Source organism: Coregonus clupeaformis, unplaced genomic scaffold, assembly GCF_020615455.1.
Source record: "Coregonus clupeaformis isolate EN_2021a unplaced genomic scaffold, ASM2061545v1 scaf0001, whole genome shotgun sequence".
NCBI classification, from domain to species: Eukaryota; Metazoa; Chordata; class Actinopteri; order Salmoniformes; family Salmonidae; genus Coregonus; species Coregonus clupeaformis.
Genome location: NW_025533456.1, coordinates 2,997,557 through 3,069,645, shown reverse-complemented (window position 1 = coordinate 3,069,645; position 72,089 = coordinate 2,997,557). Strand labels below are relative to the sequence as shown.

General features: G+C 44.1%; 2 protein-coding genes across 2 annotated transcripts in view; one reads left to right on the top strand and one right to left on the bottom strand.

Annotated features, from left to right (window-relative positions):
• LOC123482985 (interferon-induced very large GTPase 1-like) overlaps positions 1 to 7,205 on the top strand; it is a 12,460-nt gene extending 5,255 nt beyond the window's left edge. Inside the window, exons 3-6 of the mRNA XM_045212243.1 lie at positions 417 to 543; positions 1,308 to 1,565; positions 1,679 to 1,939; positions 2,058 to 7,205. Coding sequence (XP_045068178.1) covers positions 417 to 543; positions 1,308 to 1,565; positions 1,679 to 1,939; positions 2,058 to 6,745 — 5,334 coding nt within the window. The 3' untranslated portion in view covers positions 6,746 to 7,205. The remainder of the gene's footprint in view (positions 1 to 416; positions 544 to 1,307; positions 1,566 to 1,678; positions 1,940 to 2,057) is intronic.
• Positions 7,206 to 47,022: 39,817 nt separating this feature from the next.
• Positions 47,023 to 52,122, bottom strand: LOC123482935 (perforin-1-like). Its single transcript, XM_045212167.1, has 7 exons — positions 52,015 to 52,122; positions 51,255 to 51,625; positions 50,060 to 50,223; positions 49,726 to 49,945; positions 49,490 to 49,629; positions 48,939 to 49,362; positions 47,023 to 47,874 (listed from the first exon to the last, which is right to left on the bottom strand). Exons 1-7 carry the CDS (start codon positions 52,019 to 52,021, stop codon positions 47,398 to 47,400), a joined length of 1,803 nt encoding a protein of 600 aa, XP_045068102.1. The 5' UTR covers positions 52,022 to 52,122; the 3' UTR covers positions 47,023 to 47,397.
• Positions 52,123 to 72,089: the final 19,967 nt, after the last annotated feature.

Here is a 72,089-nt window from a genome sequence, read left to right as displayed (position 1 = left end):
TTATTATACAATGTAGAAAATAGTACAAATAAAGAAAAACCCTTGAATGAGTAGTTGTTCTAAAACTTTTGACCGGCAGTGTATATATATATATTTATTTATTATTACTTTGTATTTATTTTTACAAATGTTAAACATTTACTTTCACTTTGACATTACAGAGTATTTTGTGTAGATCGTTGACAAAAAATGACAATTAAATTAATTTTAATCCCACTTTGTAACATATTAAAATGGGGAAGAAGCCAAGGGGTGTGAATACTTTCTGTAGTTGTCCTTAAAATGTGTCCTCTTTTATTAAGCAAATTGCTTTGCAATTTGCAATGTGGGGAAACATTTAAATCATTCAATTGACTGAAATTTCAAAGGATAAAACCTTTCATTCTAGCTGTAAACATTTTTCTTTTCATTTGAAGGACTTTCATGATGCAAGTGATCAATTCCTTGACTTATACCTTGGGGAAGATGAGGACACATCTCAGAGAGTACAAGCTGACGGTCTGGACGCAGAGCCAGCTCAACATATGGATGCTGCTGTAGAAGGTGCTTCAATAATATTAGAGGAATGTATATAATTTACATATACTGAATCTCTGAGTTATTGGCAACCTTAGAGTATACTTTATAATTTCATAAAGTCAATATCAGTTTCTTTCCATTCACATGAAAACACTGCATCTGTATGCATATTTGGGAGTTGTAATTATATTGTGTTGTTGTAACCAGTGGTGTAGTTGAGAATAAACGCGCATAAATTATTTGTATTTTGTGCAGGAGTTTAACCACCTATGACGGAAAAGTGCATTGAAAATATAGGGAGCATTACTTTATTCACTGCGAACAGCCATAAGCAGTTACCCACCAATTTCTTTGGTTGTATTTGTTAATAACCATCACAGGTTGTATCCGTTTTTCACTACTAGCATAACAACAGTAGGGATGATGCAGTATAATAGCATTTATTTATAACCTTTTCATGCCTGAAAAGACAGTTGTGTTGAAAACTCTTCAATATGTATAGTCACTTGTTTTATTAAATCAAGAATTTCAAATGTCATGGTATATCCCTGTGTGTAACAATGTCACGATGATAATATAATTATTTCTAATAAAACAAAGCTTTTACATTGTTATAATAGGCCTACAATTCATTTTCTCCAAAAATGAACATTCACACAAGTAATCGAATACTAACGTCCATTCGGATATTCAAATATTTGAATAACTGTGCCAATCCCTAGCTGCTACAACTCTTTTCCCAGAGATTAAACATTATTAATAACATAACTTTTTGCTCTCTTCCACAGAGCTTTCCTCCCCTGGAAATATAACAGTTCACTATGTTGGCAGTGACTCTGTTTCTCTGAGCTGGCTTCCTTTTGACCAGACACAGAGGTACGAATTGACCTACTCCTGCGACACCCAGAGAGAGATCCTGTCCATCCAAGGCTCCAACAGCACAGAGGTGGAAGGCCTGGACCCGGGGACAGAGTACACTTTCAGCGTCACATCGTTCACTGACGATAGGAATCAGAGAGCGTCGGTCACATTGTCCATGTATACAAGTAAGTGCTTTGATTCAAACATGACCTGCTGCATTACAGGGAGAATAATGTTTCACTTGTGTTTTCATTATTCCAGTTATAATTGATTGGGTCCTTTTTTGTCCTTTTTGCAGAACCTGTGCCACCCGAAAAGATAAAGATAGATAATGTCAGCAGTGAATCAGTGTCTCTGAGTTGGGACAAACCGGTTGGTGTCATTAAGGCATGTCTCGTGACCTGTTCCTGTGACGGAGAGGAAGTCCAGAAGATAACAACAGAATCCAACACCCTGACAATTTCCAGTCTGATTCCAGGTGTCAAGTACTCCTTCCACGTTTCTACGGTGCTGAAGAACGGGACCCAAAGCAAGTCGGCTGTGACATATGCCCGCACAAGTGAGTGTATTAAGAATTTTACATTTTCCCTGTGTGACTGTGACAGGAGGATGTTTTCCAATGGATTGATTGACAACCAAGGAGGTCAAATCTGAAACTGTTCTCTTTTCGTCTACAGAAACCCACCTGGAGAGCTTGCTGCTGGACCTGGGGTTGGAACAACACTACACAGAGAAACTCACCCTGAGCACCGTGCTGCAGATCGATGAGAAGACCGTCACTGATGAACCTGCTCAGACTCTCTCAGCCCTGCCATGGATTTTCCTAAAAAGGTTAATGATGGTTAATGTAACTGCTAGAAGTGTGAAATGCACCACATCAGGAGGCGAGGCAAGTTGTGATGCTTCATTTTGCAACATAGACCTAGATCTGGAGAATCTTGTTGATAACCTGGACTCTAGTAATATGGTAAACCCCTTAGACATTGTTACTGCTCTCTTTCTGTGCTCTAACAGTTTTCTGCAGCAAGAGATGGTCATGAAAATGTCAATGTGTCAGTTTTCTGTGCCCCTGCTTCTCCCCAATTGTGAGACAGAACAGTGTATGCTCATGCTTTGGGCAATGCGAGACATTGTCAAAAAGTTTAGACCTCATTCATTGGCAGACCCAAGAGGATTTGTTGAAGACAGGATTGTTTTCTCTGACCTCCCTATGGTCTCTTTTGTCAGATTGGGTGAGTGCTCTCTGTCCAAGTCACAGATTCTTAACAAGCTACTGAGTAATCCCCAACAGTATCACGACACGTTTGTCCACCATGACATGGAATGCGGTGATAGTCCAAGGAGGATATCAAATGGATTGGTTGAAATAAGCTGGTACCTCCCAAGTGGGAAAAAAAACATTGATATTTTTGGTGAAGCTGTTGCTGTAACCAATCTGAGAGGGGACATCAGTTCTTTTGAAACACAATATTCCTTTCTTTGCCAGACCTCTGCAGCAGTCTTTGTATTCTTTGACAACCTGGACACCAAGTACAAGCTACTGACCAGCCAACACACCAAGGCACAGCTGTTTCTGGTGGGTAACCCACAGAGCAAGAGCTTCAGCATTGCTGCTTTAAAGAAAACAGCAGCAGAGTTGAACTTGAAGAAAAGCAACGTCATCCTGAAAACCAAACAGATGAATGATGCAGACTTTGTGAAGAACCTGCGAAACACAGTTGGTGAGGTGATCAAGAGTTCAAAGTCCAGAATGCCATTGGAGCAGATGGTTGAAGTGGCACACGAGCTTGGGATCTTGGTTGATGAGGACTGCCAAGAATGTCAGAGTGCCAAGCAAAATGCGGATGCAATCACGTCAAAAATTCATGACACACCACAGTATAAGGAAAGACAGCTTCCCTTGCAAGGGCAGATATGGAAGGAGCTGGCACGTCTAGAGAAAGAGGAATGCAGACTGCAGAAAGCTGGCGACAAGAACATTGAGACGTACAAAAGTGAACTCCAAACAGAAAAAAGACAACTTAGGGAACAGCAAAGGAGGTATGACATGTCAGAGGCAATGACCTGCTTCATAAATGCAATATCAAGCACAGGACTAGAGAGGTCCTACTTTTTGAAATGGATGCGTATGAATCTGGACAATCTGTCTCGTAAAAACCTTTCTGGCCTTAGGGAGCTGTACAAAGAAAAGTCTCAGAACACATCTGAAAACAAAGAAGAAATTGCATACCTTGATAAACAGATTTCAAACAGTTCTTTAGGAACGGAACATTTCCTACGGGAAATGGGTCAACTGTACGAATCTGCGGTCTTACTGAGCGAAACTGAAGAGTCAAGGCAACAACTGCAGCATTTGCCCAAACTATGTGCTGAGTTGCTTCTGGATGGGTTTCCTCTGGAGCTGGTGGATGGAGATGCGTCCAACATACCTCTGAGATGGGTGAGTGATGTGCTGCATCAGCTCAATGTCTTGGTGCAGCCAAAGAACAAGATCCTGGTGGTAACCGTTCTAGGTGTTCAAAGCACGGGAAAGTCCACTCTACTGAATACTATGTTTGGAGTGCAGTTCGCAGTCAGTAGTGGCAGATGCACAAGAGGGGCCTTCATGCTTCTCATCAAAATCAAAGACGACTTCAAGAAAGAGCTGAACTGCGACTTTGTAGTGATCATCGACACAGAAGGACTGAAGTCTCCAGAGCTGGCACAGCTGGATGACAGCTATGAGCACGACAATGAGCTAGCCACACTAGTTGTCGGGCTGAGTGATGTCACAATAATAAACATTGCCATGGAGAACTCAACCGAGATGAAGGACATCCTTCAAATTGTTGTCCATGCTTTTCTCCGGATGAAAGAGGTGGGAAAGAAGCCCAAGTGTCAATTTGTCCACCAGAATGTGGCAGATGTCTCGGCACACGACAAGAACATGAGAGACCGGAAACTACTGTTGGAGCAATTGAACGAGATGACCCAGGCAGCAGCCAGCATGGAAAGCAAAGAAGATAACAAGATCTTCACAGATGTAATGGAATACAACCCAGAGACTGGTAACTGGTACATCCCTGGACTTTGGCACGGTAGCCCTCCAATGGCACCTGTCAACGCTGGGTACAGTGAGTCTGTCTACGAGTTTAAAAAAAACATGATTGAAGTTTTGGAGAAATGTGAGGCCTCTGGAAACAACATAACAGAGTTTCTGGAGTGGACAAAAAGCTTGTGGAATGCTGTGAAGTATGAAAACTTCATTTTCAGCTTCAGAAACAGTCTAGTGGCTGATGCCTACATGAAGCTGTGCACTGAGTTCCACAAATGGGAATGGTCATTCAAAAAGCACATGTACACTTGGGTAACAAATGCTGAAACAAGGATCTCCAACTTTGGGACAATCACTGTGAAATCTGAGGCATCAGACATGAAAGACTTGATTGGCAAATTGAAAAACAAAGCTTTGCTTGAGCTTTCCAAATGGGAGAAGACCATTCTTGACAACTTGACAAAGTATTATGAACAAACAGAAGGCCATGTGCATCTAGTGGAGGGATACAGAGAGGTCTTCTCCAACAGTGCAAAAAGCCTTCGACGAGAAATGGAGAACTCTGTGCTGAATCAACTTGAAGCAGCTGCTGAGATCAGACAGGGAATGAACAATCTGGACACAATAAAGAAGACCCACACAGCAAGACTGGAAGAGAATGTGCTGGGATTAATTGATGAATGCAGGAAGAGCAAATCTGAGAAATCGGATAGGGAGCTAGAGAGAGATTTTGATCAGATGTGGAATGAAACTGTGCGGAAGTTGTCCTTCAAAGGATTGAAGAGTGAAAACATTTGTGGAAAGATTTTTCGCCAGCTCCGTTCAAACCTGACCCGGAAGGGAAGTTCTGTGAATGAAATGATAGCTAGAGTAAGGCTGGAACAATTTGGAAAAGAGCCATTCAAAGTCCCTTCTGATGGGTTTATAGGGAAAGTAAAACAATGGTTTCACTTGGATGAACACACACAGAAAACCCAGTTGATGGCTGACAACCTCATAGAGACTTGCAGACAATTTGTGTTGGAGAAGGTGGAAAGGAAAACAGATTACCATGATAATTATATTCTGGAAATCCTAAACATGATTGATGAAAGATTAAAAGCCAGCAAAGATCTTGAGACTGATGTCAAATTTGAAGTCTTACTAAAACTACATATCTGTGGAGCTGCAGCCAGGGAATTTCAGAAAATGCATGATCATTTCATACAAGTCAATGACCCACGCCGATGCCTTGATCTGTACAAAGACAAGTACTGCTCTGACTTCAAGGACTTGTTCAATGAACGAGACCAGTGTCAGAAAAAAGCAGAAGAATTCACCTGCCTCTGCCTCAGACCTGCACTGGAAGAAAGTGTTGCCCATTCCTTGGGTCCAGATATCGTTGATGAAATGCTGACAGGAGAAAATGCCCTTCAATTCAGCACTCGTGCATTTTTCCAGTACTCAATCTTGAAACATTTGCTTTCAGAATTCAACTTTGAGAACTATGACAGCTACATTTGTTCGTATGAAAAGTTTGTCAAGAATTGGATATTTGGTCAAATCAAGGAGCGCTTTTCAAAGGGGCAAAAAATGTTTCAGTTGGAAGACAAACATCTGAAAGCGATCGTCAAGAAAATAACAGATGCCATAACAAAGGCCCAAACCAACAAAAACAGCAACTTTGAGAAATTAATTCAGAACATTTGCAGGGAGCTTGGAGATACACTGGTCATTCCCAAGGATGCTCTGAGTGCCTTCATGATCCTCAATAATGCTGAACAAGAGCAGTTTGCCCACTGTCTCAAAACATCTGTTGAAGAAATGGAAAAATCTCTGAGGATCAAGTTCCAAGAGGGAGTGGATGCACAGAGGAAACTAGAACAATTGAGGATTAAACCACAGAATGTTCTTTTCAAAAGAGTGTTTGGCTGCGGGAAGCAGTGTCCATTCTGCAAGGCACCGTGCGAGGCAGGAGGAGAGGCCCACACAGACCACTGTGCCTCAATACACAGACCACAGGGTCTGGGCCAGTACAGGTTTGAGCACTCAAGGAAACTCGTGACTGATATCTGCTCCTCCTCTGTGTTCAGTGAGCAAAAATTCATATGCTACGAGACGAATCAAACATACCATCCTTACAAAAAGTACAGAGACATTTTCCCTAACTGGCATATCCCGGCCGATCCCAGCATCGAGGCATCAGACTACTGGAAATATGTGATGGCAAAATTCAATAAGGAATTTGCCAAAAAGTATGACGCACTCCCAGCAATAACACCACCTGCCTGGAAATTGATCACAAAGGAACAGGCAGAAAAAAGCCTCAAAGAGTCTTTTAGCATCAATTGAGAGCCTCTACCTCAAAGAGGAATTGTAATATAAGGAACAATGATTTGTCGGGCCATAGTCTAACAAAAGACATTACCTGCAAGAATAAATGTCAGATTTAATGTCAGATTTCAAATATGAATGATTCTAAATCTGTTTATGTACATTTTCACAATCAAGACGTGGTCCTTGCCATCTGCTTCATGAGCAGAATATTCTGTAAAATGAAGAGCCATGGAATGGGGGCTGGAATGATAATCTGTTATACACTGTGCCACTACTTGTCACTTACTCTGTTTTTGCATCACTTGAAAGAAATTCGCAAAAAGATACATCAGTCCTTGAACTTGATGTGTCTACTTGGTAGGCACTGACAACAATCAATGAGGAATCTGTTTTCCAATGCTTTAAAGGGGCAATCAGCAGTTGCTTCATCCATTTTTGGACTTATAAATTAATCATCATATGTACCCATTGATTCTTGAAGAATATATAGTAACTTATGTCTCATGAGTTTAGTTCAACTGTCGTACCCCATCAGAACCCCAAATATAATCTTGTTTTACTCCAACATTTGTAAACAAAGAAAATGTAAAGAAACACTAAATAGCCTCAAACATGGTTAAAACTATCATTTTGATATCATGGATGGTCATCCATAGCTCTTTCTATGAATTTGAGAGTGGGTACATTTCTCCAGCCCCATCCCTCAGCTTTTTACCAAACCAGGGGCGGGGAGTTCCTTTGTTATTGTTTTTACTGCTGATTGCCACTTTAAACTGCAGAATATTGCCTCTTGAAGTCAACACATTTTTTGGAGAATCTGCCACATTACAATAATGGTTATTTTTACAGAGAATATTTCTTATCTAATTTTTTGGGGTATGATTTACTAGCAGTCATTTATTGTTTGGGTTCTTATGTGGAGAATTTCATTTATATTTCATTTTTCTGTAACATTCATTGGGTTTGGTAAAATCAAGCATTGGTCTGACCTTTTTTTACTTACACTTACTGTAAGTGATTCAGGAAAGTGTTGAGAAACAATTATGTTTGAAAATTGTGGTGTTCTCTGAGACTAAAATTAATTTTCAAAACATTTTACTTTCCAAAGAGACTTTGAGATTAAATATTATATTGCGTTACTGTCCCTGTGAAATATCAGTACTATTGTAGTAGCTTAATATTTAGATTAGATTGTGTACTTACTTACAATACTGTAACCTGAAGTACACACACAATCATCTTGATGCCTCTCACTGTATAAGTAGTTCCCACCAAATATATTCCATAAACAACTAATCACTTTCTTATATAATATATCAATGAAAAATAATCTTAACAGTTTGTCATTGAACTGGTCCAGTTTGTTGATGAAGAGTTGCAGTCAACACTGGTTATGAATGTCTTTAAAACAAAGTAGGCTACACCAACTGTAGTAAAAGTTCTATGTCAAATGTATTCAATGATTATATATTTAGAGAAAAATTGCTTCCATTGAATATAACACAAAAGCCGATGTAATAAATGTACTGGACTACCAGTTGAAAATGTAAAAATCAGGTTGCTTGTTATTGCATTGGTAGCACAAACAACATTGCTCAGTCATGAGAGAATGAAAACAGAAGGCTGACAACTTGAGTTTCATTGCTCAAACGTATGTTGTACCCTTGTCAAATTAGCTTCAAATGTTTTTACATTTAAATAAACCATTACCTTCAGAAATATATTGGATATACTTTGGATGTTTTTTGTTGATTTTCTTGTTGTTGGTTCGTTTCTTTTAATGGCCGAAGTAAAATGCTTTCTGGTTCAGATTCAGAGCAAGAGGTTAGAAATGGTATGCATTAAGGTTAGATTGGCAACCTTAGGTTTACAGTGCATCTGGTTGGATATGCCGGCTAAGATTTACAATGCATTACAGTGCATATGCTTTGATCACAGCTCACTGAGGGCAGTGAGACGAAGGGTGACCATTATCCCTCTGCTTCACCATGAAGGCCAAGGGGTCTCCTAGGGGCCGGCCCATCCGGATATGAGCTATGTTGAGGGCGTTGTGGGACGTATAGAGGTCAGAAAGGTCAGAGTTCATCCCAGAGGAGACGTACTCCCCACAGGTGGGGACCCCCAGTCCTGGGGCGCAGTCGACCTTGTAGGAGTAGTACACTGTTAAAATGTAACACTAAAACTAGTGGCAACTGAGCTGTCACCACCTTAAAAGGAGACGAAACCTTAATTTGAAGTATTGAAACACATGGTTGTGAGGATATTGGGGCAGATTTAAGATGTACTGAAACATTCATCCTGAGGTGTTCTCAACATGGTGTGTTGTAACACCACACAATCAAGAGTTGTGCAACCCCTTGCCAGAGTCTGGGAGCACAAACCCGGAAAAGGTTGAAAACACCTGGTGTTTCGAGTCCTGTGTAGTGCAGAATTAGATACCTTCTTCTGGAGTTTCCAAATACTCTAAATGGGAGTCCCTCCTCTTATTGTATATTCCCTACTCTTATATGGTGTGTTTATAAACTCCTCATTGTGTCACGTTCGTTGAAGGACGGGTCAGACCAAGGCGCAGCGTGATATGCGTACATGTTTATTTAAACTATTAAACACCACGACAAAACAACAAAGGAAACGAAACGTGAAGTCCAAGGTAGAACACACAACATACCTTACCAGGAACAAGTTCCCACAACTAGACAGTGCCAATAGGCTGCCTAAGTATGGTCCCCAATCAGAGACAATGAGCGACAGCTGCCTCTGATTGGGAACCACACCGGCCAACATAGAAATACACATACTAGATAATAAACATAGAAAACGCACAACAAAGAATATACACACCCTGACTCAACATTTAAGCGTCCCCTGAGTCAGGGCGTGACACATTGGTAATTCCAAAAAGTCAAATGTACTGTAGTATGCTCAAACAAAGGACACAAGAAAATATAGTTTTGTGAAAACATAAATTAATAAATGTGTCCAGGATAATAATTCATGAGTACAAAATCACTTTTTCAAGAAATGATTTTGAAGCTTCAAATGCTTTTCTTTGCAAATTATCAAATGACAAAAAATTAACAGGTCTTTCACATTTGTATATTGATATGTAAGGTATTTATCATATTAATATTCTTCCAAATCAACAGAAATATGGCATTATATTTCACACTCATGGTAAATAAATACAGGCAATGACTGCTAATGTTAGCAGTAGCACTTACACAAAACTTGTTAGCAGTAGCGAGAAGGGCTTTCCAAGAAAAACTTCCAATAGGACTAATTTGAGGCAGAAAGGAGTTGGAGCACTCAACAAAGGTTGCGATTGATTGATTTAGCTAACTTTAATCCATTGTACAGGACGAGAACAGGTAACTGACGTTTCGACGTCAAGCTGACGTCTTCCTCAGAGTGACCTGACCGTTGCACTTAGCTCTTATTTATAGCCTAGTGGCCCATTGAGACACAACAATGTAAGAAAATAATATTAACGTGATTCAAGGTAAATGGCAAATTATAGCACAAAGTAATACTAATAAGAAGAATCATGTGTCTCGTTAGGCAACAACATTATAGAAACGGGGACTGTGAAAAATCATTGTTTAGCCCCTTAGGATCCACGGTGTCTAACGGGTACTCCCAGAATGCCTCTTTTTGTTTTACTTTAAGTAAGATGTCACCTCCTCTTGGTGAAATGTGGACGTGTTCTATGGCTACAATGCGCAGGGAGGAAGGTGAGCCATGGTTTGCTTCGATGCAGTGGCGCGCAATATGAATGAGGTCCTTGTTTTTATTACGAATAGCAGCCGTATGTTCTGTTAGCAGTAGAACTTAGACAAACTTCAGCCCAGGGCTCAATATCATCTACCAGTCATCCATTATGCTAATGTTTCTGACCTGAGTCTTTATATTCAGATGATGGTACATGGCATGGAAGGTTGTTCAGATGGATTGAATCACAGTACAGTTGAGTTAGATGATATGATTGACAGTTGACAGTTCAGTTGGCATTAGTCTGTGATTCTTGTCTTGATTGGCTTTGGTTAGGATTGGTCAGCCAGTGGGTAACGTAGTATGTATGTATATATGTATGTATGGTTTTCTGCAGGGAGACAGAGAAATAGATAATAATAACAAACAATAATGATAGTACATGAGTGCATAATTATGCTATAATATTAAGAAATTGCAATATGAGTATACAATTTGTTGGAGCCAATTTGGGTGTATCTTGTATTATGGTCATATTCGGGCAATTACACTCCAGACCATTAGGTAGAGATAAATGGTGGTGGTAAACACACATTAGGTGATCTATAAACACACAGGTGTTTGAACGTGGATGGTGGGAGAGCTCACGGTTCTTACCGCAATCAAACCAATGCAAATGAACGCAAGAAAACGCAAGAAACACCAAACAAGATACAAAGGATTGCCACAGTCAACTCTACGGATCAACATTCATTCATTCAAGGTAACCACTATTGCTACGTTTGAGGCGCGTAAAGAACAAGTCTAATTGCTACCTTCCACTCACCTAGTGACATTGGCTACTTAGAAATCTTATATTTTTCCAAAGCAGATCGTCATAACACAATTATTAAACATTAATAGAAATATGCAAAATGCCTACATGATTAAGCTATGCAAATATAGCAACAAGATAACCATATGAATGTCAAAAGTAGTATGCAATAACATGTGGCGTGGTAGGCCAATGCTAGAACAGGCTAATTTGGCAGTGGTATTTAGTGTAGCATATAACATGTGGGTCACACATCAAACAATAGATAAAGCTCACAAAGGTAGTAGGCAAACAAGCCAGCAATATTAACTAAATCAGGCCTTAATTTGTATAAAAAACAACTGCACGAAAGGGGCAAACCTTGACGTGTCAATTAATAACTACATATAGCATCATGAAAACTGATTAATGAATCAAAATGGCTGTTTGACTATTAGCATTAACGGCCAAAATGCTACACAAAACAAAACGCTCAAACTATGTGCTGACTGAATTCCTTTTTCTTTTTCCTTCTTCAATGTGGTAACATTGTGTTCTCACGTTTTCATTGACACATACTTTCTTGGATTGTTTTGGAGAGTTTCATCTGCCCGTTTGGTGTGCTCTCACCCAGAGGCGTCATGCCCATAGGGGGTACAAGGGCATGTGCCCCCTTAGATTTGTCCTGTTTAAAATTTTTTTTGTAAAACATAGGTACGAGTGACATATCAGACAACTGCAACCTGAAAATGTTTACAATCTTGTGGCTAGCAATTAGCAACTAATGTCAGCTAAGCTTAGCTAGAAATGTTCAGACCAAAACCAACCACCTGATAACTTTAGCAGCTCGATTTTGGCTAGCTAATAAAATGTATGTTTTAGTTATACATTTTGTAGTTATCTAATTATAGGCCGAACATTTCCTTACCCCACTGAAGTTATTTATGTTCCTTCATGGATGTCCTCTGTTCACAAAGTACAATGTGAATCACCCATGCATTCTAGGCACTACTACTACTACTACTACTACTACTACTTCTACTACTTACTACTACTACTTCTACTACTTACTACTACTACTTACTACTACTACTACTACTACTACTACTTACTACTACTACTACTCTACTACTACTACTACTACTACTACTACTACTACTACTACTACTTACTACTACTACTACTACTACTACTACTACTACTACTACTACTACTACTACTACTACTACTACTACTACTACTACTTGTTTACTTCTGGGTGCATGACGCCCCTGCTCTCACCTGCCTGGTTTGTGAAGGACCCGAATACAGGGGAGGTGCACACAAATGTGCCTCTTTTTATACTTCACCATAGAGTTTGCTAGAGGGCACACCTGCCACGAATGCCCTCACTACACATCCATGCCTCAGACTGGGTGAATTCTGAACGGTATGGCAACACAATGTTTGAAGTTCACATTTTGCTTCTGATATTGGAGCCCAAGTTCCTCAGACGGTATGTGGCTGTGTGGTTGAGTGGATAACATTTCAAATAAATTTACAATTTTACTGCCCCAGCAGTCGGGAGTTAATTTCCCACTTCCGCCTGTCCAACTTTCACTCATTCTCTGTCTCCGGTTTCTAATCTGTCTAAAAAAAGCACAGAAACAATAAAGGTGGAATTTCACATAAAAATATTATATTTTGGCCTATTCAGACTTAGAGTGGTAATCAGCAGTTGAAACAATAACAAAATGTTACCCCGCCATGGTTTCACTAAAAAGCTGAGGGATGGGGCTGGAGAAACATAACCACTCTCAAATTCATAGACAGAGCTGTGTATGCAAGGAGTGACCATCCATTACATCAAAATTATAGTTTTAACCATGTTTTACAGGGTTTATATACAGAGTTTGTTACATTTTCTTTGTAATGTTCTTTGTTTACAAACATTGGAGTAAGACAAGCTTATATTTTGGGTTCTGATAGGGTACTACAGTTGAACTAAGCTCATAAGACATTTATAAGTGTCAGAGCTGGCGTAGGGGTGGTGTGGAAATCAGATGCAGGATGCAGAAGTAGTCCAAAAAGCTTTAATAAAGTCCACAGGAATGAACGGCAAAAAAAGCGCCGCCGTCACAGAGAACAAAATAACGCACCAAGCGTAAATAGTAAACACGCACAAACAGTGCGGAACTCACTAGACAAAAATGAGTACTAACTAGACATGAAAACACCTGCTGACAACGAACAACTACACACAACCACAAGACAGAAACAACGAGAACTTAAAGGCCACATAATCAAGACAAAATGAGAAACAGGTGTACAAAACAGACCAAACCAAAAGAACACAGAAACACCGAACGGTGGCAGCTAGTACTCCGGAGACGACGACCGCCGAAGCCTGCCCGAACAAGGAGAAGGAGCAGCCTCGGCAGAAACCGTGACAGTACCCCCCCCTTGACGCGCGGCTCCAGCCGTGCGCCGACCCCGGCCTCGGGGACGACCAGGAGGACGCGGAGCAGGGCGCGTGGGATGACCCTGATGGAATTCAGTCAGAAGAGACGGGTCTAAGATATCTCTCCTCGGCACCCAGCACCGCTCCTCCGGACCGTACCCCTCCCACTCCACGAGATATTGGAGACCCCCCATCCGGCGTCTCGAATCCAGGATGGACCGGACAGTGTACGCCGGGGCCCCCTCGATGTCCAGCGGGGGCGGAGGAGTCTCTGCTATCTCACAGTCCTGGAGTGGACCAGCTACCACCGGCCTGAGGAGAGACACATGGAACGAGGGGTTAATATTCTTGTAATCAATAGGAAGTTGTAATCTGTAACATACCTCGTTCAACCTCCTCAGGACTTTAAAAGGCCCCACAAACCGCCGACCCAGCTTCCGGCAGGGCAGGCGGAGGGGTAGATTTGTGGTCGAGAGCCAGACTCGATCTCCCGGTGCGTACACCGGTCCCTCACTGCGGTGGAGATCGGCGCTCGCCTTGTGTCGACGGATGGCCCGCTGCAGATGTACATGAGCAGCGTTCCATGTCTCCTCCGAGCGCCGTATCCACTCATCCACCGCAGGAGCATCGATCTGGCTCTGATGCCAAGGTGCCAGAGCCGGCTGGTATCCTAGTACACATTGGAAAGGAGTGAGTCTGGTAGAGGAGTGGCGAAGGGAGTTTTGAGCCATCTCGGCCCAGGGAACATACCTCGCCCACTCCTCCGGCCGGCCCTGGCAATACGACCTCAGAAACCTACCCACATCCTGGTTCACCCGTTCTACCTGCCCATTGCTCTCCGGGTGGTACCCCGAGGTAAGGCTCACCGAGACCCCCAAACGCTCCATGAACGCTCTCCAGACACGAGAGGTAAACTGGGAGCCTCGATCAGACACTATATCCTCGGGGACCCCGTAATGCCGGAAGACGTGAGTAAATAGTGCCTCAGCGGTCTGTAGGGCAGTGGGGAGACCCGGCATGGGAAGGAGACGACAGGCCTTCGAGAACCGATCCACAACGACCAGTATGGTGGTATTTCCCTGGGAGGGGGGAAGGTCAGTAACGAAATCCACCGATAGGTGAGACCAGGGTCGTTGTGGAACGGGCAGGGGTTGTAGCTTACCCCGGGGAAGGTGTCTGGGTGCCTTACACTGGGCACACACCGAGCAGGAGGAGACATAAACCCTCACATCCCTGGCTAACGTTGGCCACCAGTACTTTGCGCTAAGACAGTGCACCGTCCGGCCAATCCCTGGATGTCCAGAGGAGGGTGACGTGTGAGCCCAATATATCAGTCGATCCCGAACCTCGAGCGGAACGTACGTCCGACCTGCAGGACACTGTGGAGGGCTAGGATCGGTGCGTAACGCCCGCTCGATCTCGGAATCGACCTCCCACACCACCGGTGCCACCAGGCACGACGGAGGGAGTATGGGAGTGGGCTCAACGGACCTCTCCTCCGTGTCATACCGCCGGGACAGAGCATCTGCCTTACCGTTCTGGGACCCAGGGATGTACGTGATCTTAAAAAACGAACCGGGCCAGAAACATGTTCCACCTAGCCTGGCGAGGGTTCAGTCTCCTAGCTGCCCGGATGTACTCCAGGTTACGGTGGTCGGTCAAAATGAGGAAAGGGTGTTGAGCCCCCTCAAGCCAATGCCTCCACACCTTTAGAGCCTGGACCACGGCTAGCAACTCCCTGTCCCCCACGTCATAATTTCGCTCCGCCGGACTGAGCTTTTTAGAGTAAAAAGCACAGGGGCGGAGTTTCGGTGGCGTGCCAGACCGTTGCGAGAGCACGGCCCCTATACCGGCTTCAGACGCGTCTACCTCGACCTGGAATGGTAGCGCGGGATCCGGATGCGCTAGCACCGGCGCCGAGGTAAACAGGTCCTTCAGTCTCCCAAAAGCCCTATCCGCCTCAGCAGACCACTGCAAGCGCACCGGACCTCCTTTAAGAAGAGACGTTATGGGAGCTGCCACCTGTCCAAAACCCCGGATAAACCTCCTGTAGTAATTCGCAAAGCCCAAGAACCGCTGCACCTCTTTAACAGTAGTTGGAGTTTGCCAATTACGCACGGCCGACACACGGTCAACCTCCATCTTAACCCCTGACGCAGACAACTGATAACCCAAAAAGGAGACAGACTCCTGGAAAAACAGACATTTCTCTGCCTTGACATATAGGTCATGCTCCAACAATCTCCTCAACACTCGGCGCACCAGGGCTACATGCTCGGCTCGAGTAGAAGAATACACCAGAATGTCGTCAATATACACAACCACTCCCTGCCCCTGCATATCCCGGAAGATCTCATCTACGAAGGATTGGAAGACTGAAGGAGCATTCATTAACCCATATGGCATGACGAGATACTCGTAATGACCCGAGGTGGTACTAAATGCTGTCTTCCATTCGTCTCCCTCCCTAATACGCACCAAGTTGTATGCGCTCCTGAGGTCTAGTTTTGTGAAGAACCGTGCCCCGTGTAAAGACTCCGTCATAGTCGCAATCAGAGGGAGTGGATAACTGTATTTCACAGTAATCTGATTGAGACTGCGGTAATCAATACACGGGCGCAAACCTCCATCCTTTTCTTCACAAAAAGAAACTCGAGGACGCAGGGGAAGTGGAGGGCCGTATGTATCCTTGTCTCAGAGACTCGGCTATGTAAGTCTCCATAGCTCTCTTCTCCTCTTGAGACAAAGGATACACATGGCTCCGCGGAAGCGCAGCTCCTACCTGGAGGTCTATCGCACAATCCCCCTGTCTATGTGGTGGCAATTGCGTCGCCTTTGTCTTACTAAACACAAGTGCTAAATCCTCATACTCGGGGGGAATGTGCAATGCGGGCACTTGGTTTGGACTCTCCACCGAGGTCGCCCCTACGGAAACGCCCAGACATCGCCCAACGCACTGAGCAGACCACTCCTTAAGAGCCCTCTGTTGCCACGAAATATAGGGATTATCGGTAATCAACCAGGGAAGCCCCAGCACCACCGGATACGCAGGAGAGTCTATAAGATATAGCTGTATAGTCTCCTCATGACCCTCCTTTGTCTCCATCCTAAGTGGAGCTGTGACCTCCCTAATTAACCCCGATCCCAACGGACGGCTATCTAGAGCATGTACAGGGAAAGGATTGTTGACAGGCAGGACGGGAATCCCTAACTCTGCACAAAATCTCCGATCTATGAAATTCCCAGCTGCGCCTGAATCTACTAGCGCCTTATGCTGGGAATGAGGTGCAACCTGTGGGAAGCAAACAGGTATGGTTAGGTGCACAACAGAGAGCTCTGGGTAAGTGGGGCACCTACTCACCTGGAAGGACTCCCCAGTGCGTGACCTGCCGTCTCTTCCCCTAGGAGACCCCCCCCAGCACCTGGCCGCAGTGTGTCCTCCACGGCCACAGTTGGTACAGGGGTTGGTCCCCCTGGGGCTCCTTTTCCTCTCCTCTCTAGCGCCAGCACCCCCGAGCTCCATAGGACTAGGCTCGAAGGTGCTGGAGGGTGGAATGGACGGCCCCCACTCAGGACGTCCGCGGGTGGCCAGCAGGGTGTCCAGGCGAATGGCCATATCCACCAACTGGTCGAACGTGAGGGTGGTGTCCCTGCAGGCCAACTCACGACGGACGTCCTCCCGTAGGCTGCAGCGGAAGTGGTCTATGAGGGCTCGCTCATTCCACCCTGCGTCTGCCGCTAGAGTCCGGAACTCCAGTGCAAATTCCTGGGCGCTCCTCTTCCCCTGTCGGTGGTAGAATAGACGTTCTCCCGCCGCCTTCCCCTCAGGTGGATGATCGAATACCGCCCTGAAGCGACGGGAGAACTCCGCATAGGTGATCGTCGCGGGGTCTATTCTCCTCCATTCGGCGTTGGCCCACTCCAACGCCTTGCCGGTGAGACAGGAGATGAGGGCGGAAACGCTCTCGTGTCCCGAGGGCACCGGGTGTACGGTGGCGAGGTAGAGTTCAACTTGTAGGAGGAAACCTTGACACCCGGCAGCGGTACCATCATACGCCCTCGGGAGCGAGAGCCGAATCCCACTGGGTTCCGGAGCGTGGACTAATGGACTGACCGGTGCTGGTGGTAATGTGGGAGGAGGCGTAGGTGCCCAACTGGTCTCCAGGCGATGCAGGGTGTTTATGACTCCCTGAAGAGCGTCGGTGATTTGGGCAATCCTGACATCCTGTCCATGGACGCGCTCCTCCCATGACTCGGTCGCTGCTGCTGCTCCTGCTGATTCCATGAGTTGGTGTGTAGTTCTGTCAGAGCTGGCGTAGGGGTGGTGTGGAAATCAGATGCAGGATGCAGAAGTAGTCCAAAAAGCTTTAATAAAGTCCACAGGAATGAACGGCAAAAAAAGCGCCGCCGTCACAGAGAACAAAATAACGCACCAAGCGTAAATACTAAACACGCACAAACAGTGCGGAACTCACTAGACAAAAATGAGTACTAACTAGACATGAAAACACCTGCTGACAACGAACAACTACACACAACCACAAGACAGAAACAACGAGAACTTAAAGGCCACATAATCAAGACAAAATGAGAAACAGGTGTACAAAACAGACCAAACCAAAAGAACACAGAAACACCGAACCTTGGCAGCTAGTACTCCGGAGACGACGACCGCCGAAGCCTGCCCGAACAAGGAGAAGGAGCAGCCTCGGCAGAAACCGTGACAATAAGTTATATTCTTCAAGAATCAATGGGTACATACCATTAATGTATAAGTCCAAAAACGGATGTAGCTACTGCAGATTGCCCTTTAAGATAAGTTGATCTAACACTAATTGAAGTCCATGTTTTATTAATTATTATGTTAAGTCTACTTATCTCAAGTCTGAATCAGGCCCCATGTGCTCAGTGTAACAAGGGTGGTTCAGCACAACAGTGCAGTCCGAAGACTGGCTAAATGGAATAAGTCAGTGTTTTGACAACAAGGAGACCCGGGTTCACATCCACCTCCTCACACGAATACCAGTGAAGAAGGCCCGTTTTACACATGTTCCCTCTGCTATAACTTACATAGCCCTAAACATTTTGATTGTAACATTATTTATGATCTCACAATGGCAATTGTGGCCTATAATAAATGACAAAGTCTACCCTAAAACTATTTATTTCCCAGTGTCTTCTTTAAAACTGAAAATCAACAATCAATATTTATGCTATAAACCAATTAGAAATTGAAAACAACATTCTGCCAAAAGATTCCTTTTGTGTTTTGATGCTGCCTTTTACATGCACTGAAACACCAGAAAGTGTTTTCACAACACTCTCTTAAAAACAAAATTATTCAGATTGAAGAACCACTTGGGGTTTTTCAGAGTACTTCCATTCTGTTTTGAAATGCACTACATGGCTAAAAGTATGTGGACACATGCTCGTCGAACGTCTCATTCCAAAATCATGGGCATTAATATGGAGTTGGTCCCCCCTTTGCTGCTATAACAGCCTCCACTCTTCTGGGAAGGCTTTCCACTAGATGTTGGAACATTGCTGCGGGGACTTGCTTCCATTCAGCCACAAGAGCATTAGTGAGGTCGGGCACTGATGTTGGGCGATTAGGCCTGGCTCGTCGGCGTACCAATTCATCCCAAAGGTGTTCGATGGGGTTGAGGTCAGGGCTCTGTGCAGGCCAGTCAAGTTCTTCCGCAATGATCTCAACAAACCATTTATGTACGGACGTCGCTTTGTGCATGGGGGCATTGTCATGCTGAAACAGGAAAGGGCCTTCCCCAAACTGTTGCCATAAAGTTGGAAGCATAGAATCGTCTAGAATGTCATTGTATACTGCAGCGTTAAGATTTCCCTTCACTGGAACTAAGGGGCCTAGCCCCAACCATGAAAAACAACCCCATACCATTATTCCACCTCCACCAAACTTTACAGTTGGCTTTATGCATTGGGGCAGGTAGCATTCTCTTGGCATCCGCCAAACCCAGATTCGTCTGTCTGACTGCCGATGGTGAAGCATGTTTCATCACTCCAGAGAACGCGTTCCCACTACTCCAGAGTCCAATGGCGGCGAGCTTTACACCACTCCAGCCAACACTTGTCATTGCGCATGGTGATCTTAGGCTTTTGTGCGGCTGCTCGGCAATGGAAACCCGTTTCATGAAGCTCCCGACGAACAGTTCTTGTGCTGACGTTGCTTTCAGAGGCAGTTTGGAACTCGATAGTAAGTGTTGCAACCGGGGACAGATGATTTTTACGCTCTGCATGCTTCAGCACTCGCCGTTCCCGTTCTGTGAGCTTGTGTGGCCTACCACTTCGCGGCTGGGCCATTGTTGCTCCTAGACATTTCCACTTCACAATAACAGCACTTACAGTTGACAGGACAGCTCTAGCAGGGCAGAAATTTGACGAACTGACTTGTTGGCAAGGTGGCATCCTATGATGGTGCCACGTTGAAAGTCACTGAGTGCGGGCCATTTTACTGCAATGCTTGTCTACGGAGATTGCATGGCTGTGTGCTCAATTTTATACACCTGTCAGCAACCCATCTCGTCCAAAAAGTTATACTTTTGAATCATCTGTCCATAGAACGTTCTTCCACGAGTCTTGATGATCATCCAGGTGCTTTTCGGCAAACTTGAGTCAACTTTTTGGACGAGATGGGTCCCATTATGCCTGGCGAAAACCAAACTCTGCATTCCACAGTAAGAACATCATACCAAAGGTCAAGCATGGTGGTGGTGGTGTGATGGTTTGGGGATGCTTTGCTGCCTCAAGACCTGGACGACTTGCCTTAATAGAAGGAACCATGAATTCTGCTCTGTATCAGAGAATTCTACAGGAGAATGTCAGACCATCTGTCTGTGAGCTGAAGCTGAAGCGCAGCTGGGTCATGCAGCAAGACAATGATCCAAAACACACAATCAAGTCTACATGAAAATTGCTAAAAAGCAACAAATTGGAAGTTTTGGAATGGCCTAGTCAAGTCCAGACCTAATCCCAATTGAGATGTTGTGGCAGGACTTGAAACGAGCAGTTCATGCTTGAAAACCCACACGTCACTGAGTTAAAGCAGTTCTGCATGGAAGAGTGGGCCAGAATTCCTCCACAGCGATGTGAGAGACTGATCAACAACTACAGGAAGCATTTGGTTGGAGTCATTGCAGCTAAAGGTGGCACAACCAGTTATTGAGTGTAAGGGGGCAATTACTTTTTCACACAGGGGAATTGGGTGTTGCATAACTTTGTTTATGAAATAAATGAAATAAATATGTAATTGTTGTGTTATTTGTTCACTTATGTTCCCTTTATCTAATATTAGGTTTTGGTTGAAGATCTGATAACATTCAGTATCACAAATATGCAAAAGTAGAGAAAATTAGAAAGGGGGCAAATACTTTTTCATAGCACTGTGTATATATATATATATATATACAGTGCCTTCGGAAAGTAATCAGACCCCTTGACTTTTTCCACATTTTGTTAGGTTACAGACAAATTCTAAAATTGATTAAAAAAAGTGATATTTTTATCATCAATCTACACACAATACCCCATAATGACAAACCAAAAACAGGTTTTTATAAATATTTAAAAAAATTAAATATTACATTTACATAAGTATTCAGACCCTTTACTCAGTACTTTGTTGAAGCATCTTTGGCAGCGTTTACAGCATAGAGTCTTCTTGGATATGACGCTACAAGCTTGGCACACCTGTATTTGGGGACTTTCTCCCATTCTTCTCTGCATATCTGCTAGGGTGGCTACTTTGAAGAATCTAAAATCTAAAATATATTTTGATTTGTTTAACACTTTTTTGATTACTACATGATTCCATATGTGTTATTTCGTAGTTGTGATATCTTCACTATTATTAGAACAATGTAAAAAATTGCAAAAATAAAGAAAAACCCTTGAATGAGTAAGTGTGTCCAAACTTGTGACTGGTACTGTATATACACTTCCAGACATAAGTTTTAGATCACTGTCTCATTCAAGGTTTTTCTTTATTTTTACTATTTCTACATTGTAGAATAATAGTGAAGACATCAAAACTATGAAATAACACATATGGAATCATGTAGTAACCAAAAAAGTGGTTATTCTACAACGTAGAAAATAGTAAAAATAAAGAAAAACCCTTGAATGAGTAAGTGTGTCCAAACTTTTGACTGGTACTGTATATAAATCACAAAAGTAGTTCACTGGGCCTTTAATAGTCCATATAGCCATCTGTAGCGTGGGCAGAAAATAAAATTCTGGTGTATTTATATAATTTTGCCAAATGTATTTCAATTTTGCTTTAGTCTGCAGTGTTACCGAATCTTGTCCTATGCTTAGGTTACACATCACATTAGGAATTGTATTTTAATGTTTGTCTGCAAATACTATATTATAAAGCTGATTTTTCTTTGCAACCCTCCCACCACCCATGTAGCACCTCCTTCTCAAAACATTTTCCCTACATTCCTCCAGAGGTCCTTCCACACTTTACAGTAAAACAATAAAATGAAACACTACTTCTGACCAGAGCCCTATTTTTCACGTTTGTTTGAAAATGAAATGTTTAAGTAGGCAACATAAAGAAGATGTTGCCATTTTCAACTAAATATTTTCTGGAAATATGAGTGTGCTTAACTATTCAATACTTTGTAGAGCCACCTTTTGCTGCAATTACAGCTACAAGTCTCTTGGGGTATATCTCTATAAGCTTGGCACATCTAGCCACTGGGATTTTTGCCCATTCTGAAAAGGCAAAACTGCTCCAGCTCCTTCAAGTTGGATGGGTTCCGCGGGTGTATAGCAATCTTTAAGTCATACCACAGTTTCTCAATTGGATTGAGGTCTGGGCTTTGACTAGGCCATTCCAAGACATTTAAATGTTTTCCCTTAAACCACTAGAGTGTTGCTTTAGCAGTATGATTAGGGTCATTGTCCTGCTGGAAGGTGAACCTCCATCCCAGTCTCAAATCTTTGGAAGACAAACAGGTTTCCCTCAAGAATTTCTCTGTATTTAGCGCCATCCATCATTCCTTCAATTCGGACCAGTTTCCCAGTCCCTGCCGATGAAAAACAACATTTACATTTAAGTCATTTAGCAGACGCTCTTATCCAGAGCGACTTACAAATTGGTGCATTCAACTTAGGATAGCCAGTGGGACAACCACCACTGGGGGAGGGGGGTGTAGAAGGATTACTGTTAGACTATTCCAGGTATTCCTTAAAGAGGTAGGGTTTCAAATGTCTCCGGAAGGTGGTCAGAAAACATCCCCACAGCATGGTGCTGCCACCACCATGATTCACTGTGGGGATGGTGTTCTCGGGGTGATGAGACGTGTTGGGTTCACGCCACACATAGCGTTTTCTTTGATGGCCAAAAAGCTCAATTTTAGTCTCATCTGACCAGAGTACTTTCTTCCATATGTTTGGGGAGTCTCCCACATGGCTTTAGGTGAACACCAAACATGTTTGCTTATTTTTTGTCTTCAAGCAATGGCTTATTTCTGGCCACTCTTCCGTAAAGCCCAGCTCTGTGGAGTGTACGGCTTTACATTTACATTTTAGTATATTAGCAGACGCTCTTATCCAGAGCGACTTACAGTTAGTGCATACATTATTATTTTTTTCATACTGGCCCCCCGTGGGAATCAAACCCACAACCCTGGCGTTGCAAACACCATGCTCTACCAACTGAGCTACATCCCTGCCGGCCATTCCCTCCCCTACCCTGGACGACGCTGGGCCAATTGTGCGCCGCCCCATGGGTCTCCTGGTCGCGGCCTGCTACGACAGAGCCTGGATTCGAACAAGGATCTCTAGTGGCACAGCTAGCACTGCGATGCAGTGCCTTAGATCACTGCGCCACTCGGGAGGTACGGCTTAAAGTGGTCCTATGGACAGATACTCCAATCTCTGCTATGCAGCTCCTTCAGGGTTATCTTTGGTCTCTTTGTTGCCTCTCTGATTAATGCCCTCCTTGCCTGGTCCGTGAGTTTTGGTGGGCGGCCCTTTCTTGGCAGGTTTGTTGTGGTGCCATATTCTTTCCATTTTTTAATAATGGATTTAATGGTGCTCCGTGGAATGTTCAAAGTTTCTGATATTTTTTTATAACCTAAACCTGATCTGTACTTCTCCACAACTCTGTCCCTGACCTGTTTGGAGAGCTCCTTGGTCTTCATGGTGCCGCTTGCTTGGTGGTGCCCCTTGCTTAGTGGTGTTGCAGACTCTGGGGCCTTTCAGAACAGGTGTATATATACTGAGATCATGTGACAGATTATGTGACACTTAGATTGCACACAGGTGGACTTTATTTAACTAATTATGTGACTTCTGAAGGTAATTGGTTGCACCAGATCTTATTTAAGGGTTTCATAGCAAATGGGGTGAATACATATGCACACACCACTTTTCCGTTATATCTTTTTTAAACAAGTTATTTTTTTCATTTCACTTCACCAATTTGGACTATTTTGTGTATGTCCATTACATGCTTAATGTTCATTCATGTTCCAGTTCATTCTTGAATCCATGCAAATTGAAAACCTCCCACAGTCTGCCTCGCCCTAGGCTTCCTCGCCCAAACTCACCCTAGTCTATTATTTATCCCCTTACCTTCCCTTTTCAGTGAAACTGAAAGAAAACCATAGACGGACTGAACCAAATGATAACCAAATGATGCTATAAATGTTTTTTTCACATGATTTACATTCTAATAGCATAGGCTAAAGTTATATGTGAAAACAGGGAACTACTGAAAATGTGGTGGCATGAATGTCAACCTATCAGGCACAATAAAACAGATTGTCAATCTTGCACATAGTTCATCCCAGAGGAAGTACCTGAAACATTTTATTATCCGTTGTCATTTAGCTGGAGTGTGATCAAAAGGTGTGTTGTGTCGCAGGTGGTTCAGGCTAATCAAACTCTTTAATGGCTTAAATCACAGGGCAAATTAAGACGTTTTTATCTTTATTTAAAGTAAATATATCACAGAAGCACATTCTAAACTAAGCATGCTATACTATAGCCTATGAATGCAAATGTTTGATGTAACCTAATTATTTTATTGATGTCCATTGTGTGGCAGACATTTTCTGAAAATGATGTGTCCTCGATGTAACACGCTTTGTGAGGAGGGACAGACGTTTTGTTTGAGATGCAACGCAATCGTCGAGTAAGAGCGAGGTAGGTAGCCTCTGGCCTTTTTTTAGAAGAGTCCTAATGAATCAGTCATGTCTGCTGTATTTTTTATTATTATTGATAAAATACACACTTTACACACTGTATTCATTCAAACAACAATCTCTTCACATTCAAAAGTACAGTGCCTTGCAAAAGTATTCATCCCCCTTGGCGTTTTTCCTATTTTGTTGCATTACAACCTGTAATTTAAATGAATTTTTATTTGGATTTCATGTAATGGACGTACACAAAATAGTCCAAATTGGTGAAGTGAAATGAAAAAAATAACTTGTTTAAAAAAATTATATAAAATTAATAACAGAAAAGTGGTGCGTGCATATGTATTCACCCCCTTTGTTATGAAGTCCCTAAATAAGATCTGGTGCAACCAATTACCTTCAGAAGTCACATAAGTAGTTAAATAAAGTCCACCTGTTAGCAATCTAAGTGTCACATGATATCAGTATATATACACCTCTTCTGAAAGGCCCCAGAGTCTGCAACACCACTAAGCAAGGGGCACCACCAAGCAAGTGGTACCATGAAGACCAACGAGCTCTCCAAATAGGTCAGGGACAAAGTTGTGGAGAAGTACAGATCAGGGTTGGGTTATAAAAAAATATCAGAAACGTTGAACGTCCCACGGAGCACCATTAAATCCATTATAAAAAAATTGAAAGAATATGACACCAGAACAAACCTGCCAAGAGAGGGCCGCCCACCAAAACTCACGGACCAGGCAAGGAGGGCATTAATCAGAGAGGCAACAAAGAGACCATAGATAACCCTGAAGGAGCTGCAAAGCTCCACAGCGAAGATTGGAGTAGGAACTGGGAAACTGGTCAGAATTGAAGGAATGACGGATGGCGCTAAATACAGGGAAATTCTTGAGGGAAACCTGCTTCAGTCTTCTAGAGATTTGAGACTGGGACGGAGGTTCACCTTCCAGCAGGACAATGACCTTAAGCATACTGCTAAAGCAACACTTGAGTGGTTTAAGGGGAAACATTTAAATGTCTTGGAATGGCCTAGTCAAATCCCAGACCTCAATCCAATTGAAAATCTGTGGTATGACTTAAAGATTGCTATACACCAGCGAAACCCATCCAACTTGAAGGAGCTGGAGCAGTTGTGCCTTTTCAGAATGGGCAAAAATCCCAGTGGCTAGATGTGCTAAGCTTATAGAGACATACCCCAAGAGACTTGCAGCTGTAATTGCTGCAAAAGGTGGCTCTACAAAGTAGTGACTTTGGGCGGTGAATAGTTATGCACGCTCAAGTTTTCTGTTTGTTTGTCTTATTTCTTGTTTGTTTCACAAGAAAAAATATTTTGCATCTTCAAAGTGGTAGGCATGTTGTGTAAATCAAATGATACAAACCCCCAAAAAATCCATTTTAATTCCAGGTTGTAAGGCAACAAAATAGGAAAAATCCAATAAAAACAATGCATCAATTGTAGAAAAGGGAGGCATTATTAGGCTGTTTTTGATACATTGTAAATAATGTACCTATCAAACACATGACAATTGAGCTTTTAATAATTTCATTTTATGAATATTATATTTTACCTGTCTAAATATAACCCTTTATTTACATGAAAGTCTATCAAACAGGTGACAATTGGGCTTTTGATGATTCCATTTCATTTTATGAATATTGCATTTTACCTATAATATTCATAAAATGAAATGGAATGATCAAAAGCCCAATTGTCATGTATTTGATTGGCATTGTAACATTAGCTCATCTGTTATCCCAAACGTATTTCAGACCCAGGCAGTCTGAAAGATGTGACTGTTGACTGGGGTAGGAGTAGGGCAGCTGAAGATACCCCCATGCCAATGGATTGTTCCTCAGATGAAGAGGTAGGGTGTGTTTTTGTGCTTTCACACTTGTACACAGGCCTAGAAGGATAAAACTTTCAGGTTTTAACAGGATGGGCCTTAGGGGGCTCTGACCGCCCTACCGTACCAAATAAAATATTTAACAATTTATCATTTATTTGACCGAGGCATGCACTGACAGAAAGACACATCGATCTCAGATATAGCCTCCGAGTGAGCGAAACGGCGCCCCCCGGTCTCAGTATGTGTAGATCATATATCTGATGTTGTGTGGACAAAAATAGTATGGCATGTCATGGGCTACATATATAACACAGAGGGGCGCTGTTCTCCAGTGAGAGGAGAGAAGAGGCTAAGCGGGAGGGCTCACTCTCGTCAAAATCTGTCCAGAATAAGCCCAATGCATTTCTATGGGCGTAATATGCACATATAAGCTTGTTGCCTGCCTTCCCAACTTTGGGACAATGATTCCCATTGTTAGGGTGGAGACATGAGCATCTCATCATTATATAAAGATCTCTAGTTTCAGCCACTTGCGAATTGGAAAGAAAAGTTGGCTGTTGCAGTGTTCGGATGCTGGTTTTGCCAAAATTATATAATTACTCCTGTCTAAATAAAATCATTCAAAATACTTCACCAGAGAGCTTGACTTAGCCACAGAGCTTCTTGAAAAAAAATAGCTGTGGATTGTTTCAAATCACAGGCTTTGCAGGCCTATGCCTATTTGGGAAGCTCACAGTTTGGGCAGCGCGCGTGGCAATCAGCCTAGCTGGTTATTGTGTTGTGGCTGTCAGTGAAAAGCATCTAAAATACAGTGCCTTCAGAAAGTATTCACACCCCTTGACTTTTTTCACATTTTGTTGTGTTACAGCCTTTATTTAAAATGGATTACATTTACATATTTTGTCACTGGTAGACACATTACCCCATGAGGTAGCTTAGTGGTTAAGAGCATTGTGCCAGTAACCGAAAGGTCGCTGGTTCTAATCCCGGAGCCGACTAGGTGAAAAATCTGTCAATGTGCCCTTGAGCAAAGCACTTAACCCTACTTGCTCCTGTAAGTCGCTCTGGATAAGAGTGTCTGCTAAATGTCAAAGTGGAATTATGTTTTTAGACATTTTCACAAATACATTTTTGTCCTGAATACAAAGTGTTATGTTTGGGGCTGTGGAGTTTGGGACTGGGAAGTTTTGAAGGATAAATAAGAAACGGAATGGAGCTAAGCACAGATAAAATCCTAGATGAAAACCTGGTTCAGTCTGCTTTACACAAGACACTGGGAGATGAATTCACCTTTCAGCAGGACAATAACCTAAAGGCCAAATCTACACTGGAGTTGCTTACCAAGAAGACGGTGAGTGGCCGAGTTACAGTTTTGACTTAAATCTACTTGAAAATCTATGGCATGACCTGAAAAAGTTTGTCTAGCAATGTTCAACAACCAATTTGACAGAGTTTGAAAATAATAATGGGTAAATGTTGCGTAATCCAGGTGTGGAGTTCTTAAAGACTTACCCAGAAAGACTCACAGCTGTAATTGCTGCCAAAGGTGCTTCTACAAAGTATTGACTCAGTGGTGTGAATACTTATGTAAATGCAATATTTCTGCATTTCATTTTCAATACATTTGCAAAAATGTCTAAAAACATGTTTTCACTTTGTCATTATGGAGATTGTGTGTAGATGGGTGAGAAAAAAAAGATTTAATCAATTTAATCAATGTTACAGGAAAAAAAAGATTTAATCAATTCAGCCTGTAACAATACAAAATGTGGAATATGTCAAGAGGTATGAATACTTTCTGAAGGCACAGTATGTGTGACGATAATGTCTTGAGTATAATTTAAAATGTTTTGACAAGAAGAGGGGGAGGGGTGTGTGGCAAAGATACAGCGTGTCCCTCTCCAGAATGCATGAACTCAACTATCCAAAATGCGCTCAGCTGTCTCCCGCCAATTCTTGCACATTCATTGTTTCATTTTGTGAATTGTTTCCCTTTTATTGTTTATTTTGATCAATTCCCCATTACATACTGTATGTCACCAGTAGGCCAAGTAAATGTACAGTTAATACCCTTCATTTGGTTACATTCATTTCTGTTAATGCATGTACACTGTAACAATAGAAAGACTCAAACCATAATTGTGTAATGAAACCATGAAAAGCAGTGCACCTAACCTTAGATCTGGTGTTTGGAGTGTGTTTGAATGTGCTAAATGACGTAAATGTAAATGTAAATGTAAACCCAACAGTGGAGGCTGGTGGGAGGAGCTATAGGAGGACGGGTTCATTGTAATGGCTGGAATGGAATTAAAAGGAACGGAGTCAAACATGGTTTCCAAATGTTTGATACCATTCCATGTATTCCATTCCAACCATTACAATGAGTCCATCCTCCTATAGCTCCTCCTACCCGCTTCCACTGCAACCCAATGTAAGTGTTATATTACACAGAAAGTTGTGTAAAAGTGGTTCTTCAATCTGAATATTGGTGTTTTTAAGAGAGTGTTGTGAAAACATGTTTTGGGGTTTCAGCGCATGGCAGGATCAAAATCCACAAAAATATGTTTTGTCATACAATTAAATGGTTAAACGTCCAATGCAGCCTTTTTTGTAAATCTTAATATCAAATCATTTATGGGTAACAATGAAGTACCTTACTGTGATTGTTTTCAATTAAAATGGTCAAAAAGAAACAAAAATAGCTTCTTAGCAAAGAGCAATTTCTCAAGCAAGAATTTAGCTTGCACTGTCTGGGAGTGGTCTGAGTGGGGAGGGGAAACTGAAAACTAGCTGTTATAGGCAGAGAGGTTTAACTCTCTTTCTTACTGGTCTGTTAACTAATTTACCGCTTGGAGTTATTTTCAAACAGCTCTTACACTAAAATGGCATTATCATAATTTTCACAATTCTGCAGTATTATTCCAACCTGATACTGTATATAAAACACTGGGCCTTTAAGAAATGAAAATGCATTATAGCCCAAATATCTAGTGATGATAAGGGCCTATGGATACTATTTTTTTTGGTATAATTCCACCTTTTCAATGCTTTATTTAGACAGATTAGAAACAAACAAGGAGTGAAAGTGGGACTGGGGGTAAGCGGGAATTGAACCTTTGACTTCTGGGGCAGTAATATAGTACATTTCATTGGAATTTCATTGGAATTTTACACACTCAACCACACAGCCACACTGTAAAAAAATATTATGGGGTGAATTGAAATAAAATAGAAAATGAAATAAATATATACTTAATTACCTCAAAAACTAAGAATAAATTCAACTTAATATGTTGTTCAAAATGTAAGTATTGTTTATGAGGATAACCAAAGATAGAGAACATTTAGTGATTGAACTCACTGGAAGTCTGGTTTTAATCTCATTTCACTTCCTATCTTGTCACATGGCTCAATTTTTAGATGTTTGTCGGTAATTCAATTTTGTTGTATGCATGTTTTAAGAAAGAAAAGTATACTTCTATATTACTATTAATCATGATGAACGGATATCAAAACCGTCAGAAAAAAGTAGTTCAATGATGAGATGACCCATTCCCATAGTATCCTGCAAAACGTGCTGTAAAACCTCTAATTACTGCTGGTGGATTGAGCATTGTGATTAACAATGCCTGCCAAAATGGGTTGAACTGGCAAATGATCAGATACATAAATCAAAGTTAAACATAAAAATACACCAGAAGAAGTGATCTAATTCTAGACTATACAGTATTTTAAACACCATAATAGTGTTTAGAAGCTATAGAGAGGGGAAATTAGGCCAAAATAGAAGGTATCCGATTCTGCACTAAAATAACTCGAAACACCAAAATAGGGTTTTCAACCATTTCTGGGAGTGCTCCCAGTCGCTGGCAAGGTGTTGCACAACACTTGATTAAGTGGTGTTACAACACACCATGTAATGTTTGAAAACATCTCAGGATATGATGTGTTTCAATACTCCAGCAAAGTTAAGGTTTTGTCTCCTCTGCGTTGGTGGCAGTTCAATTGCCACTACTTTTTGTTACAAAGCACTTCATTTGAACAATGTATTAATTACAGTGATTTACCGAACTCATTCTCGGAGTGTAAACATTGTATGCAGAGTTCACAACAACGTGAGCAATGAGCATGCATGTGTCTGGTTTCTCTGCACCTGAGCACGCGTAGAAGTACCTGGCCTGCTGTACGGAAATGTAGGAAAGTTCCCATTTGGCGATGTCTGATTTCTGATTGTCTTAACTCACCATGTCCACCACTAATAAGCTGAACTTCTCAGTCATTTTTCTTCACCTCACATAGGAAATCATCGAAGTCTCTTTTTTTACTTCCATTGCGAATGATAATGGTTCCTCACAGTATTAGAAAAATCTTTACAACTCTCTCCCGGCCTCGATAATCACCAAGCCTCGGTGTGAAAGAGCAAAATATCATGATCTGATAATCCCATATATCAGGTGGAAACATCATAAAAAACAGCTGTCTGTCCTAGCTCACTGGCACAGAAAACTCTGTGGCTGTGTCTACACTTGACACTTACATGCGACTTCTGCTATCAGAATACGAAGATCGCATTGAAAAGACAGGTGTAGACGCACAAAAGTCGAACTGTGGTCGGATTGTGTTCAGATCTGGCTGACCTCTTCAGGAGGTGGTCAGGGATGCATTGTGTGCTGTTTTCTCCTCAGTCTGGACGCAATCAGGCTACCGAAAGCGCATACAGTGTTTTTTTTTCTTTCTTGCTAGCCTCAGCAGTCAGAAGGCTAGTTGGCTACAGTAGTTAGCTACTGCCATCAAGTTGTTGTTGTGTTATTATCATATTTTGTATGCATACTGGCATGCATACTGGCATTTTGAGTATGCATACTGGCATTTGAATATAGCGTGGGAAAAGGGAATCTGGACACAACGTGGACATGGTGGACACATTTAAATGTAAGTGTAGGCACATGAGGTGTTCGGAATTTCATGATCAGAACTCCATGATCAGAATACAAAAGCTGCATGAACTGTCAAGTCTAGACAAGGCCTAACTCCCCAGAATAGGCTAGTTGATACAATGATGCAAGTTCAATAGTGACAGCTTAGGGCTGGACCCAGTTGATACGAATACGTACAGTTGAAGTCGGAAGTTTACATTCCCTTAGGTTGGAGTCATTAAAACTCATTTTTCAACCACTCCACAAATTTCTTGTTAACAAACTATAGCTTTGTCAAGTCAGTTAGGACATTTACTTTGTGCATGACACAAGTAATTTTTCCAACAATTGTTTACAGACAGATTATTTGACTTATAATTCACTGTATCACAATTCCAGTGGGTCAGATGTTTACATACACTTAGTTGACTGTGCCTTTAAACAGCTTGGAAAATTCCAGAAAATGATGTCATGGCTTTAGAAGCTTCTGATAGGCTAATTGACATCATTTGAGTCAATTGGAGGTGTACCTGTGGATGTATTTCAAGGCCTACCTTCAAACTCAGTGCCTCTTTGCTTGACATCATGGGAAAATGAAAAGAAATCAGCCAAGACCTCAGAAAAAAATTGTAGACCTCCACAAGTCTGGTTCATCCTTGGGAGCAATTTCCAAACGCCTGAAGGTACCACATTCATCTGTACAAACAATAGTACGCAAGTATAACCACATGGGACCACGCAGTTGTCATACCGCTCAGGAAGGAGACGCGTTCTGTCTCCTAGAGATGAACGTACTTTGGTGCAAAAAGTGCAAATCAATCCCAGAACAACAGCAAAGGACCTTGTGAAGATGCTGGAGGAAACAGGTACAAAAGTATCTATATCCACAATAAAACGAGTCCTATATCGACAAAACCTGAAAGGCCGCTCAGCAAGGAAGAAGCCACTGTTCCAAAACCGCCATAAAAATGCCAGACTACGGTTTGCAACTGTACTTTTTGGAGAAATGTCCTCTGGTCTGATGAAACAAAAATATAACTGTTTGGCCATAATGACCATCGTTATGTTTGGAGGAAAAAGGGGAAGGCTTGCAAGCCGAAGAACACCATCCCAACCGTGAAGAACGGGGGTGGCAGCATCATGCTGTGGGGGTGTTTTGCTGCAGGAGGGACTGGTGCATTTCACAAAATAGATGGCATCATGAGGAAGGAAAATTATGTGGATATATTGAAGCAACATCTCAAGACATCAGTCAGGAAGTTAAAGCTTGGTCGCAAATGGGTCTTCCAAATGGACAATGACCCCAAGCATACTTCCAAAGTTGTGGCAAAATGGCTTAAGGACAACAAAGTCAAGGTATTGGAGTGGCCATCACAAAGCCCTGACCTCAATCCTATAGAAAATGTGTGGGCAGAACTGAAAAAGCATGTACGAGCAAGGAGGCCTACAAACCTGACTCAGTTACAACAGCTCTGTCAGGAGGAATGCGCCAAAATTCACCTAACTTATTGTCACGGTTTCGGCCGAGGCGGCTCCTCCTCCTTGTTCGGGCAGGTTTCGGCGGTCGTCGTCTCCGGAGTACTAGCTGCCACCGCTCGATGTTTCTTGTTTGATTGGTTTTGTCTGTTAGTCACACCTGTTTTGTGTCATGTCTAATTAAGCACCCTATTTAGTTTCCTGGTTGTTAGTTTGGTGTTGTGTGTAATTGTTCCCTTGTCGTGTTGTTGCGCTACCCGTTTTCGGTACGCTATTTCATAGCTTTCCTCCTTGTTATATTTTTAGGAGAGGATTTTCACACCTGTGTGTGCTTTCGTTTGTTCACGCCTGTGTGCGTCCTTTTGCCTCCGGGCTGTTTGGATTATTTTTGTGTGCTCTACTAAAGTCTTGTTCGACTTATCTTCTGCGTCCTGCGCCTGATTCCACACCACACCAATCCACAGCAACACATGACACTTATTGTGGGAAGCTTGTGGAAGGCTTCCTGAAACGTTTGACACAATTTAAAGGCAATGCTACCAAATACTAATTGAGTGTATGTAAACTTCTGACCCACTGGGAATGTGATGAAATAAATAAAAGCTGAAATAAATCATTCTCTCTACTATTATTCTGACATTTCACATTCTTAAAATAAAGTGGTGATCCTAACTGACCTAAGACAGGGAATTTCTACTAGGATAAAATGTCAGGAATTGTGAAAAACAGAGTTTAAATGTATTTGGCTAAGGTGAATGTAAACCTCCGACTTCAACTGTATACATGCATAGTAATAATTCGATATTGAACTGATTATGGCAGTAGGGAGATTATGCAATAGTCATGTAAACACCTTACTCTGATTATCTTAATTGGCACAAGATCAAAATCGAAGTAAGCATATGCAGATTAAAACACCTGATTTATTGAGCAATCTTTTAAATTATTGGGACATTTAAACACCTTAATCTGTGTTCCAGCTGGGTATTTTTATCTGTGCATGTGTTAGCACCAGCCGAGGGAGTCTCCCTCTTTAGCACGAGTGAAGTGAGTTCGGAACAAATGAATGTATGCTTCTTAGATGTAGTTTTCACATAAAAACTTTATATGACCAAACTCAGAATCAAATATGCTTCCCAAAAATGACATGGACTCTGTGGTAGAACGTTTATTTTAATTGGCGATTTTGTGCATTTATCATAGTGCCATCAGGTACCCTGATTTCAGATTTGTCCATGTAAAAAGGATTATTAGGGAAATCGTTCTTCTTGCAAAGCATGTACTCGTTTTAATCGAAATATTATATTAGTCTGATGTTCCACAATAATCGCATTATTGTGTGCATGTAAAGTTGCAAGTTCGCTAGCGACAGCTTCAGGCCGGACCCAACTGATTAATTTGATATGATGTTGCACTTCACTAGCGATAGCTCAAGTCAAGACAGATAGAAAGTTGACGATGGACGTTATAGGCCTACTGCTGCATTGGCCTATAGGCTATCTTTGAGTTCCATGCACTCATTTCTTCAGCGGCCAAAGAATCACAGTGTTTCAATGTGTCCATATGGCAGAGGCTGGTGCTCTCACATTAGTTTAAATTTAACTTTGAGATTTTGTATCATTTTAATTCAGATTAACCACATGACAATGATTTTAACCTCTACGGAATCGGTGTCCCTATACCGGGACGGTTGAGCTAACGTGCACTAATGTGGTTAGCATGACGTTGTAAGTAACAAGAACATTTCCCAGGACATAGACATCTCTTAAATGGGCAGAAAGCTTAATTTCTTGTTAATCTAACTTCACTGTCCAATTTACAGTAGCTATTACAGTGAAAAAAGACCATGCTATTGTTTGAGGAGAGTGCACAACAACAAAAAAATTTATCACGGCAACTGGTTTGATACATTCACCTCTGAAGGTAAATAATGTACTTACATTGTCACGATTTCCTCCGAGGCTGCCTCCCCTCCTTGTTCGGGCAGGTTTCGGCGTTCGTCGTCACCGGCTTACTAGCTGCTGCCGATCCATTTATCATCACTCCACATTTCTTGTCTAATTAATCACACACACCTGGTCCTTATCCCCAATTAGTCATTGTATAAGTGTTCCCTCTGCTTCCTTGTCTGTGTGGGTGATTGTTTGTAGTGAGCTTGAGCTACCCTTACCTTGTTGTTGCCAGGGTAGATTTTCCCCTGTGCCTGAGTTTTGTTGTCGCATGCTTGCGCAACTGTTTATCGACGGAATAAACTCTTTGGATGCGTATTACTCTCCTTCGCCTGACTCCTTCTATCACACACATCACATACATTCAGTAATCTTGCTCTGATTTTTCATTCTGAGGGTCCCAGAGATAAAATGTAGCATAGTTTTGCATCACCCCGCCTGGCCAGTGTGAAGGTTAGTGTCTTTTCTGTAGGGAAGCTAATTTTCCATCATATTTGACCTTCCTGGGAGTGTGTAAACTTCAATTTTTTATTACCATATCATTTTTGTATGTTCTCTATAGTTATGTACAGTGGGGGGAAAAAATATTTAGTCAGCCACCAATTGTGCAGGTTCTCCCACTTAAAAAGATGAGAGAGGCCTGTAATTTTTATCATAGGTACACGTCAACTATGACAGACAAAATGAAGAAAAAAATTTCCAGAAAATCACATTGTAGGATTTTTAATGAATTTATTTGCAAATTATGATGGAAAATAAGTATTTGGTCAATAACAAAAGTTTCTCAATACTTTGTTATATACACTTTGTTGGCAATGACACAGGTCAAACGTTTTCTGTAAGTCTTCACAAGGTTTTCACACACTGTTGCTGGTATTTTGGCCCATTCCTCCATGCAGATCTCCTCTAGAGCAGTGATGTTTTGGGGCTGTCGCTGGGCAACACAGACTTTCAACTCCCTCCAAAGATTTTCTATGGGGTTGAGATCTGGAGACTGGCTAGGCCACTCCAGGACCTTGAAATGCTTCTCACGAAGCCACTCCTTCGTTGCCCGGGCGGTGTGTTTGGGATCATTGTCATGCTGAAAGACCCAGCCACGTTTCATCTTCAATGCCCTTGCTGATGGAAAGAGGTTTTCACTCAAAATATCACGATACATGGCCCCATTCATTCTTTCCTTTACACGGATCAGTCGTCCTGGTCCCTTTGCAGAAAAACAGCCCCAAAGCATGATGTTTCCACCCCCATGCTTCACAGTAGGTATGGTGTTCTTTGGATGCAACTCAGCATTCTTTGTCCTCCAAACACGACGAGTTGAGTTTTTACCAAGAAAGTTCTATTTTGGTTTCATCTGACCATATGACATTCTCCCAATCCTCTTCTGGATCATCCAAATGCACTCTAGCAAACTTCAGACGGGCCTGGACATGTACTGGCTTAAGCAGGGGGACACGTCTGGCACTGCAGAATTTGAGTCCCTGGCTGCGTAGTGTGTTACTGATGGTAGGCTTTGTTACTTTGGTCCCAGCTCTCTGCAGGTCATTCACTAGGTCCCCCCGTGTGGTTCTGGGATTTTTGCTCACCGTTGTTGTGATCATTTTGACCCCACGGGGTGAGATCTTGCGTGGAGCCCCAGATCGAGAGAGATTATCAGTGGTCTTGTATGTCTTCCATTTCCTAATAATTGCTCCCACAGTTGATTTCTTCAAACCAAGCTGCTTACCTATTGCAGATTCAGTCTTCCCAGCCTGGTGCAGGTCTACAATTTTGTTTCTGGTGTCCTTTGACAGCTCTTTGGTCTTGGCCATAGTGGAGTTTGGAGTGTGACTGTTTGAGGTTGTGGACAGGTGACTTTTATACTGATAACAAGTTCAAACAGGTGCCATTAATACAGGTAACGAGTGGAGGACAGAGGAGCCTCTTAAAGAAGAAGTTACAGGTTTGTGAGAGCCATAAATCTTGGTTGTTTGTAGGTGACCAAATACTTATTTTCCACCATAATTTGCAAATAAATTCATAAAAAATCCTACAATGTGATTTTCTAGAGAAAAAAATTATCCATTTGTCTGTCATAGTTGACGTGTACCTATGATGAAAATTACAGGCCTCTCTCATCTTTTTAAGTGGGAGAACTTGCACAATTGGTGGCTGACTAAATACTTTTTTCCCCCACTGTACTTCAAAATGTATCAATTGAACAATTCGGCACATTTGGGCAGACTTGATACAACATTTTCTGATGTATTGCAATGCTTCACTGGATCAGTTTGAAACTGATACCATCTAGTGGCCAAAATCTAAATTGCGCCTAAACTACAATATTATATTATGGCCTTTCTCTTGCATTTCAAAGATGATGGAACAAAAAGTAAATCCAAAAAACGCATGTTTTTTTGTTTGTATTATCTTTTACCAGATCTAATGTGTTATATTCTCATACATTAATTTCACATTTCCACAAATTTCAAAGTGTTCCCTTTCAAATGGTATCAAGAATATGCATATCCTTGCTTCAGGTCCTGAGCTACAGGCAGTTAGATTTGGGTATGTCATTTTAGGCGAAAATTGAAAAAAAGGGTCCGATCCTTAAACAAAAACGTTATTATTGAAATGAAACTGTTCCACGTAAATACGAATATGAAAATAATTATAACTGGTTGTAGATCAGTAGAAATGGTAGGAAAAATTGTAATCTTCCCCAAACTTGAAACTCATGAGCCGCCTATGGTCTTTACTATAACACCCATTTAAAAAATTTGAACACGCGCAAGCATAGGAGATCCCGTGAAAAAAATTGCCTGCCTATGGAAATCAAATGCTGTTTCCAACTGATTCGTTTGGCGCCAGCCATGGAAATGTGCTGTATAACTTGTTATAATTAAGCAATTAGGCACAAAGGGGTGTGGTATATGGCCAATATAACAAGGCTTAGGGCTGTTCTTAAGCAAAACGCATCGCGGAGTGCCTGGATACAGCCGTTAGTTGTGGTATATTGGACATATACCACAAACCCCAGATGTGTCTTATTGCTATTATAAACTGGTGACCAACATAATTAGAACAGTAAAAATTCATTTTTGGTCATATCCGTGGTATACGGTCTGATATACCACAGCTTTCAGCCAATCAGCATTCAGGCCTCGAACCATCCAGTTTATAATATATAATTCTTGCCTGTATATAATTCTTGCCTGTAATTTGTTTCCATTTGAAGGAATTTCATGATGCCAGTGATCAATTCTTTGACTTATACCTTGGGGAAGATGAGGACACATCTCAGAGAGTAGAAGCTGGTGATCTAGAGGCAGAGCCAGCTCAACATATGGATGCTGCTATAGCAGGTACTTCAATAATATTATAAATGATATAATTTATAATATATTGTATCTCTGAATCATCGGAAACCTCAGAGTATACTTTATCACTTGCTTTCCAATCACATGAAAACACTGCATGTATGCTTATTTGGGCGTTGTAATTGTATTGTATTGTCGTAACCAGTGGTGTAGTGGAAGGTAAACTCACGTAAACGCTGGTTTTCGCACCTTTTATATTTGCATGAGCGTTTACCCAACTATTGCTGAAAAATGCAATGAAAATATAGGGAGCATTACTTTATTCACTGAGAACGGTGATCAGCATTTACCCACATATTTTTTTACCACATCACTGACTGTGACTGTCAAGTAAGGACAGTGATTCAAACATGTCCTCTTGCATTACAGGGAGAATTATGTTCCACTTGTGCTTTCATTTTTCCAGTTATAATTGAATTCGGTCCTTTTTTGTCCTTTTTGCAGAACCTGTGCCACCCAAAAATATAAAGATTGATAATGTCAGCAGTGAATCAGTGTCTCTGAGTTGGGACAAACGTGTTGGTATTCCTGAGGCATGTCTCGTGATCTGTTCCTGTGATGGTAAGGAAGTCCAGAAGAAGACAACAGTGTTCAACATGCTGCTCCAGTCTGAGTCCAGGTGTCAAGTACTCCTTCCACGTTTCTACGGTGCTAAAGAACAGGACCCAACGCAATTCGGCTGTGACATATGCCCGCACAAGTGAGTGTAATAAACATTTTCACTGTCTTAATGTAACTGGAAGATGTTTTCCAATGGATTGATTGACAACCAAGGAGGTCAGATCTGAAACCGTTCTCTTTTCGTCTACAGAAACCCACCTAGGGAGTTTGCTGCTGGACCTGGGTTTTGTGCAACGCTATATAGATAAGCTCACCCTGAGCACTGTGCTGCAGATTGATGAGAAGACAGTTGACGATGAACCAGCTCAGACTCACTCAGCCCTGCCATGGACTTTCCTAAAGAGGTTAATGATGGTTAATGTAACAGCTAGGAGTGTGAAATGTACCTCATCAGGAGGCGAGGCAAGTTGTGATGCAGACTTAGATCTGGAGAGCCTGGTTGATAACAAATGTTGTAAGCCCCTTAGACGTTGTTAATGCTCATTTTCAGTGCCTCTGCTTCTCCCCAATTGTGACACAGAACAGTGCACGCTCATGCTTTGGGCAATGCGAGACATTGTCAAGAAGTTCAGACCTCATTCATTGGAAGACCCAAGAGGATTTGTTGAAGACAGGATTGTTCTGTCTGACCTCCATATGGTATCTTTTGTCAGATTGAGCGAATGCTCCTTGTCCAAGTCGCAGATTCTGAACAAGCTGAACAAGCTGACATCTTTGGTGAACCGGTCACTGTAGCTAATCTAAGAGGGGACATCAGTTCCTTTGAGCCCCAGTACTCCTTTCTTTGCCTGACCTCTGCAGCAGTCTTTGTGTTCTTCGACAACCTGGACAACAAGTACAAGCTACTGAACAGCCAACACACCAAGGCACAGCTGTTTCTAGTGGGTAACCCACAGAGCAAGCGCTTCAGCATCGATGCTTTAAGGAAAACAGCAGCAGAATTGAAATTGAAGAAAAGCAACATCATCCTGAAAACCAAACAGATGAATGATGCAGACTTTGTGAAGAACTTGCGAAACACAGTTGGTGAGGTGATCAAGAGTTCAAAGTCCAAAATGCCATTGGAGCAGATGGCTAAAGTGGCACACGAGCTTGGGATTTTGGTTGATGAGGACTGCCAAGAATGTCAGAGTGCCTAGCAAAAAGCGAATGGAATTACCTCGAACATACATGACACACCACAGCATAAGGAAAGTCAGCTTCCCTTGCGAGGACAGATCTGGAAGGAGCTGGCACGTCTAGAGAAGGAGGAATGCAGACTGCGGAAAGCTGGGAACCATAACCTAGAGATGTACAAAAGTGAACTCCAAACAGAGAAGAGACAACTTAGGGAACAGCAAAGATTGTATGACATGTCAGAGGCAATGACCTGCTTCATACATGGAATATCAAGCACGGGGCTAGAAAGGTCCTACTTCGTGAAATGGATGAGATTGAACCTGGACAATATGGCTCGTAAAAACCTTTCTGGCCTTAGGGAGCTGTACAAAGAAAAGTCTCAGAATTTGTCTGAAAACCAAGATAAAATTGCATACCTTGACAGACAGATTTCAAACAGTTATTTGGGAACTGAACATTTCCTACGTGAAATGGGTCAACTGTATGAATCTGCAGTCTTACTGTGAGAAACTGAAGAGTCATGGCAACAACTGCAGCACCTGCCAAACTATGTGCTGAGCTGCTTCTGGATGGGTTTCCTCTGGAGCTGGTGGATGGAGACGCGTCCAACATACCTCTGAGATGGGTGAGTGATGTGCTGCATCAGCTCAATGTCTTGGTGCAGCCAAATAACAAGATCCTGGTGGTAACCGTTCTAGGTGTTCAGAGCACAGGAAAATCTACTCTACTGAACACTATGTTTGGAGCGCAGTTCACAGTCAGTAGCGGCAGATGCACAAGAGGGGCCTTCATGCTTCTCATCAAAGTCAAAGACGACTTCAGGAAAGAGCTGAACTGCAACTTCATAGTGATCATCGACACAGAAGGACTGAAGTCTCCAGAGCTAGCGCAGCTGGATGACAGCTATGAGCACGACAATGAGCAAGCCACATGCGTTGTCGAGCTGAGTGATGTCACAATACTCAATATTGCCATGGAGAACTCAACCGAGATGAAGGACATCCTGCAGATCGTCGTCCACGCTTTTCACCGAATGAAAGCGGTGGGAAAGAAACCCAAGTGCCAGTTTGTCCACCCGAAAATGGCAGATCTCGGCACATGACAAGAACATGAGAGACCGGAAAATGCTCTTGGAGCAATTGAATCAGATGACCCAGGCAGCAACCAGAATTGAAAACCAGGAGGAGAACAAGAGCTTCACTGGTGTGATGGAGTACAACCCAGAGACTGGTAACTGATACATCCCTGGACTTTGGCATGGAAACCCACCAATGACACCCGTCAATGCTGGGTACAGTGAGTCAATCTACAAGTTCAAAAAGAACATGATCGAGGTCTTCCAGAAATGTGAAGACTCTGGAAACAACATCATGAAGTTTCTGGAGTGGACAAAAAGCCTGTGGAATGTTGTAAAGTACAAAAACTTCATCTTCAGCTACAGAAACAGCCTGGTGGCAAAGCCTACATGAAGCTGTGTGTCTAGTTCAATGAGTGGGAATGGTCATTCAGAAAACATTGAAAACATTGAAAACACATGCACACATGGATGACAAATGCTGAAACAAGGATTTCCAACTTTGGAACAATAGCAATGAAATCTCAGACAGGAGATGTGAGGGATTTTCTCTGTCAATTGAAAAGTGAAGCCTCAATGGAACTTGTCAAATGGGAGAAGACCATTCTTGACATCCTTACCAAGTACTATGAACAGACAGAGGGCCATGTCTATCTTGTGGAGAGATACAGAGAGGATTTCGCAAACAGCGCCAAAAGTATCAAAAGGGAGATGGAAAACTCTGTAATGAGTAAACTGAAAGCTGCTGTTGAGATCCGACAAGGAATGAAAAAGATTGACACAATCAAGGAGAACCACACAGCCGTGATGGAGGAGAAGGTGCTGAAGTTGCTTGAGGACTGCAGAAAGAGCCATTCTGAGCGGTCAGTGAAGGACCTTGATAGAGAATTTGAAAAGGTGTGGGAGGAAACCGTGAAGGAGCTCTCTTTTACAGGATTAAAGAAAGGAGACATTGTGAGTGATGTTTCCAACCAGCTCCGGTCTAACATGATGCAGAAGGGAAGTTCAGTGAATGAAAAGCTGAACAAAGAGAAACTTGAAGATCATGGAAAAGAACCCTTCATAGTCACTCCAGATGGGATTTTCAAGAGATTAGTAAAGGGGTTTTACATGGATGAGCACACAAGAAAAACCCAGGTCATGGCAGACAACCTTGTAGAGATGTGCAAACAATTTGTGAATGAGAAGATCCAAAATAAAACAGATTACAATGACACATACATTCAAGAGATCATACATATGATTGAAGAGAAGTTGAACGCCAACAAAAATCTTGGGACAAGCGATAAAGTCTCCATTAAATTGTACATTTCTTGGTTTGCATCCAGGGCTTTCCAATCAATGCATGAACAGTTCATACGTGCCAATAATCCTTGTTGGTGCCTTGAACAGTTCAAAGGTAAATACTTGGCAGACTTCAAAGACTTGTTCAGTGGACAAGATCAGTGTCGGAAGAAAGCTGGGGAGTTCACCAACCTGTGTCTCAAACCTGCAGTAGAAGTCTATGTTGTCAGTTCCCTGGGTCCGGAAATTGTTGACGAAATGCTGACAGGACAGAATGCCTTTCAATTCAGCTCTCTGAAATTTTTCCAGTACTCTATCTTGAAGCAACTACTGTCAGAATTCAACTTTGCCAACTACGTGAGCTACACTTGTCGCTATGAAGCCTTTGTCAATACTTGGATTTTGGGTGAAATGTTAAAACGATTTTCACAAGGGGAAAATTTGTTTGAGTTAGAACACTGTCAACTCAAAGGGATCATCAGAGTCATCACTGAGGCAATCAGAAAAGCACAGATGAATGAGAAGGGCCACATTTAGCAATTCATTCAGAACATATGCAGGGTACTTGGGGAGAAGCTGGTCATTCCCCAATATGCATTGGAAGCCACCATGATCCTCAACAATTCCAACCAGGAACAGTTTGCCTACTGGCTCTAAACATCTGTTGTGGAGATGGAACAGTCTCTGAGAGAGGAATTCCGAAATGCAACAGATGTAAGTTAGAAATTGGAACAGATGAGGATTAAACCACAGAATATCCTGTTCACAAGAGTGTTTGGCTGGGGGAAGCAGTGTCCATTCTGCAAGTCACCATGTGAGGCAGGAGGAGACGCCCACAATGATCACTGTGTTTCAATACACAGACCACAGGGACTTGGTCGTTACAGGTTTGATGTTTCAAAGGAACTCGTGACTGATATCTGCTCCTCCTCTGTGTTCAGTGAGAGTTCTTTCAAATGCTACGAGACAAATGAAAAATACCACCCTTTCAAAAAGTACAGAGACATTTTCCCCAACTGGCATATTCCAGTAGATCCCAGCACACAAGCCTCAGACTACTAGAAATATGTGAGTATGATGCATGCCCAGGAGATATCCCCCCTGCCTGGAAATTGATCACAAAGGAACAGGCAGAAAAGAGCCTTAGAGAGACTTTTAGCATTACTAACGCTTTGAGTCCCACGGTATCACCAGCACATTTTAGTGCTTCTAACCCCTTTTAAACATTGTGTGTTTGAGCTACAGATTGATGTTTTTTGCATTGGATTTGTCTATTTTTTCTGCATCCGACAATACCAACCATTAGCCTGCGCAAATTAACGTGTGCTGAACTAGAGCAGTGTTTGTGAGACAAAGGTGGATCTCGAAAACGGTTCTTCTCACAAAAAACGTCTGTAATGCCTGAACGGTTTGAGCTATAAAACTATTATGACCCCACTATGAAAAGCTGAGACTCTCACGAACACGCACATGATGACGCTCACAAGCCACAGAAGAGCCATTAGAAGGTAAGGGTTCTTCTAAATAGAAGATCATTGGACATCCCAGGACATAGTGTCTATAATACTGTAATAAGCTCACATAGTTGCTGTCACAAACTCCAAACTCCACATAGTTATCACTGGAAATAATATGGTAAAACACTTCAATGTGAGGCTAAATATGAGAGCAGAGCAAGCAGATAAAATAAAGTAGTGAATTTCAGGTATTTCATCCAGGGATTCCCTGCGTCTGAAAAAGTTTTGAATTGAGAGCCTATTCATCCTCTCGAAGAGGAATAGCATCTTGAAGAGTAATGATGTGTCGGGCCATAGTAAAATATATAAAAAAGTCATTGCCTGTAAGAATAATGGTCAGATTTAACACTAAACAAAGAAGATACATTTACGATAAAGAGGCTTAAATTAAATCTGATTCTGTTTTAGGTTTTAGTTTACACAATCAAGACAAGGCATCTGCTTCATCACTAAGCAGAATAGTCTAATCGAAGAGCCACAAAATGGTGGCTGGAATGATCATCTGTTATACACTGTGCCTCAGCTTCTTTGCGTGAAAGCAATTCGCAATAGATACATCAGTCCTTGAACTCGATGTGTGACTATCAGTCTACTTTGGCAGGCACTGACAACTATCAACAAGGAATCTGTTTTCGGATGTGAACTGCAGAATATTACCTCTTGAAGTCAACACTTTCTTTTGAGAATCTTCCACATTTAAATAACAGTATTTTTACAGAGAATAATTGTCACATTTTGTTTTGTATTTGTACTAGTATTCATTTACAGTTTGGGGTTTTTATGTAGTGAATAGGACTTATCATTCATTTTTCTGTAACATTGGGTTTGGTAAAATCAAGCATGGTCTGACCTTTTTTACTTAAACTTCTGTGATTCAGGAAAGTGTTGAGAAATAATTTAATTTGAAAATTGTGGTGTTCTCTGAGACTATAATACTTTTCTAAACTTTTCACTTTCCTAAGAGACTTTGACATTAAATATTATATTGTGATATTGTCCCTGTGAAATATCAGTGCTTAGTTATTTGTAGTAACTGAATATTAAGATTAAATTGTGTACTTACAATACTAAACTCAGCAAAAAAAGAAACGTCCTCTCACTGTCTACTGCGTTTATTTTCAGCAAACGTAACATGTGTAAATATTTGTATGAACATAACAAGATTCAACAACTGAGACATAAACTGAACAAGTTCTACAGACATGTGACAAACAGAAATTGAATAATGTGTCCCTGAACAAAGGGGGGGTCAAAATAAAGTAACAGTCAGTATCTGGTGTGGCCACCAGCTCCATTAAGTACTGCAGTGCATCTCCTCCTCATGGACTGCACGAGATTTGCCAGTTCTTGCTGTGAGATGTTACCCCACTCTTCCACCAAGGCACCTGCAAGGTCCTGGACATTTCTGGGGGGAATGGCCCTAGCCCTCACCCTCCGATCCAACAGGTCCCAGACGTGCTCAATGGGATTGAGATCCGGGCTCTTCGCTGGTCATGGCAGAACACTGACATTCCAGTCTTGCAGGAAATCACGCACAGAACAAGCAGTATGGCTGGTGGCATTGTCATGCTGGAGGGTCATGTTAGGATAAGCCTGCGGGAAGGGTACCACATGAGGGAGGAGGATGACTTCCCTGTAAAGTACAGCGTTGAGATTGCCTACAAGGACAACAAGCTCAGTCCGATGATGCTGTGACACACCGCCCCAGACCATGACGGACCCTCCACCTCCAAATCAATCCCGCTCCAGAGTACAGGCCTCGGTGTAACGCTCATTCCTTTGACTATAAACGCGAATCCGACCATCACCCCTGGTGAGACAAAACCGTGACTCGTCAGAGAAGAACACTTTTTGCCAGTCCTGTCTGGTCCAGCAACGGTGGGTTTGTGCCCATAGGCGACGTTGTTGCCGATGATGTCTGGTGAGGACCTGCCTTACAACAGGCCTACAAGCCCTCAGTCCAGCCTCTCTTAGCCTATTGCGGACAGTCTGAGCACTGATGGAGGGATTGTGCGTTCCTGGTGTTGCCATCCTGTACCTGTCCCGCAGGTGTGATGTTTAGATGTACCGATCCTGTGCAGGTGTTGTTACACGTGGTCTGCCACTGCGAGGACGATCAGCTGTCCGTCCTGTCTCCCTGTAGCGCTGTCTTAGGCGTCTCACAGTACAGACATAGCAATTTATTGCCCTGGCCACATCTGCAGTCCTCATGCCTCCTTGCAGCATACCTAAGGCACGTTCACGCAGATGAGCAGGGACCCTGGGCATCTTTCTGTAGAAAGGCCTCTTTAGTGTCCTAAGTTTTCATAACTGTGACCTTAATTGCCTACCGTCTGTAAGCTGTTAGTGTCTTAACGACCTTTCCACAGGTGCATGTTCATTAATTGTTTATGGTTCATTGAACAAGCATGGGAAACAGTGTTTAAACCCTTTACAATGAAGATCTGTGAAGTTATTTGGATTTTTACAAATTATCTTTGAAAGACAGGGTCCTGAAAAGGGATGTTTCTTATTTTGCTGAGTTTATAACCTGAAGTACACACAATCATCCTGATGCCTCTTACTGTCAGGGTTGGGGTCAATTCAATTTTAATTCCAGTCAATTCAAAAAGTGAACCAAACTCCAATAAAGAAAATTCCTCATTGAAGTGATCTGTAATTGGAGTTGAAATGCAATTGACCCCAACCCTGCTAAATGTATTAGTATTTCCCACCAAACATATTCCATAATAAACGAATCACTTTCTTGTATAACATATCAATGGAAGATAATCTTAACAGTGAGTCCTTGAACTGGTCCAGTTTGTAAATGAGGAGGCACAGTCAACACTAGCTATGAATGTCTTTAAACAAAGTAGGCTACACCAACTGTAGTAAATATTCCTATTTAAAATGTATTCAATTATTATATATTTAGAGAAAAATTGCTTCCATTGAATACAACACAAAAGCAGCACATTCATTTTCAAGTGAGGGTCAATGAATTGATGTACTGGACTACCAGCTGAATATTTCAAATCAAGTTGCTTTTATTGCAGCGGTAGCACAAACAACATGGCACAGTCATGAGAGAATGAAAACATAAAGGTCAAGTTTAATGAATGATATTTCATGTTGTAATTGTGCATGGTCCCTGTCAAATAAACATACTAAAATCAAAATAAACCATTACCTTCAGAAATACATAGGATATACAGTACTTTGGATGTTTTTGTTGATGATTTTCTTATTTTTTTACCAAAGTAAAGTGCTTTCTGGTTCAGAACAATAGGTTAGAAATGGTATGCCTATAGGTTAAATAGGCCAGGCTAAGGTTTTATAGTGCATAGCATAGCGGTTTTGATCACAGCTCACTGACAGCAGGGAGACGAGGATGACCATTATTTGTGTTTTTTTCCGTAAGGGTGACCATTAGCCTTCTGCTTATCCACGAAAGCCAGGGGGTCTCCTAGGGGCCGGCCCATCCGGATGTGAGCCAGCAGATCCTGGGTCATGTTGAGGGCGTTGCGGGAGGTGTAGAGGTCAGAGAGGTCAGAGTTCATCCCAGAGGGGACATACTCCCCACAGGTGGAGCCCCCAAGTCCTGGGGTACAGTCAACCTTGTAGGAGTAGTACAGGCTGCCATGATTCATGGGACACATGTCCTTTTGAAACCCCACATTAATGGGCCGGATAATGCACTCCCCCAGGAGGTCGTTTGACCACTTGTACCAGTGTTTGTCTTCATCGTATACAGCAAACTTTAGCTCGCTGGCCAGGGAGAGTTTGACGGTACCGAAGTCGAAGTCTTTGTTCCAGGCGGGGTTGTTGTTGTTGTAGATGACATTGGTCTGCTTGCCGTTTTTGTCCATGAACACCTTGACGGAACAAACCATATGTGAATAGAAAAAACAACAAAACGGGGACCCCACCACTTGTTTTGGTATATACACTATATGGCCAAAGGTATGTGGACACCTGCTCGTTGAACATCTCATTCCAAAATCATGGGCATTAATATGGAGTTGGCCCCCCCTTTGCTGCTATAACAGCCTCCACTCTTCTGGGAAGGCTTTCCGCTAGATGTTAGAACATTGCTGCGGGGACTTGCTTCCATTCAGCCACAAGAGTGATACAGGAGGGGGTTACACTAGGTGTCCTCCTCCGACAACCTTAGGCACCTCCTCACTCACAGTCTGGACTAATCTTGATCCTATTGGTGTCACCTGTGTCTACCTGTTCACCTGTGTATTTAAGCCCTCACTTCCCTGTGTTCCCTTGCTCAGTTTTCTCTGCTAGTTTCTCGATGCCAAGCAGTACGAATCAGTGTCTGATCGTAAGACGTATGTACAGGTACTTGAGAAGTGTTCTCCCTGTTTCATTGTTATTTCAGTCGTAGTTAGTATTTCATATTTTTGCTGTCAGCCTGTTTTTGGAGACTTATTTGCTCCGCCTTTATTTTATCGTGATAAGTCCGTTATTTTGTATCCTGGCTTCGGGACCACCAGTAAAGATCCTTGTTTCACCATCTCTGCCTACTGTCTATCCTGCACCGCACCTGGGTCACACCTCACACCAACTGATGTTTGGCGATTAGGCCTGGCTCGCAGTTGCCGTTTCTATTCATTCCAAAGGTGTTCGATGGGGTTGAGGTCAGGCCAGTCAAGTTCTTTCACACCGATCTCGACAAACCATTTCTGTATGGACCCCGCTCTACTGCTAATGTTTGTCTACGGAGATTGCATGGCTGTGTTCTCTATTTTATACACCTGTCAGCAACGGATGTGGATGAAATAGCCGAATCCACTAATTTGAAGGGGTGTAGCTGAGGGATGGAGCTATGGAAATGGAAATCACTTTAAATCCTAGACTTTAGCATTAAAGTCCACTTAAAAACAAACTTCATAGTAAGTTAAAATAATAAAATAAAAGTATATAATACCTTGACGAAGCCGTCGGTCTCGGAGAAGACGTCCCCCCAGAGGCCAGTGGCTTTCTTCACGGTGACTGTAAGGTGGGCCAGGCCCTTCTCCTGCGGGCAGCACTGGCTGGTCATCTCCTTGCTGGGCTGGCACACACACTCGCATGAGTCGTGGGCACTGGATCTGGAGCCTCCCTTGCACTTCCCAGAGCAGTGCTTGACAAGAGAGTGTTCCAGGATGTAGTCCTCCACAGCCTTCTTCAGCCCCGCCCTCTTCTTGGCATGCTTCACCAATAAGTGGAGGGGGTTGAGGGAGTAGTTGATGACGTCAGGGATGGTCTTCAGGCTGCTCGCCCAATCAGCGAAGGCCTTGGCGTTTCCACCCGTTTTGGAGAAGAGCAGGTCGGTCGTCCCGTCCGTCTGTCCCCCCACCACCTCGGTAAACCTGTTTGTTTGTTTATCATTAGTCATGTTTTGTCTAACACGAGGACCACATAGGAAATTAGTGTTTTATAAGTCTTGTATAATGCCCATTAACCCCCAAAAATCTATCAAATCAAAATCTATCAAACCTCTCGTGGAAGGTGCTGCTGAAGCTGTCCTTGGTGTCACGTTTCTTAAGGTCCGTCTTGCAGAACTTGGCCTCTGGCTTCAATTCGGCTGATCCGGTATGGGTGGCGACGGAGGCCTCGACCTCAAGGCAGTCCTTGACCTGGGAAAAAATAAGAAAAAACATAATGTACTTTTTTTTATTTTTATACATAGATAAATAAATGTACTAATATATTTGGATTAAAAAGTACATGACCTCGTTCTCGTTGTAGCCACTCAGGGATGCCTGACACACGCGCAGGGAGGTCACGCTCTTCACCCGCCCCCCCAGGTGAACCTTCTTGATGAAGTGGGTGCCAAAATTGCCAAGAAAATGTCTGTAGTCAACCTTGGTCTGGGTGGTGTAAAGGGGGGGCAGGAGGTTCAGGGAGCGAGAGAACTCAGGGTGCAGGGGAGGGTCCTCTAGCAGGCGGTAACTGAGAAAGAAACACACAAGATGGAGAGTTTATAGCCTGTAGAGAGCAGTGTTGGTTCTATAAAGTTAAACTTCTATAATACAATGATGTTGTTATAATTATAAGGTATATTACCTGTAATAAGAGCAGTGTATATCCTGTTTGATGAAGCTGTACTTGTCCTTCTTCGACTGGCTCATGACAGTCATGGCAGCTTTGGAGTGGGTACCCCCCACCATGACCGACCCCTTAGCCTGGGGGGTCACAATGTCCAGACCAATCTTCCAACTGACATCTACCTACACATTGGTGGTAGATAAGGTGAGTTTACCCACATAAAGCACTTTGAGCATTAGGAAAAGCGTTATATCTAAATACATTGAATCAATTATTCGTATTCTTATTTAAATAATTATTATAATTATTATAATTATTATTATACATATGATTATGATTATTATTATAAAGCTCTCTCTCTTGCTCTCTCTCTATATATATTATATACTGAACAAAAATATGAACGCAACAAGATTTTACTGAGTTACAGTTCATGTGAGGAAATCAGTCAATTTAAATCAATTCATTAGGCCCTAATCTATGGATTTCACATGACTGGGAATACAGATATGCATCTGTTGGGCCTCACAATGGGCTTCAGGATCATGTCACGGTATTTCTGTGTATTCAAATTGCCATCGATAAAATGCAATTGATTCGTTGTCTGTAGCTTATGCCTGCCCATACCATAACCCCACCGCCACCATGGAGCACTCTGTTCACAAAGTTGGCATTAGCAAACCCGCTCACCCACACGATGCCACACATGTGGTCTGTGGTTGTGAGGCCGGTTGGACATACTGACAAATTCTCTAAAACGACGGAGGCGGCTTATGGTAGAGAAATTAACATGAAATTCTCTGGCAACAGCTCTGGTGGACATTCCTGCAGTCAGCATACCAATTGCATGCTCTCTCAAACCTTGAGACATCTGTGGCATTGTGTTGTGTGACAAACTGCACATTTTAGGGTGGCCTTTTATTGTCCCCAGCACAAGGTGCACCTGTGTAATGATCATGCTGTTCAATCAGCTTCTTGATATGCCACACCTGTCAGGTGGATGGATTATCTTGGCAAAGTAGAAATGCTCACTAACAGGGATGTAAACACATTTGTTCCCAAAATTTGAGCGAAATAAGCTTTTTATGCCTATGGAACATTTCTGGTATCTTTTATTTCAGCTTATGAAACATAGGACCAACACTTGACATGATGAGTTTAGTAGTAGTAGTAGTAGTAGTAGTAGTAGTAGTAGTAGTAGTAGTAGTAGTACCTCTGTCTGGCTGCTGCTCACAAACGCCTCGCTGGAGTCGTAGACCATGCTGGCTAACTTCATGTGGCACTTCTGCATGGGACGCCAGTCCACCACAGCCACAGGCAGCCTCTGAGTCTGGCCTTCCATGAAAGGGTTAACACAGAGTGTACAGGTCCCGTTATCAGTCTTCCTCCAGTTGTCCACGTCGATGACATAGGCCTGCTTGCGTTCCATGGTGACGATGTCGAAACCCTCGCCAGCCAGATTGGTACCGGGAGCTGACAGGGCAGCCTTGCACTCTGCTGGCCGGCCCGTGGTGCACGAGGACAGGACAGGGGAAAGCCACACTCCCCACAGCCACAGCAGGGCAACCAGAGTGGTCTGTGTGCCTGGAGAGGAGGAGGAGAAGGTAGATATTACATTACATTTAATTCAAGGTAAATTCAAATGGTAAACTTAACGGGATATTACACTCCAATATCGATGTTTTCAGATATTGTGATGCTATTTGATTTGTCTAGCGGAAACAGAGTTAATTACAGGGTACATCTGCCCCCGTGGGAGACCAGGGTTCGATCCCAGAGTCAACTTCTTCAACTATACACCTCTCATCTTTCTCCCTACTCACTTCACCTCTGTAACTCCATTAAACTCTACAATGTGTAGGGTGAGCAGACTCCTGTTCCCCTCAAAGAAGAAAGGAGAGGAAAGAAGAAAAAGAGTGTGTTACTCTCTTCTGGAGACATACATAGAGAGTGAGTATAGAGTAACCATTTACCTGACATACTGTATCAATCACAATCTCTTGGTGATGATGATGGGTTTGATGAAGATGATCCTGGAACAATGGAGTGTTCTGTGTCTGTCTGTCTGATGTCTGACTGACTGACTAACCTGGAAACAAACAGAAAGATGTTATCTGTGGGTTCCGTCCTGACCGTTTTTAGCTGTGGTCAAGGCTTTGTTTATATAGATGGGGCCTGCGGTTGCTATGTGTGTTTTGGTGTGAGGGTGGGTGTTCACTTATAAGAAACCCTTTGCAGACAGATACAGATCATTCATATCTGTGCATGAGTGAATGACTGATGGCACCAGAAAAAAAGGACTAGACCCAGCAGTTTTGTAACTCTAATTGCACACACTTTCGCCTATATGCTACTGCTCCCCATAAATAGTCAACCAGACACCCAATCAAACCGGTCCCTGGCACTATCACTTTGCATACAGAACCATTTGGCTGCTTTGGCAGTCATTCTCCCGCTGAGCTCTGTGGATAGGGCTGGGCGATATGGCCAAAATATCATATCACAATATTTTGAACTCCGTGGTCAAATGAAACAGAAGAAGAGATGATCAAATCAAATTTTATTTGTCACATGCGCCGAATACAACAGGTGTAGATCTTATCGTGAAATGCTTACTTACAAGCCCTTAACCAACAATACCGTTTTAAGAAAGGTAAGAGTTAAGAAAATATTAAATAAACTACAGTAAAAAATACATAAATAAAATAACAATAACGAAGCTATATACAGGGGGTACCGGTACTGAGTCAATGTGCGGGGGTACAGGTTAGTCGCGGTAATTGAGGTAATATGGACATGCAGGTAGGGGTAAAGTGACTATGCATAGATAATAAACAGCGAGTAGCAGCAGATAGTCCTGCTAGCCATTTGATTAACTATTCAGCAGTCTTATGGCTTGGGGGTAGAAGCTGATAAGGAGCCTTTTGGACCTAAATGATGAGTCATTCAGAGAATAGACCGTCTGCTACAGTGGTGAGAATAGGGCTTTATGGTGGCGGTGAGCACAGTTGAAACTCTTCTTCTGGTACTCTGGCATTGTCATGATTTAACTGGATTTGAACCCAAATGCAGACAACTACACCAAGCCAGAGAAGGTTTAACAGGTTTATTTACAATGTTCAATTAGTCCAGGTTTCCAATAATAGGGGAAGAGCAAGTCCAGGTTACAGGGAGAGTAACAGATCCAGGTCAGGGCAGGTGTGGTACCGTAATGTCCTAGTGTCCGTGGTGAGTCCAAAAGGGAGGTCCGGTAGTGGAAAGCAGGATGGTGGTGGCAGGAGTGAAGCGGAGGCAGGAGTCAGGTTCCAATAATCTGTGGCACAGGAGAAAAGTAAATAGAACAGGCCAAAAACACAAAGAGCGAAAAACAAACAGGTTGAGTCGGCAGCGAGACTAACATGGTCGTCTTGACTATGATCTGACGATGAGTGGTATGTTTGACCGGGTCTTAAAGGCTGAGGTGATTATGGTGAATGAGCTGCAGCTGGAACCCTGACTCCCGCACACCAGACTTCACTCCTGCAATCAAGGACAGACAGAGGGGAGGGGAGAGCAGAGAGAGAGCTACCTAGCAAGCAGTAGGCCTAACAGTACCCCCTCTCACGGACGCCACCTGGCGGCCGACAGGGTTTATCGGGATGTAACCTATGAAACTCACGGACCAGAGCAGGATCCACAATGAAGCTCCTGGGCACCCAGGAACGTTCCTCAGGACCATAACCCTCCCAATCCACCAGGTACTGGAAACCACGACTCCCGGCGGCGAACATCCAGAAGTCGCCGGACAGTGTAGACCGGACCCCCACCCACGATCCTGGGCGGAGGAGGGGGACGCAGAGGGCGGGCACAGAGGGCTAACCGACACAGGCTTAATCTGGGGAAACATAAAAGGTGGAATGAACCCGTAGAGAGGCAGGAAGCTGTAGCTAACCGCGCAGGGGTTAACAATAGACAGTATCTTGAACGGTCCTATAAAACGAGGCGCCATCTTCTTAGACTCCACTTTCAATGGAAGGTCACGTGACTTAAGCCATACCTCTTGACCAGGAGAGTAACCGGGAGCCTGGGACCGGTGATGGTTGGCTTGCCTCTGCATGTACGCCGAAGCTCGGGAAAGAGCTACCCTGGCCTTCCTCCAGACCTTGAAGCAGCGGCGCATGTGGGACTGCACCGAGGGTACCACCAGTTCCCTCTCTTGAGAGGGAACAGGGGAGGTTGATAACCCAGAGCACACAGAAAGGGAGACAAACCAGAGGAAGCGTTAGTCAAGGTGTTATGAGCATATTCCACCCAGGGGAGCATGGAGCTCCATGACCCAGGGTTAGACCCTGTGACACAGCGGAGAGCGGTCTCCATCTCCTGGTTCGCTCTCTCGGCTTGCCCGTTGGTCTGGGGGTGATATCCAGAGGACAGGCTGGATGTGATGCCCAAAGCTTTACAGAAAGCTTTCCACACCTGGGAGACAAACTGGGGACCCCTGTCAGAGACAATATCCGTGGGTAGACCATGAGAGCGGAACACATGTTCAACCAAAATATCAGCTGTCTCTCTGGCAGTGGGCAGTTTAGGTAGGGCCAAAAAATGAGCGAACTTAGAAAAACGATCAATCACAGTAAGAATGACAGTCTTTCCAGACGAGGGGGGAAGTCCAGTGACAAAATCCATAGCAATGTGCGACCAGGGCTGGCTGGGTATAGGTAGAGGTCGTAGATGACCAGCGCTGGCCTGGGTGGAGTTCTTACTTCGTGCACATACCGTACAAGCAGCAATGAAGGCTCGAGTGTCCGCCTCTATCGTGGGCCACCAGAACTTCCGTCGCACAAAGTCAAGGGTCCGCATTGCGGTGAGTGGCGCTGCAATGCGGCTGTAGTCCTTGATGAACCTCCTATAGAAGTTCGCAAACCCCAGGAATCGTTGAAGTTGTTTGCGGGTGGAGGGGGCTGGCCAGTCCGTGACAGCAGAGATCTTAGCTGGGTCCATCCGCAACTCCCCCTGAGCTATGATGTAACCCAAAAAAGAGGTCTCAGACACATGAAATTCACATTTCTCCATCTTCACAAACAGTTTGTTCTCCAACAACCTTTGCAACACCTGGCGCACATGCAGTTCATGTTCCTGGGAGGACTCTGAGAAAATCAAGATATCATCCAGATAGACAAAAACAAACCGATTCAACATGTCCCGAAGGACATCATTGACTAGTGCCTGAAAAACAGCAGGGGCATTGGACAACCCAAAAGGCATAACTAGATACTCAAAATGTCCCAAGGGTGTGTTGAAGGCAGTCTTCCATTCATCACCTTTACGTATGCGCACCAGGTGATACGCATTTCGTAGATCCAGTTTGGTAAAGATAGTTGCACCATGAAGGAGGGGAAAAGCAGAATTAATTAATGGCAGAGAATATTTGTTCTTAATGGTGATGTTGTTAAGTCCACGGAAATCAATACAGGGTCTGAGGGTCTTATCCTTCTTAGCAACAAAAAAGAATCCCGCTCCTACAGGTGACGAGGAAGGACGAATAATAGCTGCCGCCAAGGAGTCCCGAATGTAGTTCTCCATAGCCTCCGTCTCCGGGCGGGAGAGATTGTACAGGCGACTGCTGGGGAGCGGGGCTCCTGGCTGGAGGTCAATGGCGCAGTCGTAAGGCCGGTGAGGAGGAAGAGAAGTAGCTCTGTGTTTGCAGAAAACGGATGCCAGGTCATGATACACGTCAGGGACAGCAGAAAGATCCATGGACTCCAGTGGAGGTTGGGGCACAGTGCTGGCAGGGGTCTGAGCAGAACACAAACAATTCACATGACAAAATGTGCCCCATGAAACAATTCTACCTGTCACCCAATCAATGTGTGGATTGTGTCTTATGAGCCAGGGGATACCAAGGACCAGGGGGGTCTGTGGGCAGTCGATTATATGGAATTGAATGTTCTCCTGATGATTTCCCGACACTCTGAGACAAACAGGAACAGTCTGATGAGTAATACGGGTCAACAATTGTCCATTTAGACCCTTAGCCTGCAGCGGACAGTCCATAGGAACAGTCTCCAAATCCATTTGTTGAGCCCACTCTCTATCCAAAAAGCTTTTGTCGGCACCAGAGTCAACCAGCGCACTAACAGAGAAATTCTGGGACTGCCACTGGAGGGATGCCTGGAGCAGAATGCGGGGAGAAGAGGAAGAATCCGCTGCTCGGCTCACCAAAACTTCTCCCAATAATGATGAGCCGGCCCTTTTCCCCGGACGAACTGGGCAGGAAGGAACGAAATGACCAGCTTCTCCACAATACAGGCAGACCCGAGCCTGAATACGACGTGCACGCTCCTCTGAGGACAACCGTGCACGACCCACCTCCATGGCTTCGGGTTCAGTGCTCCTCGTATCGACTCGGGAAGACACGGCTTTCTCCGTAGGGAAGATGCGGGGAGGAGTTTGTTGACGACAGACAGGTTGCTTGGAACTAACACTCCTCTCCCGGCGGCGCTCCCGAATCCGATTATCCAACCTGATGGTGAGTGAAATAAGATTATCCAGCGTAGGCAGATTCATCATATGACACCAATTCATCTTTTAAAGTCTCAGACAAAGCATTGATGAACACTCCTTGTAATGCCTCGTCATTCCAACCACTCACTGCCGCTAAAGTCCGAAACTCCACTGCCATCTCCGCCACACTGCGAGCCCCCTGCCGAAGAGAAAACAACCGTTTCGCAGCCTCCTTGCCCGTGCGGGGTGGTCAAAAACCTTCCTCATCTCAGTGGTGAAGGCAACGTAAGCGTTGCAAATGTCCGACTGACTCTCCCAGACCGCGGATCCCCAGGCACGAGCGGAACCGCTAGTAGAGTTGATAAGGTAGGCAATACGGGCTCTTTCTGAGGCGTAGGTGAGGGGCTGTTGTTCAAACACTAACGAGCATTGAGTCAAAAAAATCGCCACAGGTTCCCATGTTCCCGTCATAGCACTCTGGAGCAGGAACAAAAGGCTCTCTGATCTGGGCTGAAGGGGTAGGAAAAACAGGTGGAGCAGGAGAAGGAGCAGTTTGTATGCCATGCCCGAGGGGTGCATTATTAACTTGGGTAGAAAGGGCAGACACTTGATTGGTGAGTAATTGAACCTGATTAAGCAGCACCTGACTGTTCTCAGCAATAGTCTTAAACAGGGTATCATGTTGGCCAAGTAAAATGCCCTGATTGGCTATGGCAGTCCGAATTTGAGTACACTCTGGGGTGGTATCCGAGCTACTGTCTGCTGGGTTCATGTTGGTCAGATCATACTGTCATGATTTAACTGGATTTGAACCCAAATGCAGACAACTACACCAAGCCAGAGAAGGTTTAACAGGTTTATTTACAATGTTCAATTAGTCCAGGTTTCCAATAATAGGGGAAGAGCAAGTCCAGGTTACAGGGAGGGTAACAGATCCAGGTCAGGGCAGGTGTGGTACCGTAATGTCCTAGTGTCCGTGGTGAGTCCAAAAGGGAGGTCCGGTAGTGGAAAGCAGGATGGTGGTGGCAGGAGTCAGGTTCCAATAATCTGTGGCACAGGAGAAAAGTAAATAGAACAGGCCAAAAACACAAAGAGCGAAAACAAACAGGTTGAGTCGGCAGCGAGACTAACATGGTCGTCTTGACTATGATCTGACGATGAGTGGTATGTTTGACCGGGTCTTAAAGGCTGAGGTGATTATGGTGAATGAGCTGCAGCTGGAACCCTGACTCCCGCACACCAGACTTCACTCATGCAATCAAGGACAGACAGAGGGGAGGGGGAGAGCAGAGAGAGAGCTACCTAGCAGCAGTAGGCCTAACAGGCATGGTAGTTAGAAGTCTTGATAAGCACAGCACCAAATGACACTTCCCTCACAATGAACATGTTTCACTGTGAACAAAGTGCAGGTAAAAGGTACACATTGTTACATAGTACAGTCGTGGTCAAAAGTTTTGAGAATGACACAAGTATTGGTCTCCACAAAGTTTGCTGCCTTAGTATTGATGATGGCAATTTGCATATACTCCAGAATGTCATGAAGAGTGATCAGATGAATTGCAATTTATTGCAAAGTCCCTCTTTGCCATGAAAATGAACTTAATCCCCCAAAAATATTTCCACTGCGTTTCAGCCCTGCCACAAAAGGACCAGCTGACATCATGTCAGTGATTGTCTCGTTAACACAGGTGAGAGTGTTGACGAGGAAAAGGCTGGAGATCACTCTGTCATGCTGATTGAGTCAGAATAACAGACTGGAAGCTTTAAAAGGAGGGTGGTGCTTGAAATCATTGTTCTTCCTCCATCAACCATGGTTACCTGCAAGGGAACACGTGCCGTCATCATCGCTTTGCCAAAAAGGGCTTCACAGGCAAGGATATTGCTGCTAGTAAGAGTGCACCTAAATCAACCATTTACTGGATCATCAAGAACTCCAAGGAGAGAGGTTCAATTGTTGTGAAGAAGGCGTCAGGGCGCCCAAGAAAGTCCACCAGTGCAGAGCTTGCTCAGGAATGGCAGCAGGCAGGTGTGAGTGCATCTGCACGCACAGTGAGGCAAATACTTTTGGAGGATGGCCTGGTGTCAAGAAGGGCAGCAAAGAAGCCACTTCTCTCCAGGAAAAACATCAGGGACAGACAGATATTCTGCAAAAGGTACAGGGATTGGACTGCTGAGGACTGGGGTAGAGTCATTTTCTCTGATGAATCCCCTTTCCGATTGTTTGGGGCATCCAGAAAACACCTTGTCCGGAGAAGACAAGGTGAGCGCTACCATCATGTCAGGGTTGAGTGTAGAGGGAACGTGGAATCACACGCAGGACACAGAGATTCAAAAAACAGATGTCTTTAGTGAAGTCCGACAGTACAAGCCAACACGGTAACAGGCCACAGGCGAAACATACGCACACTGGACTGTCCAAAGTAAATGCGCACAACGTGCAGGACTCTCTCAAACAAAACGAAATACAGAGAGCACAGAACAGCGGACCAACATCTACACGTGACATAGAACAATTACACACAACACCTGACCAAACACAAGAGAACTAAATAGGGTGCCTAATGAACACTTAACAATGAACAGGTGTAACAAACAGGCAAAACCAATCAAACATGAAACATAGAACGGTGGCAGCTAGTACTCCGGAGACGACGACCGCCGAAGCCTGCCCGAACAAGGAGAAGGGGCCGCCTCGGCCGAAACCGTGACAGTACCCCCCCTTGACCTCGGCCTCGGGGACGACCAGGAGGACGCGGAGCAGGGCGCGTAGGATGACCACGATGGAACTCGGTCAGAAGAGACGGGTCTAGGATGTCCCTCCTCGGCACCCAGCACCGCTCCTCCGGGCCGTACCCCTCCCACTCCACGAGATATTGGAGACCCCCCATCCGGCGTCTCGAATCTAGGATGGCCCGAACAGTGTACGCCGGAGCCCCCTCGATGTCCAACGGGGGCTGAGGAGTCTCTTCTATCTCAAAGTCCTGGAGTGGACCAGCTACCACCGGCCTGAGGAGAGACACATGGAACGAGGGGTTAATATTCTTGTAATCAATGGGCAGTTGTAACCTGTAACACACCTCGTTCAATCTCCTCAGGACTTTAAAAGGCCCCACAAACCGCCGACCCAGCTTCCGGCAGGGCAGGCGGAGGGGCAGGTTTCTGGTTGAGAGCCAGACTCGATCTCCAGGTGCGTACACTGGCCCCTCACTGCGGTGGAGGTCGGCGCTCGTCTTCTGTCGACGGATGGCTCGCTGCAGATGGACGTGTGCAGCGTTCCACGTCTCCTCCGAGCGCCGCACCCACTCATCCACCGCAGGGGCCTCGATCTGGCTCTCATGCCAAGGTGCCAGAACCGGCTGGTACCCTAACACACACTGGAAAGGGTTTAGTTTAGTGGAGGAGTGGCGGAGAGAGTTCTGTGCCATCTCGGCCCAGGGCACATATCTCGCCCACTCCTCCGGCCGGCCCTGGCAATATGACCTCAGAAACCTACCCACATCCTGGTTGACACGTTCGACCTGCCCATTACTCTCCGGGTGGTAACCCGAGGTAAGGCTCACCGAAACCCCCAACCGTTCCATAAACGCTCTCCAGACTCTGGAGGTAAACTGGGGGCCTCGATCAGACATTATATCCTCGGGTACCCCGTAATGCCGGAAGACGTGAGTAAATAGAGCCTCAGCGGTCTGTAGGTCAGTAGGAAGACCCGGCATGGGAAGGAGACGACAGGCCTTCGAGAACCGATCCACAACGACCAGGATGGTGGTATTCCCCTGTGAGGAGGGAAGGTCGGTAACAAAATCCACCGAGAGGTGAGACCAGGGTCGTTGTGGAATGGGCAGGGGTTGTAACTTACCCCTGGGCAAGTGTCTGGGCGCCTTACACTGGGCACACACTGAGCAGGAGGAGACATAAATCCTCACATCCCTGGCTAACGTTGGCCACCAGTACTTTGTGCTAAGGCAGTGCACCGTCCGGCCAATACCTGGATGCCCAGAGGAGGGTGACGTGTGAGCCCAATAAATAAGCCGATCCCGGACCTCGAGCGGGACGTACGTCCGACCCACTGGACATTGTGGAGGGCTAGGGTCGGTGCGTAATGCCCGCTCGATCTCCGCATCGACCTCCCATACCACCGGTGCAACCAGACAAGACTTAGGTAGTATGGGAGTGGGCTCCACGCACCTCTCCTCCGTGTCATACCGCCGAGACAGGGCATCTGCCTTCCCGTTCTGGGACCCAGGGATGTAAGTGATCTTAAACACGAACCGGGCTAGAAACATAGTCCACCGAGCCTGGCGAGGATTCAGTCTCCTAGCTGCCCGAATGTATTCCAGGTTACGGTGGTCAGTCAGAATGAGAAAAGGGTGTTGAGCCCCCTCAAGCCAATGCCTCCACACCTTTAGGGCCTGTACCACGGCTAACAGCTCCCTGTCCCCTACGTCATAATTACGCTCCGCCGGACTGAGCTTTTTCGAATAAAAAGCACAGGGGCGGAGTTTAGGTGGTGTGCCGGACCGTTGTGAGAGAACAGCCCCGATACCGGCTTCAGACGCGTCCACCTCCACTTGGAATGGTAAAGTGGGATCCGGGTGCGCCAGCACTGGAGCCGAGGTAAACAGGTCCTTCAGTTTCCCAAAAGCCCTGTCCGCCTCAGCTGACCACCGCAAGCGCACTGGACCCCCTTTCAGAAGGGACGTTATGGGAGCTGCCACCTGTCCAAAACCCCGGATAAACCTCCGGTAGTAATTCGCAAAACCCAAGAACTGCTGCACCTCTTTAACCGTGGTTGGGGTTTGCCAATTACGCACGGCTGACACACGGTCAACCTCCATCCTCACCCCTGACGCAGACAACTGATAACCCAAAAAGGAGACCGACTCCTGGAAGAACAGACATTTCTCGGCTTTGACATACAGGTCATGCTCCAACAACCTCCTCAATACTCTGCGCACCAGGGCTACATGTTCGGCCAGGGTAGAACTGTTCACCAGAATATCGTCTATGTACACCACTACTCCCTGCCCCTGCATGTCCCGGAAAATCTCATCTACAAAGGATTGGAAGACTGATGGAGCATTCATTAACCCGTATGGCATGACGAGATACTCGTAATGACCGGAGGTAGTACTAAATGCTGTCTTCCATTCATCGCCCTCTCTAATGCGCACCAAGTTATATGCGCTCCTGAGGTCCAATTTTGTGAAGAACCTTGCCCCGTGTAATGACTCCGTCATAGTCGCAATCAGCGGAAGTGGATAACTATATTTCACAGTAACCTGATTTAGACCGCGGTAATCAATACACGGGCGCAAACCTCCATCCTTTTTCTTCACAAAAAATAAGCTTGAGGACGCGGGTGAAGTGGAGGACCTTATGTATCCCTGTCTCAGAGACTCGGCAATGTATGTCTCCATTGCCCTCTTCTCCTCCTGTGACAACGGATACACATGGCTCCGCGGGAGCGCAGCTCCTGCCTGGAGGTCTATCGCACAATCCCCCTGTCTATGAGGTGGCAACCGTGCCGCTCTTGTCTTGCTAAACACGAGTGCCAAATCCTCATGCTCGGGGGGAATGTGCAATGCGGGCATCTGGTTCGGACTCTCCACCGAGGTCGCCCCTACGGAAACACCCAGACATAGCCCCTCACACTGAGCAGACCACCCTTTAAGAGCCCTCTCTCGCCACGAAATAGTAGGATCATGGGTAATCAACCAGGGAAGCCCCAGTACCACCGGATACGCAGGAGAGTCGATCAGATAGAGCTGAATCGTCTCCTCATGACCCCCCTGCATCTCCATCCTAAGTGGCGCTGTGACCTCCCTAATCAACCCGGATCCTAACGGACGACTATCTAGGGCATGTACAGGGAAAGGATTATTTACCGGAAGGAGGGGAATCCCTAACTCTACACAGAATTTGCGATCTGAATCTACTAGCGCCTTATGCTGGGAACGAGGTGCAACCTGTGGAAAACAAACAGGTATGGTTATGTGTACGACAGAAAGCTCTGGGTAAGTGGGGCGCCTACTCACCTGGGAGGACTCCCCAATGTGTGGCCTGCCTTCTCCTCCACCAGGGGACCCTCCCCAGCACCTAGCCGCGGTGTGCCCTCCACGGCCACAGTTGGTGCAGGGGACGGCCCCCCTCGGGCTCCTTCTTCTCCTTCCTCTAGCGCCAGCACCTCCGAGCTCCATCGGGTTCGGCTCGGAGGTGCTGGAGGGTGGAATGGGCGACCCCCACCTGGGACGTCCGCGGGTAGCGAGCAGGGTGTCCAGCCGAATGGCCATGTCAACCAACTGGTCAAATGAAAGCGTGGTATCCCTGCACGCCAACTCTCTGCGGACGTCCTCCCGGAGGCTGCAGCGGAAGTGATCTATGAGTGCCCGCTCATTCCACCCTGCATCTGCCGCTAGAGTCCGGAACTCCAGTGCAAACTCCTGAGCGCTCCTCATCCCCTGCCGGAGGTAGAATAGACGCTCCCCCCGCCGCCTTCCCCTCTGGTGGATGGTCGAACACTGCACGGAAGCGGCGGGAGAACTCCGCATAGGTGATAGTAGCGGCGTCTATTCTCCTCCATTCGGCGTTGGCCCACTCCAACGCCTTGCCGGTGAGACAGGAGATGAGGGCGGAAACGCTCTCGTGTCCCGAGGGCGCCCGGGTGTACGGTGGCGAGGTAGAGTTCAACTTGTAACAGGAACCCCTGACACCCGGCAGCGGTGCCGTCGTACGCCCTCGGGAGCGAGAGCCGAATCCCACTGGGTTCCGGAAGTTGGACGGGCGGGCTGACCGATGGTGATGGTGCGGTAGGTGGGGGGTGTGGGTACCCCGCTGGTCTCCCATCGATGGAGGGTGTTCATCACTCGGTCCAGGGCGTGCCCGATTTGGTTGATTCTGTCCTCCTGACCACGAAGGCGCTCCTCCATGATCTCAGTGGGTGCGGGTGCTCCTGCTGATTCCATAGAGATGGTGTGTAATTCTGTCAGGGTTGAGTGTAGAGGGAACGTGGAATCACACGCAGGACACAGAGATTCAAAAAACAGATGTCTTTAGTGAAGTCCGACAGTACAAGCCAACACGGTAACAGGCCACAGGCGAAACATACGCACACTGGACTGTCCAAAGTAAATGCGCACAACGTGCAGGACTCTCTCAAACAAAACGAAATACAGAGAGCACAGAACAGCGGACCAACATCTACACGTGACATAGAACAATTACACACAACACCTGACCAAACACAAGAGAACTAAATAGGGTGCCTAATGAACACTTAACAATGAACAGGTGTAACAAACAGACAAAACCAATCAAACATGAAACATCGAACGGTGGCAGCTAGTACTCCGGAGACGACGACCGCCGAAGCCTGCCCGAACAAGGAGAAGGGGCCGCCTCGGCCAAAACCGTGACACATCAGTCCTGTGTCATGCCAACAGTAAAGCATCCTGAGACCATTAATGTGTGGGGTTGCTTCTCAGCCAAGGGAGTGGGCTCACTCACAATTTTGCCTAAGAACACAGCCATGAATAAAGAATGGTACCAACACATCCTCCGAGAGCAACTTCTCCCAACCATCCAAGAACAGTTTGGTGACGACCAATGCCTTTTCCAGCATGATGGAGCACCTTGCCATAAGGCAAAAGTGATAACTAAGTGGCTTGGGGAACAAAACATTGACATTTTGGGTCCATGGCCAGGAAACTCCCCAGACCTTAATCCCATTGAGAACTTGTGGTCGATCCTCAAGAGGCGGGTGGACAAACAAAAACCCACAACTTCTGACAAACTCCAAGCATTGATTATGCAAGAATGGGCTGCCATCAGTCAGGATGTGGCCCAGAAGTTAATTGACAGCATGCCAGGGCGGATTGCAGAGGTCTTGAAAAAGAAGGGTCAACACTGCAAATATTGACTCTTTGCATAAACTGAATGTCATTGTCAATGAAAGCCTTTGACACTTATGGAATACTTGTAATTATACTTCAGTATACCATAGTAACTACTGACATAACGATCTAAGAACACTGAAGCAGCAAACTTTGTGGAGACCAATATTTGTGTCATTCTCAAAACTTTTGACCACGACTGTACTAGTGATATTCCTGTTTGCAGTTTGTGTAATAACACATTTTTATATGCATTCATCTGTTGCACTCTACTCCTCTCTCTCTCTCTCCTCTCCAGCTGTCCAGTGGCTCATATACTGTGTAGTATCTATGTTCTGTTTGTGTAATCACACATTGCTCTACCCATCTCCAACTACTCCAGCTGTCCAGTGGCTCTAGGACAGGTAACATGCAGCCGTTCCCCCGTTCTCCATCCAGCCTCCTAGCCGTGGAGGAGAGCCAGGCATGGCCAGCTGAACCCCGACCAGCACCAGGCCAGTCCTGGGGACAAGGCCTCCACCTACACCCTGACCAACGTGGTGCCCCAGGCCATGGAGTTCCTCAAACACTACTGGCTCCCCACCATGCCTCAACAACTACTGCCATGGAACGGCCTATGTTATCACTGGCGTCACCACTGCCAGTAACACCATCCAGAGAGGTATCGTTAACCAGGTGGGGTACAATTTCCATTCACCAATAATTTGTAGCTATGCCCAATACACACGTACAGAAACATAAACTGTTATGGCCTTGACAAGGAAATTGATCAACTGATAGACAAATTCAAAGTGAATCACTCATGTCATTGAGGTACATGACACTTGTTTCCCCTTTAAAGGAAGATAAGTGTTTGCTGGAAGGGCTCTCCTTGATTTCCCATGAAGTCATGCCTGAGTACACATGACACCAACACAACCTTACATGGTCATGCAGCATAACCATATACAAGACCATCTATGAGTCTAGCCAACACAGTCTGCCAGGAAGAGACTGAAACCTATCACATATGATATGACATATTAACCACATCTACAAAAAGAACTTGACACCTTAAGTGACAGGAACTGATCCCTCAGAGCGAGCTGAGCTGAGTGTGGTTTTCTGTCCACTATGGTCCAACCTCCAGTTCTCACGGGAAAAAGCTCTTGACAAGTGACAGGAACTGCTCGTGCTGAAGTGACAAAGCAGTCACCTGTCAATCAGAGTCTGTTTTCAGACTCTAGAGGGTTTCAGTCCAGCTGAGTTAATTCAGTTCCTCCAACCACCAATGGAACCAATAGAAAACCCCATCAGGATTTGGGAATAGCCTAGCCTGGTCCCAAATCTTGTGCTGTATTGCCAACTTCTATAGTTGTTGCCATGACAAAGACCATAGCCACTGTGTCCATAATAAGTATATAGGTTATAGGATGACAGCTTTTGTGAAAGAGCACAGTTAGATATGGCATATAGAAGCAAACCGGATGGACTTCATGAAAATGATCGGAGAGGTTGAGGGTAGAGGAAGTTCAGGAGTAAAAACAAACAAAATATAATTATTGTCAAATTGTCCATAAAATGTATATAGTATGTATAAGCTGGAAGTAGAGGCCTAAGCATTGTTGTTCACTAGTTTACTCCAAATAGGGAAGGGGTGGTGGGGTTGGAAAGGGAAATATATATTTTTAAAGGATATGTATATATATATATATGCGAGAGAAAAAACATATAGGGATTGGAAGTGATGAAGACAATTACATTGATGGAAGTTACAATCTATCTGCAATATTAAAGCTGATCTACCACCTAAAAAACATAAAAAATAAAAATAAAGACCATAGCCATTGGCTACACAGCACAAATACAGTGCTATGAAAAAGTATTTGCCCCTTTCTAATTTTCTCTACTTTTGCATATTTGTGATACTGAATGTTATCAGATCTTCAACCAAATCCTAATATTAGATAAAGGGAACATAAGTGAACAAATAACACAACAATTACATATTTATTTCATAAACAAAGTTATGCAACACCCAATTCCCCTGTGTGAAAAAGTAATTGTCCCCTTACACTCAATAACTGGTTGTGCCACCTTTAGCTGCAATGACTCCAACCAAATGCTTCCTGTAGTTGTTGATCAGTCTCTCACGTCGCTGTGGAGGAATTTTGGCCCACTCTTCCATGCAGAACTGCTTTAACTCAGTGACGTGTGGGTTTTCAAGCATGAACTGCTCGTTTCAAGTCCTGCCACAACATCTCAATTGGGATTAGGTCTGGACTTTGACTAGGCCATTCCAAAACTTCCAATTTGTTGCTTTTTAGCAATTTTCATGTAGACTTGATTGTGTGTTTTGGGTCAGTGTCTTGCTGCATGACCTAGCTGCGCTTCAGCTTCAGCTCACAGACGTATAGTCTGACATTCTCCTGTAGAATTCTCTGATACAGAGCAGAATTCATGGTTCCTTCTATTAAGGCAAGTCGTCCAGGTCCTGAGGCAGCAAAGTATCCCCAAACCATCACACCACCACCACCATGCTTGACCTTTGGTATGATGTTCTTACTGTGGAATGCAGAGTTTGGTTTTCGCCAGGCATTACTGGAACCATGTCGTCCAAAAAGTTATACTTTTGAATCATCTGTCCATAGAACGTTCTTCCAAGAGTCTTGATGATCATCCAGGTGCTTTTTGGCAAACTTGAGTCAACCTTTTGGACGAGATGGGTCCCATTATGCCTGGCGAAAACCAAACACTGCATTCCACAGTAAGAACATCATACCAAAGGTCAAGCATGGTGGTGGTGGTGTGATGGTTTGGGGATGCTTTGCTGCCTCAGGACCTGGACGACTTGCCTTAATAGAAGGAACCATAAGATTTTGAAGAGATTAAAAATATTCCTAGAGTGATTGAAGCACGTTGGATGAATTGTGTGGTGAATGGTGAAAAAGTGAAGAGTCTATCTGTTCTTTTGTTTTTTGATATGGTCTCTCCCTACTCAAGTGCAGTTAGGGTATATTACCTACAGAGTCAGAGCATTTATCCCAAGACCAATGCAGTGTGATCATTGTAAAGCCTTTGGTCATGTATCAAATGTTTGCAGAAGGGAGAAGCCGAGATGTCCAAGTTGTGGAAAATGTCATATTATGTGTTATAAAAGTGATGAATATGTTGCAATTGCGGTGGGAACCATGAAGCCACATCTTTTGAATGCCGCACAAGGGTGAAAAAGAATGAGGTGGCCAAAGTCAGGGTTGTACAGAGCATTTCATATGCAGCAGCTGTGAAAAGGGTTGAGGGTTTGAATGGTGCACCAGAAGGGTCCATGGTGGTGGATAGGCCTACACTGCAGGTTGCAGGGGTTGCCTTTCACCAGCAGGATCCTGACATTTTAAAGGTTAAGAAGGTGGACTTTGTGGCCTTTATAGCTATGGTAATTAATGGCACTGCCAAGGTGGAGAGAAGGTCCAGGAAGATAGAAATCATAGTGGATGCGGCGGAGCGGTTCCAATATGCCTTTTCGTGAAGAGGACACGACAAAGCCTATTCCACCTCAGGAGACTGAAAAGATTTGGCATGGGTCCTCAGATCCTCAAAAGGTTCTACAGCTGCACCATCGAGAGCATCCTGACTGGTTGCATCATCGTCTGGTATGGCAACTGCTCGGCCTCCAACCGCAAGGCACTACAGAGGGTAGTGTGTACGGCCCAGTACATCACTTGGGCCAAGCTTCCTGCCTTCCTATACCAGGCGGTGTCAGAGGAAGGCCCTAAAAATTGTCAAGACTCCAGCCACCCTAGTCATAGACTGTTCTCTCTGCTACCGCACGGCAAGCGGTACCGGAGCGCCAAGTCTACTTCCAAAAGGCTTCTTAACAGCTTCTACCCCCAAGCCATAAGACTCCTGAACAGCTAATCAAATGGTACCCAGACTATTTGCAGACACATTTTTTGTTTATCTATTTTTTACTTAACACTTATTTTTCTTAAAACTGCATTGTTGGTTAAGGGTCTACACCTGTTGTATTCGGCGCATGTGACAAATAAAATTTGATTTGATTTGGGGCTGAAAGATTTCTCAGCAAAGGAGTTACATGGAATATTGAGACAAGCCATACCACCCTCTCAGGTCCTAGAGCCAGAGAAGGGAGAAATGGAGAATTAAAAGAAGGAATAAGTGGGAGTTGTGTTTGTTTTGGCAATGTACTATTTTATTGGGGTGGATTAAGTTAGTTTCACTATTACGTATGGCTTTTTAATAATATTTTTTGGTATTAACCCATCCAGTTGGTGGCAGAAATGCACCTTTTTGGGTTGTAGTCCGCCATAAAAACCACAGAAGAAGAAGAAGAAGAAGAAGAAGAAGAAGAAGAACACGCAGGACACAACGCAGAGTGCCTGGACACAGCCCTTAGCCGTGGTATATTGGCCATATATCACAAACCCCAGAGGTCCCTTATTGCTATTATAAACTGGTTACCAACGTAATTAGAGCAGTAAAAATAAATGTTTTGTCATAACCGTGGTATATGGTCTGATATACCACGGCTGTCAGCCAATCAGCATTCAGGGCTCGAACCACCCAGTTTATAAATGTTAATAGATGATCAGCAGGGTCAAATAATAATCACAGTGTTTGTAGATGCAATAGGTCAGCACCTCAGGAGTAAATGTCAGTTATCTTTTCATAGCTGAGCATTTAGAGGTTGAGACAGGATCAAACAGCAGGTCTGAGACATGGTAGCACTTCCGGTGAGCCCTGAGCAGGTCAGGGTTCCATAGCCGCAGACAGAAACAGCAGAGACTGGATCAGCAGCACGACTGGGTACAGGGATAGCCAGGAGTCATCAGGCCAGGTAGTCCTGAGGCATGGTCCTAGAGCTCAGGTCCTGTTTCCTTTATTTAACTTAAGTGTAGACTAAGCTCTAGAGGTTTTATAACTTCACATGATTTAGCCTACTTGTCAATCCAGATCTGAAAGTTTGATATCCTTTTTACTGTACAGTGTTGATAGTAATTTTTTCCAAAGTTAATCACTGAATGTCCTACTACAAGGATGTGGGCAGGTTGACACACTTCTGAGTCACAATAACACAGATCACACACACCACAGGTTGCTAGGGCAAGTACAATGAGCAGTTGGGAAAATGAAGTCTGCTGCGTGGTTGCCCAATACACACACACTTAATTAAGGTTAGTGTGTAGTCAAGGCTTTGTCATTAAAATAATATTGTGCCTATCTTTCAGATCTGCCAGCCAGGCTCTGTTGGTGACAGGTAACCATGTTTCCACCAAGCTGTTCCAGGCCTGGAGTGGCACGCTGGAACTTCCAGAGCCTTGTAGACATGAAGCAGTGTGATGTGGTCCAGGTAGTTATCACACACACGTATACACACTCACTCAATCACTCACTCTGTTTTGTTGTATAATTATTTTCACTTAAGAAAATTGTTCCTCTCTCTTTTGGATCTGACACCACTATTATCTCAACCACAGCCCTCACAGCTGCAGTCGTCTGCCCCTGATACACCGGCCGCAACAGGTTATACAGGTCATTATCATATACATGTATACACACATGCATACTCTCCCTCACTTGGGGCTCTATTCAATCACATCCGCTTTAGCCGACATAACGGTTGTTTTGGCGCTGTCTGAGGTGGAACTTTGTTAGAGCTGTCAAATCCACAAGCGGCTCCTGGCATTGCCATTGCCTGCACGGAGTCGCATTTACAGAAATCTCATGCAGCCCTGTTTACAAGTTTGAACACTGGTATGTGAGATGTAATCTACACCTCGATTAGGATGATAGAAATCCTCATTATTTAGTTTAATGAGCGTCATTATTTCTATATAGCCTACACTTTCTATTTCTGAACTTGTAACGCGAGTAGGACGGGTGTGGCTTGCTGACAATGATCAAGAGCAGCTGCTTATTGATTTGACAGATCCAACTCGATTACACCTCATACACTGCCAAAACATCAGCTATGTGGGTGTCGGCTATCGGCGGTTAACGCTTGATCTTACTGGATCTAGGCCTTACACTCATTCAGTCTGTTTAGTTGTATGATTCTTGTCAGTTAAGAAAGTTGTGCCTCTCTCTTTTAAATCTGCCACCCCCAGCAGTTCAGCTGCAGTCACAGCAGTCCTCTGCTGTGGTATTTCATTTACTGGCTGCACCAGTTCCTACTACACTGGCTGTGAAGGGAGAAACTTTTGAGGATTCCCAGATGGATACAGGTAATTCAGAATTATATTACATACACATATGCTCACTCACTCACACTAGGCTTGAATGGCGCAAACCCGGTTACCGAGATTTACCGCCCAAAACCACTCCCTTTTCCTGGGATAAATAACTGTGAGAAACCGGTAAATTATAACGAATTATTTATATGAACAGCATGGCATGAAATGGAACTGTTAAATTATATGCGATGTCTAAATCTGGCTTCTCTACGGCCTCTGCATGATGAATCAACGCTCAGGGTGGGGACAGACAGCCCATCTCAGTATGGTGACAGGTAGGCCTGCATTTGCTGCAGCATAGTCTATTCTACAGTAATATAAAGACTGAATGCGTGTCTCATTTACCCATCTCCATCTGGCTTTCGGGGGTCACCTTGTTTTTTAATTGTAAAGATTTTTTTTTAATTATTGCAGCTGCAGAGAATATCATTGCTTTAAATTTACATTTCAGTCATTTAGCAGACGCTCTTATCCAGAGCGACTTACAGGAGCAATTAGGGTTAAGTGCCTTGCTTAAGGGCACATCGACAGATTTTTCACCTAGTCGGCTCGGGGATTAGAACCAGCAACCTTTCGGTTACTGGCACAACGCTCTTACCCACTAAGCTACCTGCCGCCCCAAATCAGTGCACGCGTGAGTGCTCTCTCGCAGTGTTTCTCTCTCTCCATCAACTCCATTCAAATTGCATCCAAAATAGATCATCCTGTTCTAGATTGATATATAGCCCTATATGTAGATGTCCAAGCCTACCTCTTTCAGGCAATAAATTCAATCAGTATTAGCCTTATATTTAGCTAATTAATGATGGGTTATGCATAATAAGCTTCTAACTTATAGCCCCTGTCTCTTGCGCAATACGCACGCACCTGTGTTCCGCTGGCCTCTCTCTGTCACGCCCTGGCTCTGGGGACTCTTAAAGGTTGAGCCAGATTTGGTCTATGTTCAGGTGTAGTTTTCTATGTTTTTTGTTCTAGATCGTTTATCTATGTTGGCTAGTGTGGTTCTCAATCAGAGGCAGCTGTAGCTCGTTGTCTCTGATTGGGGACCATACTTAGGCAGCCTGTTGGCACCAGTTAATTTGTGGGATCTTGTTCCGTAAAGGTTTGTTGTATGTAACCTCAGGACTTCACGTATCGTTTGTAGATGTCCAAGCCTACCTCTTTCAGGCAATAAATTCAATCAGTATTAGCCTTATATTTAGCTAATTAATGATGGGTTATGCATAATAAGCTTCTAACTTATAGCCCCTGTCTCTTGCACAATACGCACGCACCTGTGTTCCGCTGGCCTCTCTCTGTCACGCCCTGGCTCTGGGGACTCTTAAAGGTTGAGCCAGATTTTCTATGTTTAGTTTTCTATGTTTTTTGTTCTAGATAGTTTAGATCTATGTTGGCCAGGGTGGTTCCCAATCAGAGGCAGCTGTAGCTCGTTGTCTCTGATTGGGG

Excerpts from the sequence above, each read along its gene's own strand:
- LOC123482935 (XM_045212167.1), bottom strand. Across the intron at positions 49,363-49,489 it reads AGCAGCACCTTCCACGAGAG|GTTTACCGAGGTGGTGGGGG; the intron begins GTTTGATAGATT and ends ACAAACAAACAG. Across the intron at positions 47,875-48,938 it reads AGACCGACGGCTTCGTCAAG|GTGTTCATGGACAAAAACGG; the intron begins GTATTATATACT and ends TGTTCCGTCAAG.